Source organism: Coenobita brevimanus, chromosome 3 (assembly GCF_032717465.1).
Source record: "Coenobita brevimanus isolate Jiangsu-jjx chromosome 3, ASM3271746v2, whole genome shotgun sequence".
NCBI lineage: Eukaryota > Metazoa > Arthropoda > Malacostraca > Decapoda > Coenobitidae > Coenobita > Coenobita brevimanus.
In genome coordinates, this window is record NC_136956.1 from 12,161,302 (window position 1) to 12,233,390 (window position 72,089).

Here is a 72,089-nt window from a genome sequence, read left to right on the forward strand (position 1 = left end):
CATAAGTGAGAAAATGTCGGTTTTCAAAATGGCCACCACCAGGGTCTTTCAGGACTATAAAGATTTACAATTTCTAATAGAAATGTAGTACCTGGAAAAATATTATGGGGTTTTCAGGCACGACCGACACGATGGTGCCTATAGGAAATCAATATGACCTTGCACAGTACCCAAAATCCAAGATGGCCACCATCTGGACCCTCCCCAAACAAAAAAGTCTTGTATCTTTTGAAAGAAACATCGCGACTGGATGATTTTTATGCTAACTATGAGGTTTTCAGGCACTGCCGACACGATAATACCTTTACTGACTTGATATCACAACAATGAATACTCAAAATTCAAGATGGCCACCTTCCAAAATCCGTAGCTAACAAGAAAGTTGTCAAATTTTCGATACAGCTGGAATATAGCAGTACACTCTGGATATTACTATTTCATTTTTTTTTTTTTTTTTGTAAATGTCTGCTTGAACTCAGCTTTGGAAGGAAGTCATACATTCCTTCCATGGAATCATGATGGTATCAGATCTTCTCAACTCCTTGGCATGAGGGGCATTCTGGGAGTGGTTGGTGCAGAATGATCGTAGTATCAATGACTAATTCATGGAACATGCACACGAAGTACAGAGAGCTCTATGTGCAAAGGAAAGACCCACTGAGAAGTTCACAGAACTATTTGACCAGTCATCGAATATCCATGAACAATTTGAGTGTTTTTGGAAAAATGCTGTGCAAAATGTGAGGTGTGTCAGTACCTGCCAGTGTTTCAATAAATTGTTGCTACTATGAAGCATGCGGTTGCATGAGATCGAGAAGGAAATTTCCCTCTACACATAGCTTCATAGAAACTTCTCTGCCAATCTTCTGAGAGAGCAACTGCATCAATTACTTTAGCCATGGCATGTTCTACCATGAATCCACGAAATCCTTAGAAGCAACTCATCCGGATATTTTTCAGGGGTTCATGCATGGTCAGTTTGTCATGAAGGATCGCGTTGAATGTTACTTCAATGCTCTTGCACCGGATATGAAGCCAGAATAGTCCATCCATAGGGCATCAAAAAGTGCTGGAGGCATTGTTGGCCAAACGAGAAGTCTGAGGATCGTGATCGAGTGGCAATTCATTTTCCACAAAATTCTTCTCATATCAAACAACTTCAGGGATATTATGAATGATGTCTCGTTGGATCATAGTGAATTGGAGAGGTTTCATCATGAACTTACTGGACGCAAAGCTCATCAACTGAATGAACACGTTTCAAAGCTCCTGGGCTTTGTGCAAGACAGGGGTAAACCTTACATCATCAAGGCTCCTGCCATCAAACTGCATAATCTAATCACTAAGCAACTGGCACTGGATGAATTTGCCATCTGGCTGCTCCAAGTGCAGGTGAATGGGGATCAACTGGCAAGAGAACTCCAGAGAGAGAGTTTGTTGACAAGACCAAAAAACTCTCTACCACTATATCGAAGAGGAAATTACAACTTGACAGCAAACCATCCACTGATGTGAGTGCAACTTCTGCTGTGACATCGAAAATGAGAGCAGCGGCTCAGTGAAACATCGAAATTGTGAAAGAGCGAGGCATGGAACTTGAAACTACGTATGCCCATGATATCCTGCCTGTTTCATCTCTATTTCAAGGCGATCTTCCTGCCAAGACTGACAAAACTGCATTCATTGCAGACTTGGAGAAAACTTAACATGAGACGAGTTCCACTTTCCTGCCTTTAGATGCATCCCTTATATTGGACCTTATGTCGAAAATACATTCCGTTCCAAACTTGGCTTCATGTGGAACATTCGAAAGTGCAATCAATTGTGTGCTATCAGTGGGCCACTCTATTTGTTCCACGTTCACCCTCTGTATCGTGTCTGACAGGAACTTAACGTCATCTGTTAGGGGTGGAGAAAGGTTACATCACACTGATGGAGTTGAATCCATTGACCTCACTGAGCTTACCGCAGGTATCCCAGTACTCCAACAAATGAACAAGTGGACTTCCACAGTCAACAAAACTATGCTACAGCGTCTCGTTTACGATCTTGTCTCGACTCTTGAGATGGCGAAGTTGAATGTTGTGCTTGGTGGATGCATCACAGATGATGCTGTTGTGTCAGCAGAGTTTCTCCACTCTGGCAGGCCGTCCACCCAACCACCTTCTGAAACTACAGAACCTATTGACATGCTGACATGTGATGTGGAAGAAGCCGCTGAGCACATAGTGATGCACTGAACATCGGAGGTGGATCGAGGAAGTAGCCGGCTGCTAGTAGTTTCCAGTGACACAGACACAGTAGCACGTCTACTTCATTATGTTCAATATTTTCAAAAGCAAGGCCCCCAAGATTGTGGGTAGAGTTCGGCACTGGTGAATGATGGCGTCATATACCACTACACACTCTTGCAGATAAGCTGAAAGTAGGACTATCTAAAGTCATCGTGAAGGCACATATATTGACTGGAGATGATGCAGTGAGTAAGATAGGTACCAAACATGCCTCTCTGTCATTTGATCCAGAGCATTACTTGGCTGATTTTGCAGTCTGACACTCTCACTAACGAGATCTTGATGAAAGCTGAGGAGTAACTCATTCGGGTGAGGGATGGCGCGAAGAGCAAACCCGAATCGCGAACATTCGACCAGCTCCGAGTGGAAGTCCATCTGTGAGCTCCGACATCAATATCGTTGGAAGCCCTCCCACCATCAAGTGCAATTCGTGGCTGCATCAGGAGACCATTTTATTCTGTAAAGTTCTATGCCTTTTTGATGTTACCCACCCTGCCACAGACCCTACCGAATATGGATGGGTGAAAGACAGTGACACACTACTATCTGAAAAATGTCTGAATCCATTACCCCAAAGAATGCTAGTCGTTTGTAAGTGTGGCTCGATGTGATGTTTGTGCAAAAAGGAGGGTGTCAAATGTGTAATTTTTTTGTCATAAACAGGAGTCAGTTTCTTAAAATAAGTGAAAATGCCATCTTTCAGTAATTATTAAGTCTTATGTTCATGAAATGAGCTTCACATGGTATTGATATCTGTATGACAGGGAAATGTCTTTGAATAAATACTTTTCTATGCATATGTTTTCATTACTTACATGTGGCCATCTTGAATTTTGGGTATCAAATGTGGTTATATCGAATCACTAAAGGTACTATGGTGTTGGCAGTACCTGAAAACCTCATAATTAACTACAATTATCCAGTCACGATGTTTCTTTCAAAAGATACATGACTTTTTTGTTTGGGGAGGGTCCAAATGGTGGCCATCTTGGATTCTGGGTACTACGCAAGGTCATACTGATTTCCTATAGGCACCATCGTGTCGGCCATGCCTGAAAACCCCCATAACAGTCTTCCAGGTACTACATTTCTATTAGAAATTTTAAGCCTTTCTAATCCTGAGAGACCCCGGTGGCAGCCATTTTGAAACCTGCCATTTTCTCACTTATGCTATGATTCTAGCAATTCTACCTAGTACTGTTTTGAAGCAGGCACTATCCTTTATTCAAATCACAAGTCAAAGTCTCTTCTTAATAAGATTTATACTGGTCTCTACAGCAGGGACAGAATCACCACTGGAGACCTAGACCTGGAGTGCACTGATCTGGTGGAGCATTGTATAGACACCAGAGATCACCGCCCGATTCTGCAAGCAGCACGGAGGATGGCGCCAGTCCAACGGCAAGAAATGGAGAAGCTGATGGAGAATCTCCAAAGGCAGGGAGTGATAGAAAAGTCCAGCAGTCCTTGGGTATATAGGAAGTGGTTCTGGTAAGGAAAAAGGATGGTTCAGTAAGAAGCTGTGTAGATTACTGAGCCCTGAATGAAGTGATGGTGAAGGCTGCATACCCCATGCCAAGGATATACGACATGCTGGATGCTCTGTCAGGTGCCAAATGGTTCTCCACCACAGACATGAAGGCAGGATATCATCAGGTTAAGGTTGCAGAGTTGGGCAAGGAGAAAACAACCTTTTCATTGGGATGAGGTTTGTGGCAGTTTAAAGTGATGCCATTTGGCCTGTGCAATGTCCCAGCTACTTTTGAGTGTCTCATGGATCGTGTACTGGAAGGCCTGCACTGGCAGACAGCTCTTAACTATATGGATGATATAATTGTGTTTGGATGGGCTCTTCAGGAAGTGGAGAGGCTGTCGGTGTTGAACAGGATCTGAGCAATGCACCTAAAGCTGAACTCCAAGAAATGCTACCTGTTCCATGAAGGAAGTGATGTACCTGGGACACATTGTAGGCAAGGGTGGCGTCTGTACTGATCCAGATATGGTGGCAGCTGTGGAAAACTGGCCAGTTCCAACTTGTGTGAAAGAGCTACGGAGGTTTCCTGAGTTTGTGTACCTATTATCAGCATTTTGTCAAGGACTTCACAATGATGGCTGCACCTCTACACAGGTTGCTGGGGAAGAGGCAGACGTTCATGTGGGCAGTAGTGACTCATAAGGTCTTTGATGAACTCGAGCATGCATTGGCAAGCTCTCCAGTGTTGCCCTACCCAGATCAGAGTCAGCCATTCTTCCTGGACATTGATGCTAGTGACCAAGGTATTGGTGGAGTCCTGCCACAGAAGAAGGATGACAAAGAGCATTATGGTGGCATATCACAGCAAGAAGCTCAGCCCATCAGAGTCGAGCTGCTGTGTGACTCACAAGGAATGCAATGATGAAGAAACTTGATTTCATCCACCTCTAGTTATATGGGTCCTACTTCATCAAGGTGGACCATGCAACATTCAAGTGGCTGCAGACGATAAAGCATCCGGAAGGACAACAGGCACACTGGCTCAGGAAGCTGGACCAGCACAACTATGAGGTGCAGCACCATCCTGGGTGGGTACATGGCAATGCTCACAGCCTGAGTCGTCGGCCTTGTGACCCAGAGTGCAGGGACTGTAGTTAAAAAAGATCATAGCAAGAAATGCAGCCATAATGCAGTGACAGGGCCAACGTCAGATGAAGATCTGAAAAGGATGTACATTTACAACCAGTGCTAAAGTGGCTGCAGTGGAGTAGAGTGTGACCATCTTGGGAAGAGGTTTCCAGGTTCAGCCTGGCAATTAAGAGCTACTGAAGTCAGTGGGACTTTCTTCATTTGAACGATGGACTACCTAAGTGTTAGTAGGAGACACCAGATGGCCTCAGCAAGTATTGGCAACTGGTGGTTGCAAAGAAAATGAAGTCTGAGATCTTATATGAGTCCCAAAACCAGATCACTAATGGGCACTTGGGAGTGAAGAAAACTCTAAGTTGGCTGCGACAGAGGTTCTACTGGACTGGCATGCATCAGGACGCTGAAGAGTGGTGTCAGGCCTATGATGTATGCTGTGTGAAGAAGGGACCCAAGAAACATGGTTGCACCAATCTTCAGTTGTACCAAGTGTGTGCACCAAAGGGAAGAGTCAAAGTGGACATTGCTGGACCTCTACTACTCGCTGAAAGTGGAAACTGGACTACTTCACAAAGTGGCCAGAAGCCTATGCGCTTCCCAATCAGGAGGCCGCGACTGTTGCTCAGGTGTTGGTTGATCAGTTTTTCTGTCATTTTGGAATGCCAAAGAGCTACCAGGGTAGAAATTTCGAGTCTGCTTTTTCCGTGAGTGTTGCAAGTTACTGGGGATCAAGAAGACCAGGATGACCCCACTAAGGACACAGTCAGGTGGGATGGTGGAGAAATTCAACTGGACCCTGGGACAAGAACTGGCCAAGTACTGCACAGAGGGACAAAAGGAATGGAACCAGAAATTACCTGCACTGCCGATGGCATATCTGTGTGCATCCCATGAGTCTATCGGCTACACCCCTACTAAACTGATGCTGGGCCAAGAGCTACGTTTACTTGTTGACTTGCAAATGGGAAGACCACCTGGTGAAGAGATGCCTATAGACACCTCCAGCTACGCTAATCATCTTCAGGAAAGGCTGGCTGAGGTACATCATCAAGTGTGAGAAGCCCTATGTTTTCAGGCAAAGTGGTGAAGTGCAGGTATGATGCCAAGGCAAGTGAGGTGAGCTTCAAGGATAGTGACAAAGTTTGGTCATACAATCCTCAGTGGAAGACAGGACAGTCACCGAACCTGCAGAGCCCGTGGGACGGGCCTTACACAGTGTTGGACCGCCTATCAGACTTAACGTATCGGATTTGGGGAGGAAGGAAGTCTCGGCCAAAGGTGGTACATGTGAACAGTCTGTGGGAATACCATGGGCCAGGAAAGTGAAGCTGGGACGTCTCTGAGGAACTGTGCTCACCCTCAGTAGAGGGTGTTGGGGAGGACCAAGGAGCTGAAGTATAAGGGGATGGTGACAGTTTCCCAAGGGATGAAGTGAATCAGAAAGAGGACCAAGAAATTTCAGGAGGAGTGGACTGTGTGACGGAGCAGGGACATCGTCAGAAGCGGCATAGGAGAAGACCTGATAAGTTGAAGGGTTAATTGGTGTATAATTAAATGTTTAGTTTGGATTACCGATTATGTTTGCACACACTGTATAATTTTGTTTGAACGAAAAAGGACCAGGGAGGGGGTAGTGCTGAGAAGCGAGATTTGCTAGTTAAGTAGTGCTGGAGTATTCTCGACAATTCTCAAATTTTTCCGCTACATGTCAGAGGTGCCAGTTAGCCTGCTATTTGTGAGCAGCGGTATTTTGTAAGTTGTACATTATTTTTTGTGCTCTTTTTCTCTATAACTTTATATTTATGTGATAGTTAAATCATGTAATGTTATCTCATTTTGTATGCTAAAGCATCCAGAGTGTTACATAATGTAAGAAAACTCTGGATATTTTGGATGTCTCCGAGTTGGCAACTGATGCTTTCCCAAGAATATAGTAGATAATTCTAGTATACAGGAAGCTTATATAAGGATGGGGAAGGGACTGGAGGAGCCCTCAGTTCAGTTTGAGTTTAGATCAGAGTCAGTTCAGTGTCAGTGCAGTTTGTGAAGATTGTATAGCCCTGGTACTTGTTAAAACAATGGGGTGTAGTTGGCAGGCATTAAATGTAATTATCTGGAAAAGAAATACAGCGAACGTGAGAAGTTAGTTTACATTCAACGCCTGAGGGGATCTTGTGTGCTGTATGCTGAAAGTCTAACTACTGGAAGATTAAATCACTGGGCAACGTCCTTCTTATTCCGTACGACTGATGTTGGAGCCTGTGGCAGTGCGGGATGGGAATGTAACAGTACATAATGAGATTTCTACATAAAAATTTTGAACACTGTAAAGGGAAAGGTACAAATATAAGAAAACGTTCTCAGGTTACCGTGTAAGTGAACTTGCAATATAAATGCTTATTAGTGTTAAGGTAACATATCGCGGTATGTGTGCAGATTATTTGGTTGCAAACTTTTTGGCTGTGATAGTAATGTAACATCCCCATCCCACATTGCCACAGGCTCCAACAGCAGTAGTTTAGTATAGGAAGCACATTGCCCAATGAGTTGCTCTTCTATGGTCAGCCTCTTGGTGTACAGCACACAAGATCAGCTGAGGCAAAGATAAGCACTGGCTTCTTAAGTTCACCGTCTTTATTTTCCAAATAACTACAGTTAATGCTTTCCAACTTCACTGTTTTTACAAGCACTGGAGCTATACAGACTTCACTAATTGCTATTACACTTAATGCTTGACAACACTTCACTGTCATTACACTTAATGCTTTTTTTTTTTTTTTTTTTTTTTTATAATGTGTCCGACTCTGGGCATAGGCTTCACAGCCTGCTCTCAAGGCCCAGTAGTCCTCCTACATACCATACACCTCTCTACATGTCACCACTTCGGCGCTAATACCCACCGTCCATATTGAATACATGCTAGGGCTATCTCATACAGGACTGGTGTATTGGTATTAGCGGGGGTATTTTTATGACATGTCGGCGGGTCATCTGGTAGATCAGGAAAGTCTGCTGTTATGAAATTCAAATCCTTAAACTGTTCCCTGCCCCAGCCAGGATTCGAACCTGGGTCCATCAGGACCGCAGGCCGCCTCTCTACCGATTCAGCCACCGCCTCACAACACTTCACTGTTATTACACTCAATGCTTGACAACACTTCATTGTTTTCACAAGTGCCGAAAATATAGGCTACAAACTGACACTGCACTACACTCAAACTGAACTGAAAACCTACTGAATCTGTTCTAGTCTCTTGTCCATCCTTATATAACCTTCCTTGCTTCTCCAACATTCTAGAATGTGCTGGTCCTGTACCTGCTTCTAGCAATAACAGTTACCAGTTTGGAGACAACCAAAACATGTCAGTTTCCTTACATTACATAAATCTCTAAATCATTTACAATACAAACTTAAATTACATAATTTAACAAGCAATCACATAAATAAAACATTAATGAAAGAGGGCAGAAAAATTAATGCATAACTTACGAAATAACTACGCTCACAAACAGCAGGCAAACTGACAACACTAACTCGTACCAGAGCTAGCTACTGTAAACATCGGGAAACATCGAGAAGCATCTCGGCTACCTAACTGGCAAATCTTGCTTCTTAACAGTACCCCCTCCTCAGTCCTTTGTCATCCCAACAAAACTACACAATATATACAACCATAAACCTTAATCCTAATGAAACGTCTAACTATACACAAAATAATCCTTCAACTTATCAGGTCTTCTTCTATGCCGCTTCCGACGATGTCCTTGTTCCTCCACACAGTCCAATCCTCCTGGAAGGTCTTGGTCCTCTTGACTCACTTCTTCTCTTGGGAAACTGTCACCATCCTCTTGCACTTCAGCTCCTTGGTCCTCTTCAACATCCTCGGCTGCGGGAGAGCACCAATCCTCGGAGATATCCCAGGTGAATTGTCCTGGCCCATGGAACTGCCACAGACAATTCACATGTACCACCTTTGGGCGACACTTCCTGCCTCCCCGAATCCGATATGTTACTTCTGCTAGGCAATCCAACACAGTGTAAGGCCCGTCCCACGGGCTCTGCAGCTTCGGTGACTGTCCCTTCTTTCGCTGAGGATTATATAACCAAATTTGATCACCATCCTTGAAGCTCACCTCACTTGCTTTGGCATCATACTTGCACTTCATCACCTCTCTCGAAAACTTGAGGACTCCTCGCACTTGATGATGTACCTCTGTCAGCCTTTCCTGGAGGTGCTTTGCATAGCCGGTGGTATCTGTAGGTAGCTCTTCAACAGGTGGTCTTTCCATTTGCAAGTCAACGGTTTAATGTAACTCGTGGTCCAACATCAGTTTTGCAGGGGTGTAGCTGGTAGACTCATGGGATGCAAACCGATATGCCATTAGCAATGCAGGTAATTTCTGGTCCCATTCTGTTTGTCCATCTATGCAGTCCTTGGCCAGTTCTTGTCCTTGGATCCAGTTGAATTTCTCCACCATCCAGTCTGACTGTGACCTTAGTGGGGGCGTTCTGGCCTTCTTGATCCCCAATAACTTGCACCACTCACGGAAAACAGCAGACTCGAAGTTTCTACCCTGGTCTGAGTGTAGCTCTTGTGGCATCCCAAAACGACAAAATAACTGATCAACCAACACTTGAGCAACCATCGCAGCCTCTTGATCGGGGATAGCATAGGCTTCTGGCCACTTTGTGATGTAGTCCATGGCAACACATATACACTGGTTCCCTCTTTCAGTGAGTGGCAGAGGCCCAGCAATGCCCACTGTGACTCTTTCCATCGGTGCACCCATCTGGTACAGCTGAAGAGGGGTGCAGCCAATTTTCTTGTTTCTCTTCTTGGCACAATACACATCACAGGCCCAACACCACTCTTCAACATCCTGGTGCATGCCAGTCCAGTAGAACCTCTGTCGCAGCCAGCTTAGAGTTTTCTTCACTCCCAGGTGCCCACTAGTGATCTGGTTATGGGACTCATCCAAGATCTCAGACCTCATTTTCTTCAGAACCACGTTTGCCAATATTTGCTGAGGCCATTGGGTGTGTCCCACTGACGGTCCAGTAGTCTGTTGTTTAAACGAAGAAAGTCCCACTGACTCCAGTAACTCTTGGTGGCAGGACTTAACCTGGAAACTTCTTCCCAAGATAGTCACACTGTACTCCTCCACAGCCACTCTAGCACTGGTTTTAAATCTGCATCCTGCACCTGCATCTTCTTCACGTCTTCTGCCTCTGACTCTTGCCCTGTCACAACCGTATGGCGTGTTTTCTTGCCAAGATTTCCTTTCCTGCTGCATTCTGTGCCGTCTGTTCTTCTGTCTTCTCGCACACTATTGATTGCCATCCTCTTGGATTTTCTCGGTGGTGGGGCTACTTGGGAAAAACTGGCTGGTGGTTCCCCCTTCAGAGCAGCTTCCACTAGCTTTCCACTTCTTTCTGGTCTTCTGCAACCTTCTTCTTATCATCCTTTTTCTTCCTTGGACATTCAGAACTGAAGGGTTTCACCTCAATACATGTCCAAAACGCTTTTGTTACAACTGAAGATTTCCCTGCACTGCTCTGTTCTTGATCCTTCTTCCATTTGTGACAATCCACCTTTCTGTGTCCCAACTTCCCGCAGAACCAGCAACATCCTCTGATCTTCTGTTCTCTCTTCCACTTATTGTAATCCACTTTGTGATATCCTGGCTTTTCACAGTACCAGCACGATCCTTCAAAATTTTCCACTTCCCGTACCTGCACATTTCTTGCCTTGAATCCTGCACTACAACCTGTATGAAGGGTGGATGTACTGGACCTGATATAGGACTCAAATTCTAGAGCCTTGGCTAGTGCTTCTTGCATGCTTCTTGGTTGTGCCTGCTTCACATGCACTTTCAACCCTAAACTATCGTGAGCATTGATGAACTGGTTCCTCAGCAGAATAGCCAACAAGTTAGGTGCTGCTACAGGGTACGCCTTGTATGCCATACTCTCCAGGTCATGAGCAAGCTGCTGTAGGGATTTTCCTCGAGCCTGTACACAGCTCCGGAATCTTGCTCTGTAAACTCAGTCTGGTACTTGGTTCCAAATCTGCGCTCCAGCACTTCTACAATGGACTGATAACTGTTCCTCTCCATCACTGACATCTGGCCCAGAATTTCCACTGTGGCACCCTTAAGGCTAGTAGCAAGCTGCACTGCCCTCTGCCTTTCATCCCAACCATTCTGATCCGCAAGTAACTAAAACTGTTCATGGTAAGTTTCCCAAGATACTCTGCCATCAAATTCCTGAGGTTTGTTTTTAATTTTACCCCCGACTGGACTGGGATGCACTTTACTGATTTGGGGCCTAAAAACTGGGGCATCATAATTAAGGCCACGACTTAAAATTCTGCATTCTGATTATTCAACCCTGTAATGCTACCTTTAGATGCCTGGGATCCCTCAAGATTACCATACACTGTCCATTCCTTTCATATGCTCCCTGTACACTAACCTGAGGCTCAGCATTGCAGTGTTTCTCTACAGCCTCAGTTTTCTCACTAAATATCTTCACATGGTCGACTACATGATTCAAGTAGTTATCTACATGCTGTCTGCACTCCATCACAATTCCCTCACTAATAATCAGCTGGCTGTCTACATGCTTCACCTGGTCGTCTAGATGTTGTCTGAACTCCATCATGTTATTGCTTACCTCACACTTCTGCTGCTGTAGCTCAGCATATACTTCCTTCTTCAAGTGCTGCTACTCTTCCTTCATTTTCCCCATGAAAGCATTCAGCTGTCCTGCATCCTCAGTTGTAATTACCTCTGTTGCTCTTCTGATGCCTTCTGAAGCTGTTTATATCGTTCTTTCTGTCCTTCATTCTGTGCCTGTATTTGTTCTTTGAGTTCTTTCTGTCCTTCATTCTGTGCCTGCAGTTGTACACTTTGTGCCTGTAATTGTTCTTTAAGTTCGTTTCTGAGCTCTTTCTGTTCACTCTGTGCCTGTAGTTGGGCACTTTGTGCATGTATTAGCTTCATAATTGTCGCCAGGGAAATTTCCTTCCCCTGCCCAGCTCGAGACCTTGTCTGCACACCTCCTGCTTCCATGTCGAAGGTTTGACTCTCTGCAACACTTAATCCCACTCCTGACACCAGTGTTACATCCCCACCCCCACACTGCCACAGGCTCCAACAGCAGTAGTTCAGTATAGGAAGGACGTTGCCCAGTGAGTTGCTCTTCCTATGGTCAGCTTCTCGATGTACAGCACAGAAAATCAGCTGAGGTAAAGGAAAACACTGGCTTCTTAAGTTCACTGTATTTTCCAAGTATCTAGAGTTAGTGTTTTCAAACTTCACTTGACTGTTTTTACAAGCACTGGAGCTATACAAACTTTACTAATTGCTATTACACTTAATGCTTGACAACACTTCACAGCTTTCACAAGTACTGAAAATATAGGCAACAAACTGATGCTGCACTACACTCAGACTGAACTGAAATCCGACTGAATCTGTTCTAGTCTCTTTTCCATCCTTATATAACCTTCCTTCCTTCCCCAACATTCTAGAACGTGCTGGTTCTGTACCTGCTCCTAGCAACAACAGTTACCAATTTGGAGACAGCCTAAACTTGCCTGTTGTCTTACAGTACATAACACTAACTCATTTACCATACAAACTTAAATTAAATAATTTAACAAGCAATCACATAAATAAAACTTTATAAAGAAAGAGAGCAGAAAAAAATGCATAACTTACGAAATAACTACACTCACAAACAGCAGGCAAACTGGCAACTTTGCCTCGTACCGGAGCTAGCTACCGTAAACATCGGGAAACATCAAGTAACATCTCGGTCACTTAACTGGCAAATCTCGTTTCTTAACAGTAAACTAGAAAATATTTTATGTTGTTCCTCTAGTGCAGTAAGAAATTAGCCAAATAAGTGATTGTATAACATAAGACTTTAGAATACAATGGAAAATACAAATATAAGGAAATAGATCTCAGGATACAATGATAGTGAGCTCACAATCCTAGTGTCAATAAGTATTGTGGAAATATTATGCAATGTATGTGCAAATTAGTTTTGTTGTTATAGTAAACTCTTATTTATTATTGTGCAGCTCCTTGAGCTCAGCCAAAGAACTGCCTTAGAAAAAAAAAAAGTAACATAAGAAAGTAAAGTCAAGGATAACTCAAGTGATCCTAAACAGCACATAGTATATACTTGCAGAGAAAGTGAAAGTAGTCATTTACAGCAAGAAATGTGTAATACAGCTAGGAATATCTGTTTCTCTCTCCCATTCCATACTCGGTATTGCTCAGTGTCACTCTGAAACGGCCAGAAAAAATGTGCGAATATAATAAGCTAGCCGCAAGTACAGACAGTGACACAAGTATCTTCCCAAAGATTGACGAATACAGAGAAGAAAACTCGAACCATCTGAAACATGCAGTAGCAGAGACGGGGTATTCATTGTTAATCACCAGTTGTAAATTTTCTTCACACGAAACTAAGATTGTTGTGTCTTTGTACAGTCGCACCAAGAAGTGATGGTTGAGTGTCAGATTGGTTCGGTCACTTTGCATACCATTCGTTCAGTGAAAGTGGATATAAGATAAAAATTCTGTGCCTTCATCACGTCATGCCAAATAAAATATATATCACACTAAAAATTTTGTAAAATGAGTAACATGAGGCAGTGATACAGTAGAAGTTAACACTTAGATATGTTTCCCGATTTGAATGAATGCTCTATGATTACTCAGCATGCAGCACGTAGTATTACCCCGTGTTCCTGATGTATTTGCTTCCCAGGATTTCAAATACAAATGCATTAGTTTCGAAGACCAGTTAAGGAAAATTCTTGTGACTGCAATACACTACCCGATTTTCAAATGCTATGGTGATGATATAGCAACAATAATGGTGCCAGAATAACGAAATTGCTCTTAGTATTACGAGTAATACCCTACCTATGGTAGCAGCAAGACCATTCTGCCTTTTATTCCTTGTCTTCAAGGTCAAAATAATTATAATTAGCTACTTTACTCCCAGTGATGCAAACTTATTTTCAGTTGTAAAGAGATGTGACAAATTTTACTCTTTTTGTCTTACATTAGGCAATAAAGAGGACCAAAACATGAGTTTACGAGTATAAACTCGTGCAGTGCAGAAGCACATACTTACTGCTCCATCTTTTTATCTGTAACATCTTTCATTTTAAATAAACCGCTACATCCTGGTTAACTGAAAATGCTGACTTCGAAGTTTTGAACTCAATGAATTGTTTATGAACCTCTGCATTTTAATACTCTTGCCAATCGTTTATGCACTGAGGATACTAGGCTATGACACAAGTTACATTCTTCAAGGAGCTCCGACTCTCGGCAGAAATCTGAGGTTCTTTCTATATATTTCATTCACTGGCATATATATATTCTTCCAGAGATTTTTCTTAACGGAAAACTAGCCAAATGCAGAATGATAACTGCATGTCTATGAGTTACTAACTTAGGCTGCTTTTCTGCTTTCTGTCGTCGTCCATGGAGAAAACAGACACGGAAATAAATTACTTTAAATTATTCCTAAGTACTACAAGCAACATTATTTTATAATAATAGCTAATTTTGTTTATTGAATCTTTCTTCTTTTCAGTCTTATGCAACTAAAAATTATTGCGTCTTACCATACTTGTAATGAAATCCACAAATTATTCCTGACTGTCCTTGAGCGATAGTTCAGACATTTCAATTAGTTGCGTTTAGGATTTCCTATTATCGTAACAAACGCACTGCTTCCTACAATTTTGAAATATACTGGTATTTTGGCAGTTATACATTGTTTTCTGTAAGAATTTTACATAATAGGTTTCACCTTGTAAAGATATAAGGAGTACAGTATGTGCATCATCGCTGACCGATAACTTCTGGATACTCTGCCGTCACATCTTAGGGCGACTGTACAAAAAGTGTTGATTCATACTGCACATGTGGCAGTGGCAGAGGCAGTCGAGAGGAGAGTCAGGGTCAAGTGCGACAAGCAGGAACATGAGTGACTGCGAACAGGGAATCCCCATCTGACCCAGGCAGGTGCGCAGGCTGTGCTGCAACCATGGATTCAGCCACTTGTCTGAACACAGCCTTCCATGACCCCGAAAATTGCCGCCATTCATTACCTGCGTCTTCAATGCCACCGCCTAGAGACCTGGAGAAACTTGCAACGGAGAGATGAAGAATTGATGAGCATTTTCATCTTTAAAATGTGCTGCATTTACGGAGATATGACTGTTTCAAAACAACATACTTATTGACTGTGGGAAATATTTTCCCCCAGAGCAGTTGCGCTCTCTAAATTTATCATAGATATCCCTGGTTAAAGGCAGAGGACGTAGAGACTGTTGTTAATTATTCAAGCGGTTTTAATAACCCAGAAACGACGTTCTCTTTAATAATTCTTGTTATTGATAAATTAATTGCTACTGCATTTAACCCCCGTGGACAACTATGCATTGTAAATACATGTAATTATGTGGTATTTTCCACTGACCTAAGCTGCGTCTGCGCGATAGGTGACGTGGCAAGCAGGGAAAGATTCCCCTGTTAAGGCAGATGTGGAATTAAGATATTTACATAGTTAAAGGGAATAATTGGTCTAACTTTAGTTTAAGTGGAACTTAGATTAATTTGTTAGATTTGCCCTGTACATATCATGATGTAATTTAACTGTATTTAGTACTGTAAATAATTAAAAGTTGGCATCTACCATTCTATGAGGGAGGTAGAATTGCCGCGTTCACTCACTTTGCTCCGAGGGACTTTGATGAATGGTTGCGGAGAGAACGGACGTGTGCTGAACTCTCCTCCAGATTCTAGGGCTGCCCCACCGGCAATAGTTTTGCACTTTCCGTGAATAAAGTTAGGTTAGCTAGCGTTCACACTCCTCCCTACCCTTATTAGAGATATAGTAGGTGTCTGTATCTGTTTACTGAGATTGCCTTTGCTTACTCACCTCTGGAGTGTACCCCCCACTGATCGCTCTGGGGTGTGAGTTATACACGGGCGCGTCCTCCCGAGAGTGGTTTGAGAGGGTAATCTCAGGCTAGGTGTGTCTTTCCCAGGTACCTTGTCCCTTGCTTGTTTTTCTCCTTCATCCCACTTCCCCCGTGAGGGGGAAGTGGTTGCTATGACGGACGCCGCCTCCCCCTTCAGGGCGGGGAGGTGGTCCTGACGAATGTAGGAACGACCGGACTGACCACCCCCAGACTGACGGACGCCAGGCTCGTGCCCCACTTGACGTTCCTGTTGACAATGCCACGTTCGTCATTACCCATGCTCTAGGTTCGACTCCCCTTTCCAGTCTCAATCCCATCCTTATCAAGAAGGTGATTGACCACTGTGCGGGAGAAGTCGAACAAGTAAAAAAAACTTGCTAACGGAGATCTCCTGGTAAAAACTGTTAACTCGTCACAAGTGAGAGATTTGCTGAAACTGCGTAAATTCCACTGTTACGATGTCGAAGCCAAAATCCCAGTCTCCATGAATTCTTGCAAGGGTGTTGTCACTTGCAGGGATCTCATGGTGATGAGCGAGGACGAAATCGTACAAGAATTGGCGCAGCAAGATGTAATTGAAGCTAAATTCATAACTCGTTATTCGGAAGGCAAAAGGACGAAGACAGCAACTATTATCTTGACATTTGCCAAAATTTCTCTTCCTAGTCAAGTCAAAGTTGGTTATGAAATCATCCACGTTCGACCATACATCCCTAACCCTTTCCGTTGTTTGAAATGCCAGTTGTATGGGCATGGTTCGAAGACTTGTCGGGCTTCCCAGCCAGTGTGTGGCAAGTGTGCAAGCCAGGGTCATGATGCGGAACATTGTACATCTGAGACGGTCTGTTGCTTTCACTGCAAGGGCGTCACCCACTTCCTCTAGGGATTGTCCCAAGTGGAAGGAGGAGAAGGAAGTCTGCACAGTGAAGGCAACTGAGGGCATTTCCTATTACGAAGCTAGGAAAAAGGTGAAGGAGTTGCATGCAACTCCCACGCCGAATAGGTCCTATGCTTCGGCGGTAATGTCCCGTCCTGTGATGTGCTCTGTAGAGACCCAGACTGACCCTGTCTTTCTCCCTCCTGCCACTCACAGTACATCTCCATCTCGACCTCCTGTCCGTTCCAACTCTCACTGACATCCCTAAGGCATCAACTTACTCTCAGGCTGCTGCTGCCTCTCCATCGGTACGGCCTAAAACGAAGCCTGACAAGTCTAGTAAAACTAACATGACCACCCTCACGAAACAGTCACGTCCTCATGTCCTTCCGGTTCCTACTCCAGCGAGGGAGAGAAAGGTTAGCTCTTCCTCGGGGGAGGCTGGGACCCTAGTTATTGATGACAATATGGAGGTTTCCATTAACAAGCACCGGGATAGGTCCCCCGGTAGTCGCGCCTGCCATGGAGACAAAAAAAGACAAAGCACACTGGCCCCCAACGAAAATCTTAAACCGTCGCTTTCACTGTATTACAGTGGAATTGTAGAGGTATTGGGAATAAGTTACACAATATAGCAATCTTGCTTTCTATACACAGGCCAGACGTTGTTTGTTTACAGGAGACGCGCCTGGAGGATCACCCTGATCCTCCACAGTTCAGACACTATCACTCATACAGAAGATATGAAGGTCACGGAGTTGCCATATACACACACAAATCACACCCACAAACGGAAGTGATTCTAAATTCTACTCTGGAAGCTGTCGCATGCAGAGTAAAATTTAATAACACGTATCTGTCTATTTGCTCTCTGTACTGTCCTCCACATGGCCCCATTGATAGTGATGCTTTAAATTCACTAGTGGAACATCTCCATGGGAATAAGTTAGTGTTGGGCGATTTTAACGCCCATCACTATCAATGGGGTAGCTTGAGGATTGATGGTCGTGGGGAGCAAGTAGCCGACCTAATACTACAGTCCAACCTCTGTCTTCTGAACGATGGTAGAGCGACTCGTGTAGATGATCATACTGGTAACTTTTCGGCCATTGACTTATCTTTGGCCTCCCCTGGTATACATCAAGATCTCTCATGGGACCCTTACGACGACTCCTTGGGAAGTGATCATTTACCCATCTGTCTTTCTTATACACGCGACATCATTTCGGACCCTCCACCTCCAAAATTTAACTATAAGAAAGCAGATTGGGGATCCTTCTCAAGGATCGCCAATTTAGATATATCTGGGGAGACCATAGACGTTAAGGTTGAAAATATAACTACTTCCATATTACACGCAGCTGAGGCTGCTATTCCCAAGACTTCTACAGTTCATGCGAAGCATAGAGCACATTGGTGGACGCCGGATTGCCGACAAGCATTAAGAAAACGCAATAGGAGATACAGGATTTTTGATAGTCAGCCCACTGAGGAAAATTTTATTGCATACAAACAGGCACGGGCTGAGGCAAGGAGAATAATAAGAAGGGCCAAACGTGACTCCTGGCGGTCCTTTGTGTCCACGGTGACTCGTACAACACCATTACGTAAAGTCTGGTCCACCATAAGAATATCAAATAATAAAGGCCCATATTTCCCAGTCACCACCCTTCAGGTGAATAATAACATCTATGACGAGCCCGTGGACGTTGCTAGCATCCTCGCCAGGAGTTTTTCTCATGTAAGTAGCTCAGCCAATTATGACCCGCGTTTCCAACATCATAAACGCACGGCTGAGCTACAGATATTAGACTTTGCCACAGAAGACGTAAACTCCCCGTACAACCAAGAGTTTACGCTAGATGAACTGCTCCTTGCCCTTAAATCCTGTAAAGACACCAGCCCTTGACCAGACACACTCACTTTCGGTATGATCCAGAATCTTAATCAGGACAACCTGATTAAGATGTTAGCATTGTACAATGAGTTTTGGGCGTCTCGAACGTTCCCAACTCATGGCACTTTGCGACGTCATACCGATACCCAAAGAGGCTGGTCGTCTTATGAATCCCACTTCATTTCGTCCTATTGTGTTGACTTCTTGTCTATGTAAGGTCATGGAACGTATGGTTAACAAAAGGATTCATTTTGTTTTAGAGTCGAAGAACTTGTTAAATGATCAACAATGTGGCTTCCGTAAATACAGAAGTTCACTAGATCATTTAATGAATTTGGAGCATTGTATTGCAGAGGCATTTGCCAATAAAGAATTCATGATAGTGTTCTTGGACATCCATAAAGCCTATGACATGACATGGCGACACGGTATACTAATGAAGCTTTATGCTTATGGTTTAAGAGGAAATTTGCCTGTTTTTATTTCAAATTTCTTAAGGGACAGAACCTTCTCTGTCAAATTGCCCTGTAACGTAACATCGGATATATTTATCCAGGAAAAAGGGGTGCCGCAGGGAAGTGTGCTTAGTCCTACTTTAATTAGTATTATGATCAATGATATTCTGTCATCAGCTCCCATCCCGAGGAATCTTAAATACTCGCTCTACGCTGACGATTGTGCAATATGGCACTCTTCCTGTGATGCACAATTTTCGGCTGGGCGGATTCAAGCAGCCCTTGACTCCGTCCACCAATGGGCCTTGCAGTGGGGATTTAAGTTTTCCGTCCGTAAGTGTGCCGCTATAGTTTTCACTAATCGTAACGTACCTAATTTGTGCTTAACTTTGGATAATCAGGCGGTACCTTTTCAAAATTCTGTAAAATTTTTAGGAATACATTTTGATCGTAGAATGAATTTTAAACTTCACGTTAATACTTTGCTTGCTCCTTGTGATAAACCGTTAAATGTCCTCAAGTACCTAGCGGGTACTACCTGGGGTGCCGACAGAAAATCTTTATTAATGGTGTATAAGTCCCTTATTCGATCAAAGCTAGACTGTGGCGCACAGGTGTATGGCTCGGCATCCGATGCCACGCTGAAAGGATTGGATGTGCTACAGAATAAATGTTTGCGAATGTGTCTTGGAGCCGTCCGGTGTACACGTGTGGCTCAGATGGAAGTGGAGGCGAATGTGCCTCCCTCCGTATTCACCGTGACCACCTGGCCTTGTCCTATAGTGTAAGGACATTTAGAAAGTAATATTGGCAATGTGGCCTGTACCCCTGCGTCAACACCACCACCTTCTGCTGGGGGTGCGTAGGCCACTTGCCGTTCACCTCCACTTACTGACTCAGGAGCTTGGTGTGACCCCACTGACTGTGACAAGTTGGTGCTTTAAAAATATAGTGCCTTGGAAGCCACCCTCCTTTACTGTTGATATTACATGGCTCTCAGCACCAAAGGCCGAGGCGCCGGAGGCGGAGGTCCACCACTTGTTTCGTAACATCATCATTCGTCACTTGGGGTCCCACCACTTGTACACCGACGGCTCCAAGTCGAGTGAATGGGTGCAAGTGGGTGGTCGACTGAATGTGCCCTCAGGTATCGGTTGCCGACTCATACATCTGTGTTTACCTCAGAATCCTTTTTGCCATTGACAAAGCCATTGACTATGCTCAATTCTAGGCATGATTCATTTGTCATATTTTCAGATTCAAAATCAGCCCTTCAGGCAATTGCATCTTGTATTACGGACTCTCACGAGATCCAGGGCCGCATCGTTAATAAGTTGCATTCATGCAACAAGTCATTCACGCTGATCTGGGTGCCTGGTCATTGTCGTATCTACGGTAATGAGCAGGCTGACTTACTTGCAAAGTCGGCTGTAGAGCTCGAGGAGACTTGGGACGTTCCTCGTGATCTACGGTCGAGTCTCTCTCGGAAAGAAATCAATAAATCTTCTGTGGCAAGGTCAGTGGGCCAGACTAAATATTCCAACCTGTGTTCGTACCTGGGCGACTGGGATACCGCCAACCGCCCCAGTCGCCTGGAAGAAAAAGTGTTGGCACGATTACGGCTTAATGCCACCGTTGTAACACACATGAAACCTTATATGGAAAGACGCTTCCCACCGCATTGTGACATCTGTGATGCGGTGTTATCTATCAGTCATATCATCCTGCGCTGTCGGCGATTTATTCGTGAACGTACTTCACTTATAAATTACTGCGGTGCAGCAGACGTCCCCTTCACCCTTTCCACCATCCTGGGTGATGGGGACATTGTTATGACTGATAAATTGATGACTTTCTTGAGAGAGACCGGACTGATCAGAGTGATGTGACTTTTTTACTGTGTGGTTATGGTTTTTATCAATAGTAAATATGTATATATTGTAATATTAATTAGGGTTGACAGTTGACATATTTGAAATAGTTCCTCCTCCCACTGATCTATTTCTAATATAGATGTCCCCTACATTAAGCCAAGTTCCTCGACTAACCAGCTGATGAGTGCAAGTGTGCAATATAGAAAGATATTGGGCACTTGCAGTCGATGGTGGTCTGCTGGCCGAGGTTCTTCACTTTTTGTACAAATTATGTAAATACATTATACCATCTTGCTTAAGTTATTCTAATTAGGGCTGACAGCTGACGTATATGGAAATGTTCCTGACTCGTCTGGTTCTCTTTCATATATTGATGTCCCCTATATTAGGTTGTGCCTCGACTGACAGTCACCAGGTGATGAGTGCAGGTATGTAATGTAGAAAGGCATTACATATCTGCAGTCGATGGTGTTCTGTTAGTCGAGGTATTTTTACCATTAGTGTAGGTCTAGTTATTTGTCTCTGTAGGATTTAGTATAGGTTAGCGATTTGTCTGTTAGGTGATTAGTTTTAGGGTCTTTACATTAGCTATTTTAGTTTATAAAAAAAAAATAATAATAAAAAATAATAAAAATAAAATTACAAAAAAATAATAAAATAAAAATTATTATATATATATGTACGTGTGCATGAAAGTGTGTATGTTCATATGCATGGGTGTGTGTATGTATGTATGTATGTATATATATATGTTCATGTATATATGTATATATGTGTAAATATATATACATATATATATAAATTGCCTTAATGACCAGGGGCTCCGGCCTCAATGGTCGATAGGCAAAAAAAAAAAAAAAAAAAAAAAAAAAAATCTGCTCCTAGCTCTCGTGGAGTTAGCACGTTGTACATACACACCATAAGGACGCTTGCTTCCCCAAGCAACTATACCAGGCAGCCTCATCGTCATCGGTTAACGATCACTCCCTCTTCATATAGCTAAGTAACCTTTACGAATTGGCCAATTCAAGGGGGGATTAGCGAAAAGATAAGATAGAAGATAGTATTGTAGGTGAGTTAAATCTAATTTACGTTTCACCTAACTCCATGAGACTTGTTTGATTTACTTAGACAACTTTAGGGAAGAGTAACGACCTACGAGTTGTGTAAGCGAGAAAATTCTTGCATAGCGGTGTCCCGGCAGGGATACCGACTTGGATACATTTAACATTTCTCACATTTTGGTGCCCAGAAAGAGGGCCCCGATTTGTTTACCAGAACTAATCAACATTTTTCACAATTTTGGTGCCCCGACCGAGTGAGGAAAACCGATGTGTGCCGGAGCGCTGAATGTGTTTAAAGTTGCTTTTAATGGGCATAGCTGCTACTACGTTCGGTTGCAATGAAATAGTGGAGAATATTATAACAGTGGTAGGAGCCATATAAGGCTCTTGTAAATCCTCAGTAGCCATAACCCTCCTCGAGCCAAGGAACCTGCCATATGGCTCTCCAGTTTGTTATGGAACATATAAATTAGTTAGCAGAGCTGTAAACCGGAAGTTGCAAAGGGCCAGGAAGGGAAGGGATTTCATTCATTTTAATGCCAAGCCCTTCCAAGCAATGTTGAAATCTGATGGTATACATTGGAACCATCATGGTAGGGAAGCGGTTCTGCAGAAATTTATAAATTATGTAGAACATAAGAAAGGAGAGTTCTATGCTGTACAAGCTATGGGTGGGCCTATGGAGTATTGAGGTAATTAATTCTGAGGTCGGGGAATATGGGTGTTTTGGCAATTGAGTGTGGGGATGAAATAAAACCCTAGAGGTTAATAACCCTGGGGAATAGGTTGAAATTATAGACCTAATCCCTACACTCCTCAAAATTAAACTAAATAATTAGCTGAGCTGTAATGAATATTACGAAATTGGGAGAGGGGATAATTTGCACAATGAGGACTTAATCCCTACCCTCTTCAGAATTTAAAATAATCATATCATTACAAAGTTGAGGTAAAATTGTGGTTGGAATTCATAATTAAATTATTAAATTAGAACTCCGTCAACATGTCTGTTTCTTTATTGCAAAGATCTTCTAGTATAAGGCAGGATGGGTAACTAAAGCCATAAATGATTGTAACCAGTCGTTAGACCAAATACCTCTGTCCAAGGAGAGAATAAATAGTCTCCTAAATATTCTGAAAGATCGATGGAGTAAGTACGAAGAGAGTTACTTAACTTTAGAAGCGGCTATAGTAAAGGCTGAGAATAAGGAACTCTTAGAGTCAGAAACTACGAAGTTTGAAGACCAATTAGAAGAATACTTAACTGTAGTAAAGACACTAGAGTCAGAATTAGCTGACACTGCCGCGGAAACACAAGTTGTGGCACAGCAGAGTAGAGCTGTGTTACCACAAATAACGCTTCCGGAATTTGATGGAGAGCAGAACTGGAAATCCTTCTGGGATCAGTTCAAATATTTGGTACACGATAGAACAGATCTCCCTAAAGTCACCAAACTTACGTATTTGTTAGGACAGGTCAAGGGAACACCATATCAACTGATAAAAGAATTACCAGTAGAAGAAAATAACTATGAGGTGGCTTTGACCATCCTTAGACAAAATTACGAAGACAGGGAACAAATTATAAATCAATTATTGCGGGCTCTAATAGAATTACCCATGCCTAGGCACGATTTTGATTCCTTGCAAAAATTTAGAATTGCAATAAGTTGTAATTTAAGGGCCTTAGGTACTTACGAAGATATTAAAACATCAGATTGGGTGCTTTCAAGAATTGTGTCCTTAAAGCTACCACCGAAAACCAAGGATGCTTTGTATGGTAGGTACCAGAAGGATAATTTCTCCTGTGAAGAGATTGAGGAAGGCTTGATGCAACTCTGTAAACATTTGCAAGGAACATTAAACACTACTGAGGTCAAACAGAAGACTGAAGTAAAGAAAAAAACCACTAACCAACTGATTGGGAAAGTTAAGTCAGAGAAGACTAAGCATGTGCCTAAAGAAGAGATAGGTACTTTCCTTAGCTCCACAAAGGCCGAGGATAAAGTATTAAAGATAAGGAATAGACATGCTGAGGATATTAAGGAAATAAAACCTTCCATGGTAAAAGACAGGAAAGTTTGTGTCTTTTGTGGTGAGCAACATTCCAGTGTATTTTGTCAACATTACCCTGATTTTGCTTCTAGAGTAGGGAAGCTTCAGGAACTGGGATGTTGTATAATCTGTATGAACTCCGAACATACTGCCGCGGACTGTAAGACTAAATTAAATCTTTGCTTTAAATGCAAAAAGGATCATCATCATAGTGCTTTATGCCCTAGGATGAATATTGAGGTTCCTAAACCTGCAAGCGTCAACATGACAATTGCAAAAGGGAATGCTCCATTAGTAATGCCAGCTGCAGTACCAATAGCAGATGTGAAAGTATTGTTTGAGAATAGAAACCAATTGGTATGTACCCTGATTGATACGGGTGCTCAGAAAACCTTCATTTCTGCAGACATTGTGAAGAAATTAAAGTTACCAGTTATTGGCAAGGTAAATCTAGCCATTACAGGATTCTAGACAACTAGGAAGGCTCAGTCTTTTGATTTAGTTAGACCTGTAATACAATTAGGCAGATATAAATGGCGTATAACAGCAGCTGTGCTTGATACTATGGAGACAAGTGTATACATAAAGGGATTGAAGGAAACCTCTGATCATCTACAAGGTTCAGGGATAAAGTTGGCTAAACAGAATGTGGAATCAGATACTGTGGGTCCCATAAAAATGATAATTGGTTCTGATTATTGTGGAAGATTCCTACATAGGACTTTCAAAAGGAATAAGGTACAGTTGTTCAAGAGTCCAGGAGGTAACCTTATTATGGGTCAGTTGCCTTTTCCAAAACAAGTTAAAGGAGAAGCCAAACTAGTAGACTCAGTCTTTGTTACCCCCACACAGTCATTGATGGTAGCTAGAATAGGTGCAGAATTAGAACCTACTCAGATAAATGACTTGTTGGATGAAAACATTGAACCTGTACACAAACTGTGGGACCTAGACAGTGTAGGTACACACTCTGAGGAACCAACTCCTGAAGATAAAATAACATTGGACTTGTATAATCAGTCTGTGGAATTTAAGGATGGACAGTATTGGGTAGGATTACCATGGAAACTAAACCATTCAGAGTTACCAACAAATTACCAAGCAGCTAAAGCTCAGTTAAATTCTCTTCTAAGAAAGTTGAGAGATAAACCAGAACATCTGACCCTATATGATAATATTATAAGGGATCAATTGAAGAATAAATTTATAGAAGAGGTAGAATACCCTGTTAACCACAAAGAAGGACACTACTTACCACATCATGCTGTAAGCAAGGATTCAGTAACTACTCCCATAAGGATAGTATTCAATTGTAGTAGTAAAGCGTCCAAGGGATCAGCTAGCTTGAACGATTTCCTATGCTCAGGACCTACACTGACAGAGAAGTTAGGGAATGTGTTACTAAGATTTAGAGAGAAACCTTACGCTTACACAGCAGACATTAGTAAGGCTTTTCTCAGAATAGGACTGAGAGATGAGGATAGGAAATTTACAAAATGCCTCCGGCCTCATGATCCTCAAAATGAGGATAGTCCATTGAAAACTTACTGTTTCCGATCGGTGCTCTTTGGCTCTTGTGCTAGTCCTTTCCTACTTTGCAACACATTAAAGCATCATTTTGAAAATGCCAAATGTCCAGAAATAGGGCAGGCTTTTTATATGGATAATTTGCAAGGTGTTGTTGATACAGAGTCGGAAGCTTTGAAGGCTTATGAAATAGCCAATTCCGAATGTGGGAAGGCAAATTTGCCGTTACAGAGCTGGAATACAAATTCACCGCTTTTGAGGAATAAAATACAAGAGGACTATCCAGATTCTGACATTCCCAAAATTCAAAATGTGTTAGGTCTTAACTGGGATACAACAGCTGATGTAATAAGTTTGAAACCAATTAAGTTCTCTGATGTCACTCTCACCAAGAGGTCCTTGTTAAGTCAGGTTTCTAAGCTATTTGACCCATTAGGATTTGTTAGTCCTATAGTTATTAGGGGCAAATGTTTAGTACAGGAGGCTTGGCGAGAAAAGTTAGACTGGGACACTGAATTGGGTGAGACATATGTGGAACAATGGGAACAGATTAGAAAGGAGTTTGAAACTACATCAAGCATATGTATTCCCAGGAAAATAAACAGTAATGAGAAGTCGCACTTACACATATTTTGTGATGCTTCTCAAAGGGCCTATGGAGCAGTAGCTTATTGCGCAACAGGAGAGGATAGTAAGATTATAATGTCCAAAGCCAGAGTTGCGCCAATTAAAGAAAGAACCCTACCTCAAATGGAATTGGCTTCCATAGAAGTAGGAACTAAATTGGCCAGGTATATAACCATTACTCTTGATATTCAGTTTGAGGATATTTACATATGGACTGACAGTGAGATTTGTCTTTACTGGATAGGGAAGGAAGACAGTAAAATTCCTTTCGTCCGTAATAGAGTGAAGAATATTAAAGAGCTGTCTTCCAAATTTAAATTCATGTATGTGTCCTCCAAACAAAATCCAGCTGATCTGCTCTCGAGAGGTTCGACCGTAAGGAGACTGATCAAAGATAACTTGTGGTTTAAAGGTCCTAAATGGTTACTCACTAAGGATTGGCCTGAACAGAAACAGTACAGTATTGCTGAGATTAGTGTAGTGAACTTGGATCCTATAGTACCTGAGCCAGAAGTAATTGACATCAGCCGATTCTCGTCAATAAGACAACTTCTAAATACTACTAAATTGGTTGTTGAATTTTTGAATAAGAAAGTGGGGTTTCAGAAATTAGATCCCCTAGAATACTGGCTGAAAAGAGTACAAAGAAATTCTTACGGGGAAATATATAAACTTTTAGGCCAAGACACTGGAAAAAGGAATAAACTGATGAAGAATTTAGGCTTGTTCTTAGACGGAAAAGGTCTGATAAGATGTCGAGGCCGATTGGTCAAGGCTGACTTGCCCATCCAAACCAAACATCCCATTTTATTGCCTAAGAGTGGATGCTTTGTACAACTTATTATAAAGGAAGCCCATGATTCCACTCTCCATGGAGGTGTACCGCAGACCTTAGCCCAAATTCGGGAAAGGTACTGGATTCCTAAGGGTAGACAGGTTATTAAGAAATATCTCAAAAACTGCATCATTTGTAGGAGGTATGAGCAGCGACCTTATATCTACCCAGGACCACCAGCCCTACCGAAGGATAGGGTGAACATAAGTCGGCCCTTCCATATAACAGGAGTGGACTACATAGGGGCTATAACTGTTACGGGTGAGGAAACTCCCCATAAAGTTTACATTTGTTTATTTACTTGTCCTACACAAGGGCAGTCCATCTAGAGCTAGCGGAAGACCTAAGCTCTGAGACATTCCTCAATGTCTTTCGAAGATTTGCCGCTAGAAGGTCTTGTCCTGGCAAGTTAATAAGCGACAACGGAACTAATTCCGTTGGAGCAGCACCTTTACTGTTGAACTTAATGAACGACCCAAAGGTTAAGTCGGCGCTGGGAATCCGAAATTGTATTTGGCAGTTCACAGCTCCAAGAGCTCCATGGCAAAATGGATTTACCGAAAGAATGATTGGTATTGTCAAGAACTGCCTGAGGAAAACATTACATAGAACTAAGATCACGAGAGAAGATTTTAGAACAGTAATAACTGAAATTGAAGCCAGGATTAATAACAGACTTCTGACTTATCAAGATGACACTAGCGACTCGCTAGAGGCCTTAACACCGGCTCACATGTTACATGGCAGGAAGCTCCATCCTATGCCTTGTGTGGATATCCAGGAAGAAGTTTATGATCCTAACATAGAAACTAATGATTTAGGACAACACCTTCGGGAGGGATATCAACGTCTGAAAAGGGTGCTGGATACATGGAATAGACATTGGAGAGAAGAGTATCTTTTGAGCCTACGCGAGAGGTTTTATGGAGCTCAAGCTGCCAGCAACAAATCAGTTATTAACATAGGAGATGTGGTCTTAGTGAAGACTGAACAGCCAAGATCCCAGTGGCCATTAGCTAAAGTGATCTCCACACACCCAGATTCTGAAGGGGTGCTGAGACTCGTAAAAATAAAATGCAGGGGACATACCAGTATAAAAACTATTGATAAACTGGTACCCCTTGAATTAGCAGCCACTCCGGATTCAGAGAATGGTGAAGATCAAACGGGTCAAGAGGCGCGACCTAGTAGGGCCGCAGCACAGGGTTCTCGAGAACTATGGAGGGAACTCTTGGCTAAGGGTCATATTACATGATACAACGTATCATTTTCCGCCGGCCCCAAAACTGTGGGAAATATTTTCCCCCAGAGCAGTTGCGCTCTCTAAATTTATCATAGTTATCCCTGGTTAAAGGCAGAGGACGTAGAGACTGTTGTTAATTATTCAAGCGGTTTTAATAACCCAGAAACGACGTTCTCTTTAATAATTCTTGTTATTGATAAATTAATTGCTACTGCATTTAACCCCCGTGGACAACTATGCATTGTAAATACATGTAATTATGTGGTATTTTCCACTGACCTAAGCTGCGTCTGCGCGATAGGTGACGTGGCAAGCAGGGAAAGATTCCCCTGTTAAGGCAGATGTGGAATTAAGATATTTACATAGTTAAAGGGAATAATTGGTCTAACTTTAGTTTAAGTGGAACTAAGATTAATTTGTTAGATTTGCCCTGTACATAGCATGATGTAATTTAACTGTATTTAGTACTGTAAATAATTAAAAGTTGGCAACTACCATTCTATGAGGGAGGTAGAATTGCCGCGTTCACTCACTCTGCTCCTAGCTCTCGTGGAGTTAGCACGTTGTACATACACACCATAAGGACGCTTGCTTCCCCAAGCAACTATACCAGGCAGCCTCATCGTCATCGGTTAACGATCACTCCCTCTTCATATAGCTAAGTAACCTTTACGAATTGGCCAATTCAAGGGGGGATTAGCGAAGAGATAAGATAGAAGATAGTATTGTAGGTGAGTTAAATCTAATTTACGTTTCACCTAACTCTATGAGACTTGTTTGATTTACTTAGACAACTTTAGGGAAGAGTAACGACCTACGAGTTGTGTAAGCGAGAAAATTCTTGCATAGCGGTGTCCCGGCAGGGATACCGACTTGGATACATTTAACATTTCTCACATTTTGGTGCCCAGAAAGAGGGCCCCGATTTGTTTACCAGAACTAATCAACATTTTTCACATTGACACTTGGATTGTGAGCTCACTTTCATTGTATCCTGAGATCTATTTCCTTATATTTGTATTTTCCATTGTATTCTAAAGTCTTATGTTATACAATCACTTTTATGGCTAATATCTTACTGCACTAGAGGAACAACATAAAATATTTTCTAGTTTACTGTTAAGAAACGAGATTTGCCAGTTAAGTGACCGAGATGTTACTTGATGTTTCCCGATGTTTACGGTAGCTAGCTCCGGTACGAGGCAAAGTTGCCAGTTTGCCTGCTGTTTGTGAGTGTAGTTATTTCGTAAGTTATGCATTTTTTTCTGCTCTCTTTCTTTATAAAGTTTTATTTATGTGATTGCTTGTTAAATTATTTAATTTAAGTTTGTATGGTAAATGAGTTAGTGTTATGTAATGTAAGACAACTGGCAAGTTTTGGCTGTCTCCAAATTGGTAACTGTTGTTGCTAGGAGCAGGTACAGAACCAGCACGTTCTAGAATGTTGGGGAAGGAAGGAAGGTTATATAAGGATGGAAAAGAGACTAGAACAGATTCAGTCGGATTTCAGTGCAGTCTGAGTGTAGTGCAGCATCAGTTTGTTGCCTATATTTTCGGTACTTGTGAAAGCTGTGAAGTGTTGTCAAGCATTAAGTGTAATAGCAATTAGTAAAGTTTGTATAGCTCCAGTGCTTGTAAAAACAGTCAAGTGAAGTTGGAAAACATTAACTGTAGTTACTTGGAAAATAAAAGTGAACTTAAGAAGCCAGTATTTATCTTTGCCTCAGCTGATTTTGTGTGCTGTACATCGAGAAGCTGACCATAGGAAGAGCAACTCACTGGCCAACGTCCTTCCTATACTGAACTACTGCTGTTGGAGCCTGTGGCAGTGTGGGGGTGGGGATGTAACACTGGTGTCAGGAGTGGGATTAAGTGTTGCAGTGAGTCAAACCTTCGACATGGAAGCAGGAGGTGTGCAGACAAGGTCTCGAGCTGGGCAGGGGGAGGAAATTTCCCTGGCTACAGTTGTGAAGCTAATACAAGCACAAAGTGCCCAACTACAGGCACAGAGTGAAGAACAGAAAGAGCTCAGAAACGAACTTAAAGAACAATTACAGGCACAAAGTGTACAACTGCAGGCACAGAATGAAGGACAGAAAGAACTCAAAGAACATATACAGGCACAGAATGAAGGACAGAAAGAACGATATAAACAGCTTCAGAAGGCATTACAAGAGCAACAGAGGTAATTTCAACTGAGGATGCAGGACAGCTGAATGCTTTCATGGGGAAAATGAAGGAAGAGTAGCAGCACTTGAAGAAGGAAGTATACGCTGAGCTACAGCAGCAGAAGTGTGAGGTAAGCAATAACGTGATGGAGTTCAGACAACATCTAGATGACCAGGTGAAGCATGTAGACAGCCAGCTGATTATTAGTGAGGGAATTGTGATGGAGTGCAGACAGCATGTAGATAACCACTTGAATCATGTAGTCGACCATGTGAAGATATTTAGTGAGAAAATTGAGGCTGTAGAGAAATATTGCAATGCTGAGCCTCAGGTTAGTGTACAGGGAGCATATGAAAGGAATGGACAGTGTATGGTGAATCTTGACGGATCCCAGGCATCTAAAGGTAGCATTACAGGGTTGAATAATCATAATGCAGAAGTATTAAGTCCTGGCCTTTATTATGATACCCCAGTTTTTAGGCCCTAAATCAGTAATGTGCATGGCTATAATGGGGGTAAAATTAAAAACAAACCCCAGGAATTTGATGGCAGACTATCTTGGGAAACTTACAATGCACAGTTTTAGTTACTTGCGGATCAGAATGGTTGGGATGAAAGGCAGAGAACAGTGCAGCTTGCTACTATGGTCGTACCATTCTAAAGTGGCGGTTTGGGTGGGGCACGAACCTCTGTACAGTGTTGCCACGTTTTCCATACTCACTATGCGTCTCTCTCTCTCTCTCTCTCTCTCTCTCTCTTTTTCTCTCTCTCTCTCTCTCTCCTTGGGGGATGTGCATCACCCTAGGGAATTTTGTTTCTTTTATGTCTTATAAACTTGTGCTTTCATTTCTTTATTTTGTTTTTTATTATATTGTTTTACATATGGCGCCAGATGACCTCGGTGTTACGGCGCCTTTTCATTCAATCATTCTCGCTCTCCTTCCTTCCCTCCCTTCATCTTTCCCTCAGCTTGACAATGCACTCAACACTGCCCCTTGCCTGCCTTTCTCTCTCTCTCTCTCTCTCTCTCTCTCTCTCTCTCTCTCTCCTTGGGGAGATGTGCGCCACTCTTGGGAATTTTGTTTCTTTTATGAGTGACTTATAAACTTGTGCTTTCACTTCTTTATTTTGTTTTTATTATATCTAATTATGTTTAAAAATATTATTGTTTTACATGTGGCGCCAGATGACCTCGTTGTTGTGGCGCCATGATTTGTTTTCATTCAATCACTCTCTCCCTCCTTCCTTCCCTCCCTTCCTCCATCTCTCACTAATCTGCACTCAACACTGCCCCTGGTCTGCCTTCCCCCCCCCCCTCTCTCTCTCTCTCTCGTCTGTGGTATTTTAGGATACATTTTGGTTATTTTCTTTTACGTTATAATGTACATATTGTAAATTTGACTTTATTTCCACACCACCCAGGAGGTTAAAGTCTTGGCGTTTTTTTTTTTTTTTTTTAAGAGGTGTCCCCAATCAGGCTTATTCCTCTATCCCTCACAGATGACCAGGTCGGGCTGGGTGTGTGTGAGTGTTGCCGCTCACGAGGGATTAATGCATATATTTTTTTTACTAAGAAACTGGCATATTTTTGCTTATATTCCTGCATATTATCTTATAATCATAATTGTGACATTATTACCAACCCCAGAAATATGGTAACAGACAATAAAAGTGACTATTTTTTTTAAAGCAACACTGTATAATAATTATGCCACGTTTCTGTATTGCCGTATAAATATTTTACGCATAATCGGTTTACTGTTCTTTCATATATTATAATACACACGTTACCATTATATTCTTATGTGTTTATCTTATTGTGATGCCTATTACATATATCTGAGCCGTTCACTTAGCGGGTATGGAACACGTGGCACCACTGTACAGAGGTTCGTGCCCCACCCAAACCGCCACTTAAGATTGGTACCACCATAGTCTTAAGGGTGCCACAGTGGAAATTCTGGGCCAGATGTCAGTGATGGAGAGGAACATTAATCAGTCCCTAGTAGAAGTGCTGGAGCAGATTTGGAACCAAGTACCAGACTGAGTTTACAGAGCAAGATTCCGGAGCTGTGTACAGCCTCGAGGAAAATCCCTACAGCAGCTTGCTCATGACCTGGAGAGTATGGCATACAAGGCGTACCCTGGAGTAGCACCTAACTTGTTGGCTATTCTGCTGAGGAACCAGTTCATCAATGCTCACGATAGTGTAGGGTTGAAAGCGCAAGTGAAGCATGCACAACCAAGATGCATGCAAGAAGCACTAGCCAGGGCTCTAGAATTTGAGTTCTACGTCAGGTCCAGTACATCCACCTTTCATACAGATTGTAGTGCAGGATTCAAGGCAAGAAATGTGCAGGTACGGGAAGTGGAAAATTTTGAAGGATCGTGCTGTTACTGTGAAAAGCCAGGACATCACAAAGTGGATTGCAATAAGTGGAAGAGAAAACAGAAGATCAGAGGAAGTTGCTGGTTCTGTGGGAAGCTGGGACACAGGAAGGTGGATTGTCACAAATGGAAGGAGGAGCAAGAACAGAGCAGTGCAGGGAAATCTTCAGTTGTAACAAAAGTGTTTTGGACATGTATTGAGGTGAGACAGTTCAGTTCTGAATGTCCGAAGAAGAAAAAGGATGATAAGAAGAAGGTTGCAGAAGACCAGAAAGAATTGGAAAGCTAGTGGAAGCTGCTCTGAAGGGGGAACCACCAGCCAGTTTTTCCCAAGTAGCCCTACCACCGAGAAAATCCAAGAGGATGGCAATCAATAGTGTATGAGAAGATGGAAGAACAGACGGCACGGAATGCAGCAGGAATGGAAATTTTCGCAAGTAAACCCGCCGTACAGTTGTGACAGGGCAAGAGTCAGAGGCAGAAGACGTGAAGAAGATGCAGGTGCAGGATGCAGATTTAAAACCAGTGCTAGAGTGGCTGCGGAGGAGTACAGTGTGACTATCTTGGGAAGAAGTTTCCAGGTTGTCCTGCCACCAAGAGTTACTGGAGTCAGTGGGACTTTCTTCGTTTAAACAACAGACTACTGGACCGTCAGTGGGACACACCCAATGGCCTCAGCAAATATTGGGAACTGGTGGTTCTGAAGAAGATGAGGTCCAAGATCTTGGATGAGTCCCATAACCAGATCACTAGTGGGCGCCTTTGAGTGAAGAAAACTCTAAGCTGGCTGTAACAGAGGTTCTACTGGACTGGCATGCACGAGGATGTTGAAGAGTGGTGTTGGGCCTGTCATATGTATTGTGCCAAGAAGGGACCCAAGAAACTTGGCTGCACCCCTCGTCAGCTGTACGAGATGGGTGAACCGATAGAAAGAGTCGCAGTGGGCATTGCTGGGCCTCTGCCACTCACTGAAAGAGGGAACAGGTGTATACGTGTTGCCATGGACTACACCACAAAGTGGCCAGAAGCCTATGCTATCCCCGATCAAGAGGCTGCGATGGTTGCTCAAGTGTTGGTTGACCATTTTTTTTGTCGTTTTGGGATGCCACAAGAGCTACACTCAGACCAGGGTAGAAACTTCGAGTCTGCTGTTTTCCGTGAGTGCTGCAGAACGACCCCACTAAGGTCACAGTCAGATTGGATGGTGGAGAAATTCAACTGGACCCAAGGACAAGAACTGGCTAAGGACTGCATAGATAGACAAACAGAATTGGACCAGAAATTACCTGCATTGCTGATGGCATATCGGTCTGCATCCCATAAGTCTACCAGGTACACCCCTGCAAAACTGATGTTGGACCACGAGTTACATTAAACCGTTGACTTGCAAATGGAAAGACCACCTGTTGAAGAGCTACCTACAGATACCACCGGCTGTGCGAAGCACCTCCAGGAAAGGCTGACAGAGGTACATCATCAAGTGCGAGGAGTCCTCAAGTTTTCGGGAGAGGTGATGAAGTGCAAGTATGATGCCAAAGCAAGTGAGGTGAGCTTCAAGGATGGTGATCAAATTTGGTTATATAATCCTCAGTGAAAGAAGGGACAGTCACCGAAGCTGCAGAGCCCGTGGGACGGGCCTTACACTGTGTTGGATTGCCTAGCAGAAGTAACATATCGGATTCGGGGAGGCAGGAAGTGTCGCCCAAAGGTGGTACATGTGAATTGTCTGTGGCAGTACCATGGGCCAGGACAATTCACTTGGGACATCTCCAAGGATTGCCGCTCTCCCGCAGCCGAGGATGTTGAAGAGGACCAAGGAGCTGAAGTGCAAGAGGATGGTGGCAATTTCCCAAGAGAAGAAGTGAATCAAGAGGACCAAGACCTTCCAGAAGGAGTGGACTGTGTGGAGGAACAAGGACGTCGTCGGAAGCGGCATAGAAGATGACCTGATAAATTGAAGGATTATTTTGTGTATAGTTAGATGTTTCATTAGATTAAAGTTTATGATTGTATATATTGTGTAGTTTTGTTGGGATGACAAAGGACTGGGGAGGGGGTAGTGTTAAGAAGCAAGATTTGCCAGTTAGGTAGCCGAGATGCTTCTCGATGTTTCCCGATGTTTACAGTAGCTAGCTCTGGTACGAGTCAGAGTTGTCAGTTTGCCTGCTGTTTGTGAGCGTAGCTATTTCGTAAGTTATGCATTAATTTTTCTGCTCTCTTTCTTTAATGTTTTATGTGATTGCTTGTTAAATTATGTAATTTAAGTTTGTATGGTAAATGATTTAGAGATTTATGTAATGCAAGAAAACTGGCATGTTTTGGTTGTCTCCAAATTGGTAACTGTTGTTGCTAGGAGCAGGTACAGGACCATCACATTCTAGGATGTTGGAGAAGCAAGGAAGGTTATATAAAGATGGACAAGAGACTAGAACAGATTCAGTCGGTTTTCAGTTCAGTTTGAGTGTAGTGCAGTGTCAGTGTGTAGCCTATATTTTCGGCACTTGTGAAAACAGTGAAGTGTTCTCAAGCATTGAGTGTAATAACAGTGGAGTGTTGTCAAGCATTAAGTGTAATGACAGTGAAGTGTTGTCAAGCATTAAGTGTAAAAGCAATTAGTGAAGTTTGTATAGCTCCAGTGCTTGTAAAAACTGAAGTTGGAAAGCATTAACTGTAGTTATTTGGAAAATAAAGACGGTGAACTTAAGAAGCCAGTGTTTATCTTTGCCTCAGCTGATCTTGTGTGCTGTACACCAAGAGGCTGACCATAGAAGAGCAACTCATTGGGCAATGTGCTTCCTATACTAAACTACTGCTGTTGGAGCCTGTGACAATGTGGTGATGTAACATTACTACCACAGCTAAATAGTTGCAACCAAATAATCTGCACACATACCGCGATATGTAACCTTAACACTAATAAGCATTTATATTGCAAGTTCACTTACACTGTAACCTGAGAACGTTTTCATATACTTGTACCTTTTCCTATACAGTATTCAAAATTTTTATGTAGAAATCTCAATATGTACTAACAGCAGTCATACAGTATAAGAAGGACGTTGCCCAGTGATTTAATCTTCCAGTAGTCAGACTTTCGGCGTACCCACACAAGATCCCCTCAGGTGTTGAATGTAAACTAACTTCTCACGTTCGCTGTATTTCTTTTCCAGATAATTACATTTAATGCCTGCCAACTACACCCCATGGTTTTCACAAGTACCAGGACTATACAATCTTCACAAACTGCACTGACACTGAACTGACTCTGATCTAAACTCAAACTGAACTGAGGGCTCCTCCAGTCCCTTCCCCATCCTTATATAAGCTTGCTGTATACTAGAATTATCTACTATATTCTTGGGAAAGCATCAGTTGCCAACTCGGAGACATCCAAAACATCCAGAGTTTTCTTACATTATGTAACACTGTACATGCTTTAGCATACAAAATTAGATAACATTACATGATTTAACAATCACCTAAATAAAACGTTATAGAGAAAAAGAGCACAAAAAATAATGTACAACTTACAAAATACCGCTGCTCACAAATAGCAGGCTAACTGGCACCTCTGACATGTAGCGGAAAAATCAGAGAATTGTCGAGAATACTCCAGCACTACTTAACTAGCAAATCTCGCTTCTCAGCACTACCCCCTCCCTGGTCCTTTTTCGTTCAAACAAAATTATACAGTGTGTGCAAACATAATCGGTAATCCAAACTAAACATTTAATTATACACCAATTAACCCTTCAACTTATCAGGTCTTCTCCTATGCCGCTTCTGACGATGTCCCTGCTCCGTCACACAGTTCACTCCTCCTGAAATTTCTTGGTCCTCTTTCTGATTCACTTCATCCCTTGGGAAACTGTCACCATCCCCTTATACTTCAGCTCCTTGGTCCTCCCCAACACCCTCTACTGAGGGTGAGCACAGTTCCTCAGAGACGTCCCAGCTTCACTTTCCTGGCCCATGGTATTCCCACAGACTGTTCACATCACCTTTGGCCGGGACTTCCTGCCTCCCCGAATCAGATACGTTAAGTCTGATAGGCGGTCCAACACTGTGTAAGGCCCGTCCCACGGGCTCTGCAGGTTCGGTGACTGTCCTGTCTTCCACTGAGGATTGTATGACCAAACTTTGTCACTATCCTTGAAGCTCACCTCACTTGCCTTGGCATCATACTTGAACTTCACCACTTTGCCTGAAAACTAAAGGGCTCCTCACACTTGATGATGTACCTCAGCCAGCCTTTCCTGAAGATGATTAGCGGAGCTAGAGGTGTCTATAGGCAGCTCTTCACCAGGTGGTCTTCCCATTTGCAAGTCTACAGGTAAATGTAACTCTTGGCCCAACATCAGTTTAGTAGGGGTGTAGCCGATAGACTCATGGAATGCACATCGATATGCCATCAGCAGCGCAGGTAATTTCTGGTTCCATTCCCTTTGTCCCTCTATGCAGTACTTGGCCAGTTCTTGTCCCAGGGTCCAGTTGAATTTCTCCACCATCCCACCCGACTGTGGCCTTAGTGGGGTCATCCTTTTCTTCTTGATCCCCAGTAACTTGCAACACTCATGGAAAAAGCAGACTCGAAATTTCTACCCTGGTAGCTCTTTGGCATTCCAGAATGACAGAAAAACTGGTCAACCAACACCTGTGCAACAGTCGCGGACTCCTGATTGGGAAGCGCATAGGCTTCTGGCCACTTTGTGAAGTAGTCCAGTTTCCACTTTCAGCGAGTAGTAGAGGTCCAGCAATGTCCACTTTGACTCTTCCCTTTGGTGCACACACTTGGTACAACTGAAGATTGGTGCAACCATGTTTCTTGGGTCCCTTCTTCACACAGCATACATCACAGTCCTGACACCACTCTTCAGCATCCTGATGCATGCCAGTCCAGTAGAACCTCTGTCGCAGCCAACTTAGAGTTTTCTTCACTCCCAAGTGCCCATTAGTGATCTGGTTATGGGACTCATATAAGATCTCAGACCTCATTTTCTTTGCAACCACCAGCTGCCAATACTTGCTGAGGCCATCTGGTGTCTCCTACTGACACTCAAGTAGTCCATTGTCCAAATGAAGAAAGTCCCACTGACTTCAGTGGCTCTTAATTGCCAGGCTAAACCTGGAAACCTCTTCCGAAGATGGTCACACTCTACTCCACTGCAGCCACTTTAGCACTGGTTATAAATCTACATCCTTTTCAGATCTTCATCTGACATTGGCCCTGTCACTGCACTATGGCTGCATTTATTGCTATGATCTTTTTTAACATTCCTACTACACTGCTTGTCACCTGTTCTTCTTTCTTCTAGCACACTGTCAATCAGGGTTCTCTTGCATTTCCTCAGTGGTTGAGCTTCTTGGGAAAAACTGGCTGGTTGTTGCCTCTTGTCACCAGCCCTGACTAATTTACCCTTATCCTTCTAGTCCTCTGCTTCCTTCTTCTTGCCATCTTTCTCATTTGGACAACCATAGCTGAAGTGTCCCACCTCACCAAATGTCCAACACCCGTTTATTGCAATCGTGGGTTTCCTTGCACTGTTCTGTTCTTGCTCCTTCTTTCATTTGTAACCTGGCTTCTTGCAGAACCTGCAACATCCTCTGATCTTCTCGTGTTCTCTCTTCCATTTGTAGCAGTCTCCTTTCCAATGTCCTGGTTTCTCACAATACCTGCATCTTCCTTCAAATTTTTCTGCATCACGTACCTGTCCCTTTCTTGTCTTGAATCGCACACTATGACCTGCCTGAAAAGTGGACCTACTGGACATGAAGTCGGACTCAAATTCTACAGCCCTTGATAGTGCTTTTTGCATGCTTCTTGGTTGTGCCTACTTCACTTGCACTTTCAACTCTGCACTATCAAGAGCATCAATTTGTTACTGTTTATGTAACAGCTCATTGAATGGGCTGGTACCCCAGAAGAATAGCCAACAGGTTAGGTGCTGGTCCTGGGTATTCCTTATATGCCATACTCTCTAGGTCATGAGCAAGTTGCTGTTGGGATTCTCTTTGAGCCCACACATGGCTCTGAAGTCTTTCTCTGTAAACCTGAGTCTGGTTCATGGTTCCGTATCTGCACTCCAGTACTTCTGCTAAGGACTGATAACTATTCCTCTCCTTTACCGACATCTGGCCAATAATCTCCAATGCTGCACCCTTAAGGCTAGTAACATGCTGAACTGCCCTTTGCCTATCATCCCAATCATTCTGATCTGCACGTAACTCAAACTGTGCACAGTAAGCCTCCCAAGTTTCTCTGCCCTCATATTCCTGATTTTCTTTTTTTACTGGACCCCCATTATAGTAACGCACTTCACTGGTTTGGGACCTAAATACTGGGGCATCATAATTAAGTCCAGGACTTAAAACTCCTCAATTCTGATTATTCAACCCTGTAATGCTACTTTCAGATGCTTGGGATTCGTCATGATCCATCATATACCATCCAGTCTTTTCATATGCTTCCTGTACATTAACCTGAGGCTCAGCAGTGCAGTATTTCTCTACAGCCCCAGTTCTCACAGTAATTATCTTCACATGGTCGACTACATGCTTCAACTGGTCATCTACATGCTGCACTCCATCACTATTCCCTCACTAATCTTCAGCTGGTCATCTACAGGCTGCCTGCACTCTGTCACATTATTGCATATATCATACTTCTGGTGCCATAGCTCAACTTGTACTTCCTCCTTCAACTGCTCCTAATTTTCTTTCGTCTCCCCCATGAAAGCATCTAGCCATCCTTGCATCCTCAGTTGTAACTCCTGTTGATGCTCCTGTAGTACCTCTTGAAGTCATTCATAATGTCTTTTCTGTTCTTTACTTTGTGCCTGTAATTCTTCTTTGATTTCGTTCTTGAGCTCCTTCTGTTCTTCACTTTGTATCTCTAGCTGTTTACTTTGTGCTTGTAATTGTTCTTTGAGTTCTTTCTGTCCTTCATTTTGTGCCTGTAAATGTTCTTTGAGTTCTCTTTGTCTTTCATCCTGTGAATGTAAAAGCTTCATGATTGCAGCCAGAGACACCTCCTTCTCCTGCCCAGCTCATCTCCTTGTCTGCACACCGCCTTCTTCCATGTCGAAGATTAGACTCACCAGCACTTTTCTAAAGATCCACATTCCTGACACCACTGTTATGTCCTCGTCCCACACTACCACAGGCTGCAGCAGCAGTAGTTCTGTATAGGAAGGACGTTGGTCAGTGAGTTATTCTTCCTATGGTCAGCCTTTCGGTGTGCAACAACAAGAGCAGCTCAGGCATTGTAATCGAACACTGGCTTCTCAAGTTTGCTGCATGCCAACTTCACTTCTCTGTTTTCACAGCGTACCAGAGCTAGGCCTATACAACCTTCACTAGCTGCACTGATGCAGAAGTGACACTTAACTAAACTCAAACTGAACTGAAACTCCTCTATTCCCTTCCCCATCTGATAAATTACCAATATGCCGGGAATCGAACCCGGGACTCTCACGTGAGAGCCAGGCAGCATACCACTACACCACGACCAGGTAAAAGTTAACTAACGTTGTGACAATCTTGTAACCAACGTCCCTCCGCCCCCATTGTGGGCATCAAGAGGATGAGTTAACCCCCTGGCACTCGGGCAAGTAGATGCTTTTAATCTATCCCAAGCACTTATGGCAAGTCAGAATGAAGAGAGAAACCTGTACTGTACACAGGAAAAATCATCTGATACCAATATGCCGTGAATCGAACCCGGGACTCTCAGGTGAGAGCCAGGCAGCATACCACTACACTCATCCTCTTGACGCCCACAGTGGGGGCGGAGGGACGTTGATTACAAGATTGTGACAATGTGAATTAACTTCTACCTGGTTGTGGTGTAGTGGTATACTGCCTGGCTCTCACTTGAGAGTCCCGGGTTCGATTCCCGGCATATTGGAATTTTGTCAGATGATTTTTCCTGTGTACAGTACAGGTTTCTCTCTCCCTTCCCCATCTTTATATAAGCTCCCTGTATACTAGAATGATGTAGTACATTCTCGGAAAAGCAAGTTACCAACTCAGAGACATCCAAATTATCCAGAGTTTTCTTACACAATATAACACTCTTAATTATTTAGCATACAGACTGAGATGAAATTACATAGTTTACCAAACAATCACACAAATAAAACATTATAGAGAAAAAGAGCACAAAATCTAATGCTTAACTTACAAAAAACAATAGGCTCACACAGTGCACAAGAGATTGGGCGGTCCACGACCTCGTGCACTGTGAATTCGCGTACTGGGAATACATAATCTTATGGGGAAAATTACATATGGGTGGTACCCCCTAACACCTGGACATTTTTTGGCCCTTAGAGACATAAAAAAGGTCAAATTTTTCAGACATTGTACTACACATATAGCTGCAATAACAAAAATATGGGCAGTTACCTTAACAACGGTAGACAACAGGCCTGATGGACTTAAACAACAGGGGTTCTGAGGCGCGGCAACGCACTTACAGTGCCCCCGTCACCACCCCGGCCGCACCATGCTTGTTTAACGGTTGCCAATGTTGTATTATTCCAGGCTTTGACGAAGAAATTTACGGCCTGTTGAATGATACATTTCTTCCAGAATGCAGCAACAATCAGTTTGGTGGGGGTTGCAGGTATGCCAAGTGAAGCAGGTGAGTCAGGTGGGGCTGTGAAGGTGGAGAGGGAGGCGGCTGGTGAGTCAGGTGTGGCAGTGGAGAACGGCGGTAGGCGAATCAAGGGAGTGGTGAGGGGAGGATCCTCCCTCTCCTCCTCGCTACTGCTCACATTTTCGGCAATTTCCTTCATCTCTTCTTGCTTGTTTGTTTCATTCCTCATCTTGTTATGGACGTATTGGCAGTATAACAACTTGGTATTCACGAAATAAACATCATTATTATAGAAACTGGGTATCTATTCTAACTTACTGTTATTGCCGAAAACGTTATTATTGAAGCTGTTATTGGCAATATCTTATTGTAGACTCCTCTTGAGCACCTTCCCCATGAGCCTCTAGGTCACTATTGGCGTGCTGTGTGGGGGAGGGTCGCGTACTGTTGGAAAATGGCATTTTTAAGCCACTTCTTGCCTCTACCTCGTGTTTTGTGGGGTATACTCGCGCATTCAAGGTTTTTCGTTATGATTTTTGGTCACTCGCACATAATGCGATCCGCGCACTGTGATGACGCGCACTTGGCGAGCCCTTGTGTACCTCCACTCACAAATAGTAGGCTAAAGGGCAACTCTGACACGTAACCGAACTACGAGAATTACTGGGAACCTTCAGTACTACGTAATTAGCAAATCTTGCTTCTCAACATTCATAACGATTAGATGATAACATTCGAGTGTTTATTCAACTTGTATTGGAGTCAATATAATTAAAAGCATAGACGTTAACATCGTATAAAAATAATATTACTGTGTGTGATAATAATCATATTTCATACATATTGTACAGTGATGTATCATTTTCTGCATTGGATGACATATATTAATTTCCTTTCTTTTTTTGGAGAAACAGCGTAACTTGTATTTTCATTACAGATATATTGCATCATTCATTTGCCACTTGATATCGCTGATTGCCACTAAGTTCAGAAGTACAGATATCATAATTGTCATGTGAAAATGCCAGAACATTTTCAGTTAAAATTTTCGTTTAATTTCACTTCTCGGTTCTGCTTTCAGCCAGTATAATGAATTAAAAAAAAAAGAATAAAATTTTCTTTGTTTCATACATAACCTGACAGAGATAAATGTTAAAGATTCGTGTACAGTTCAAACATGTACGATACTAAGCAGCCTAACTATATGTAGCACTGTTAGGAAGCTGTAAAATTATTCTGAAACTTTGTTCAACCACTCTTGTGATGTCCAGTACCATCACCCCTCCTCAGAAAAGGGCTTAGCCCTATTTTTTCACTCCACAAGGGCATACCCAGTGAGTGGTAGAAGCAGCAGCCAAAATGGGCTGTGTTGCAGCATTCATCTCGCCATGGAGCGAGACGGGAATGAAAGTACGGGGGGACTGAGGGGTGGGGAGTTGTTGCGACCTCTGTCATGGTTGGAACTCTTTGGATACAGTCACTCGTGTGACGTCAGCAGAACCCCACTCCCGGGTCCTGGGGCCGACCTCAGCTCAAGGTTGGCATTTAGTTAGGCTTGGTCAGCTCAGTTTGCTATCATTAATTTTCTATTTTACCTGAAATATGCCTAATAACTGTGCCATCAGTAGGTGCTCATCACAGGTGTGTAAAGACGAAAATTTCCTTTTTTGCTTCCCAAAACATGAGGAACTCTGACAGAAATTCAGTAACCCCTCAATTATCCGACACAATAGAGACAAAGGCATGTCCGGGTAGTGCTGATGTCCGGGTAATGAACTATATCCTCCTGCTTTATGCTTACTACACTACCTATACCCAACCTCTTACCTGTACCTAACCTATTTGTACAGTACGTCTGCTTATTTTGGCAGTGTTCTCCAGTCATTCTGGCATATTTAGACATCAAAACATACATTGGAATGCACAAATTACTACAGAACGCCAAGAAAACCATGCAAAAAACCGCCTAGATGTACAGTACCCCTCCAGACTTTGACACTGTTTTCTGGTCGTTCTGGCAAATTTAGACATCAAAACACACATAGGAATATGGAGATTAATGCAAAACACCAAGAAAACCAAACCAAAAAAATTACCCATATGTACTGCCCTCTTAACTTTGGCAGTGTTTTCCAGTCACTGTGACAGAGTTAGACATCAAAACATGCATAAGAATATTCAAAGTAATGCTGAACACCAAGAAAACCAAGCAAAAAGATTTTTAAAAACTACCTATATGTACAGTACTCCTCCAAATTTTGGCAGTGTTTTCTAGTCATTCTACCATAATGAGACATCAAAACACGCATAGGAATATCCAAATTAATGCTAAACACCAAGAAAACAATGCATAAACAACAAAAATCCACAAAAACCTGAAGACGGTTGGAAAATCAGTTATTAATCTGGGACACGAGTTATAACTGCTCCCAGGCCACACACACAAAAAAAAATCTACTGCCCAATATGCCATCAAAAATTGGTTATTATGGTATAAATGGTATACCATCATCTTCGCTGGTGTTTATACTATAAGCTAATAAAAACACAAAAAAACTGATGAGTAAAATAAGAAAACTGCAGCAAAAATAAATGAAATTCAAGAGCAAAACTTACCTTCATATAACTTCCCACCATCCTAGTGCAAAATTTTGCCAGCACCTTGGAAGAGCTAATCATATGTCTAGGTGCAGAATTTCATGAGCTTTCTCGTGGTGTTTTCGGAATTTTTATACGACCAATAGTATTCAAATACTTCGCCAAAAACTTTAAAAACTCATGGATCAGTGCATTCAGCATGAAGGAAGGGAGGGACTGAGGGGGAAGCCAGGAAACAGGTCGAGCAAGGTGGGGAGCATGCGAGGTATGGAGGAGGGATGGGAGAGGGGGGGAGAAGTGAGATTGTGGGCAGGATTTTCACCCTTCTGTCACAAGGTGTACGGGTGCATTCTCCTGGCTTGTGGCTTGTGGTCTGTGTTCCAAGTGTGGTGGCAGTTAGGAAAGATATACCCCAGTGGCCACAAGACTTTGGACATTTGGTGGGGATGCATACAGGCTTTTTTACACCACTTGTGGGTTACGGTTGATATAACTCGGGTGCTTGAGGTTTGCGGGGAATGATCAGGCCAGTGCACGATTTTGCCCATTCAGTAAAGGGGCAGATGGACATTTTAGCTCAGGTTGTGGGTTACAGTCTATTTTCTGAGTACGGGTAGAGCCCAGCGGCCACGATACCGATTGTTTGAACACGTTGGCTGGCCAGCCAAAGTTCTGGGGGACTTTTATGTGTGGATAATGACAAGTAAATTCGGATAATGGTTTAATAGTGCAAAAGTCCAGTCTCTAGATAATGAACAGGTCCAGATACTACAGGTCCGGATAAATGAGGGATTACTGTAGATTCATCTGTGTTGATGAAAAGACAAGATCAGTGCTGATAATATACGGATATGTAATAATCATTTTGAACCAAGTGTCTTTGTAAGGAGTCTTAAACATGAATTACTTGATCTGCCAGCATCACAGAGGCAGAAAAAGCTCAAAGCTGATTCAGTTTTGACTCTGCTTATGCCTGTATCACAGTAAGTCTCCAATTTTTCGGTTTCTCATAAGTTATGAACTAAATTACTTTTTCCTTGAAAATGATGGAAATTATTTAGATATAGAGATACAATGATATATGTCGTCGTTGTATGTGATAGATTTACATGTTGCGATGGCATGTGGTAGTTACATTACTATGGTGTGTGTATACAAGTTATATGTTATGATGGTGTGTAGTTAGGAGGTATATTGTGATTTTTTTTGTTTTTTGTTTATGCAGGGAAGAAGGAAACAAAGGCCAGGAGTCCGAGAAGAACAGTTGTAAGAGTTGTAAGCAGAGTTGTTTTTTTTGTGATGACTTGTTGCCTGTTGCTAGGTATTTCTTATATGAGCGAGACCAGTAGCGTTGGTGTATGAAATGAGCTACTTACATAATTATACAAGGATGGACAGGTTGCGGAGGTGTGTGATATGAGTTACATATTTTGATGGTGTGTGCTTGAGTTGTATGCTATTATGGTGTGCGGTATAAGTTTATAGGGTGCGATGATTTATGGAATAAGTTATGTATTATTTTGATGGGTGGTATTAGTTATATGCTGTGATGGTGTGTGGAAGGAGTTCATAATGTGACGGTTAATGTAAGCTCGGTATTTCTTGTATATATATGCAGAGCTGTAACAGGGAGAGACACACAGAACTATTAAAGTTTTTTCATGGAGAACGAGTATTAAAATCTGGAAAACAACATAGCCAAAATGTTTTCAACACATATAGCCAGGCATGTAGATTTGTCACTTGAGGTGATAATTCTCTCTTCGTTGCCGCATGCATTCTAGAATGTGTATCTTAAACAGGAAAGTGGAATAATTAAGAAAATACAATCGGAAAATGTCAAAGCTTATGAAGAGCTAGGTGGAGGAAAATAAATGATGGAGGGACATTATGACGACAGTTTTTGTGTGAGAGAGTAACAGAGGAAATGTGAGAGAGGAAAAGATGGAGAAAGAAGGGTAAGGGAAGGACAGGAGATAGGAGAGATCTGGAGTTAGAAGAGTAAGAGAGAGACGGGTAAAAAGGTAAATTAATGGAGATAATAGTAAGGGAGAGGCGGGGCAGGAGATTGAGGGAGTTTGAAAGGATACTGATATTAAATATACCAAATCAGGAAGGAAGAGGAAACAGAGAGAAGGGACAGAGGGAGGAAAAGACAGGAAGGAGGAGGTAGATGGAGACAGAGCGAGAAAAAACAGATAGGGAGAGACGAAGGAAAGGATATTAATGTTACTAATGTTGACGTCTACTGTATAAATCCCAGGTATTTCAACAGTGGAATACGAATATCCTACTCGAGTTATCCTCTTCTCTGAATGTTCTTATTATTATGTAGGTGTCTATGTAATGGTGTCTATGTAGGTGTCTATGTAATGGCATAAACCATCTCCACAGTTTCTTTGTTTTATACTCTACTCTTATTTGTTTCAAACAAGTTTAGATAAGCTTATCATAAATCATTGGTATATGTAAGACTAGCAGGGGTACCCGGCGTTGCCGGCCCAAAAAGGCGAATGCTCTAATCCTATTTGTTCTAGTTCAATCTTTCTTTCTACTCCAGAGAAACCATATACCTCTTATACTTTTCAAGAGGGATCATAAGAGATCCAGGAACTTTCTAGTTCAGTTTTCGCAGACTAATGCACAGTATTTGTCCGAACTTGTTCACTATTACCGGTGACCTCAAATAACCTCCCACCGATGACCTCAAATGAACTCTGAGGTCAGCCTCACATAGTCTATGTCCGAACTGGAGGACATATATGAGTCTCCATGCCAAAACTGGGCTGCTGGGTCCAGTCATTTGAACGTGTTAATCCGGTGACCTCAAATGACCTCCAATCATTGACCTCAAATGACCTCGGAGGCTAACCTTACATAGCCTATGTCCAAACTGGGGATAATGTGAGTCATCATGCCAAAAATTGGGCTGCAGGGGTACCCGGCATTCCCCAGGCCAAAAAAAAGGTGAACACTCTACAGTGGCCTCAAATGACCCTCAACTGAATACTGACCCGCTTAAAGCCATCCTTGGGTCATCCTGATTTAGAATATTTATGGGTCTTGGGGTCTCTGGCCCTTGATTTGGGCGTGATTGAAGGACAAACAAACAAACAAACAGCGTGCCTCGTTTATATGTATCGATATGAAGCAATTGACTACCCATCCTCATTGTTGGATGGTACATAACCGCTCTAAACACAGAAGAAATGGACTATAAATCAGCGGGTTGTGGCCTCCAGCTGACATCAGCATGACTTCGCCCACCTGCACGTAAGTACACCACCTCTTCTTTACACCACGCCACTAGCCAGCCACTTACGGTGACCGTCGGCTAAGGAGAGTGTCCTTAAACTCATTCTTAGCTCAAAAAACGCTACTACTCTTAAACATATTAACAAATATTGTATTTGCATAAAACTGAGTTATGTTAGACCACTTATGCCATCAGAGTTGAAAAGGACTGTAGAAATTTTGAAGTCAGCAGACGACATGCAGGGGATGATTTCGTTGTTCATGACCGTGTTCAGTAGTGTGGATGTGCGCTTAAAACTACTCTGTACCTATTTGAAAATGGTGACGAGCATCTGAGATGCCAGGCGTTTCGATAAAACTGGAAGAAGTCCTCATCTGTTTTCCTTAACCCGCGGCGTCCCGTCGACGTACTTCCACGTCCTCACGTTTTGTCACTGCCAATCCCGTTGACGTACTTCAACGTCCTGCAATTGCAAGGTTCATAATTTCCACAATTTCAAAATTCACGCGAGATTTTCGATTCGCCCACCTACCCAAGCCTCCCTTACCTGCCACCAGGCGGGCAGCATCCCAGACCCCACGTGACCCACGCTCGCCCTTGTCTCGGTCACTCACCTGTTAGCAGTGACCTAGGTCAGACATGGTGCGGAAAGGTCTCTCAGATGACGAAATAGCATCTGCCCTGGAGGCCTTCACTGGAGATAGTGATTCTCCACTTGATGATGATGTGGTGGATCGCGATTACGTCCAGCCAGAGGAAGAAATAACAAGCAGTGATGAAGAGGTCCCTTCGCCCCGGAAAAAGCGGTATGTGACATATCGTAACGCAAAGGAAGGCCAGCCTGCATCCCAACCACGTGCACGGACCTCTCTCCATCCCGATTCTGATGAGGACGAGGATGAGGACGATGACGATGACGGTGGCTTAGGACGTGATATCGCCTCGTGGTTGGGTAAGGAGAAAATATCACCCCAAGGATCAGAAGGTGGGGCGAGAAGACAAATAAGGTATGGTCCAAGTCTTTTGTCTGGGGAAGTGGAAAGTGGTGTGGTGGGAGTGCGGGGTGAAAGGGAAAGTGGTGTGGTGGAAGCATGGGGTGAAAGGGAAAGTGGTGTGCCGGGAGTGCGGGGTGAAAGGGAAAGTGGTGTGAGGGAGGCAGCACGAGCACGTGGTGCATGTAGGCCTAGGGAAGAGGAGGTGGAGCCACTCCCCAGCATGTCTTTCGCCCCACAATATTCCCAAACTTCCTCCCCACAGCCCCAGGATGTGGGGAAAGGAAGGAAAGGGAAGGGAAAGGGTAAAGGAAAAGGGAGAGGGAAGAGAAGTGCGAGTGATGAAAGGCGCCGCTCTCCACCTCCCCAACCTCCCCCACCACCCTCACCTCCCCACCCTGATGAAGGCGACGATGGGGACGTGGCTGGAGACGGTGGTGTCTCGTGGAACTGGGAAGATGGGAGTAATTTTACTCCCATCATTCACCCTTTCACTGAGGAGTGGCGGTCTGGTTGCACGGCTCCAGGTGTGCATGCGGGTTCCTCTAGGGTGGATTTTTTCCACTTGTTCTTTGGGGAGGCGTTTGTGGGGCACATAGTGGAACAGACCAACATATTTTCACGAACACAGCGCCGTGAAAGTGAACGTTTGGGAACCACGAGCAGGCATTCCCAACAATATGACTATCCTGTGACAATTTCAGAGATGTTCTTATTTTTTGCCCTGGTTCTCTTGATGGGTGTGGTAAGAAAAAACCAAATTCCTGCATACTGGACAACTGACCAAATGATCCTCACACCTTTCTTTGGAAAGGTGATGAGTCGTAATAGATTTCAGCAGATTCTCGGCCGCCTCCACTTTTTTGATGCAGAAGATCCAGCTAATGCAAATAACACTGATAAAATGAGGAGAATTAGGCTGGTATTTGATCATTTATGGGAAATGTTCCGCTCCTCATTTTATCCTTACAGAGACCTCGTCATAGACGAAAGTCTTGTGTTGTGGAGAGGCAATATTTCCTTTTGCCAGTACATACCCAGCAAGAGACACCATTTCGGGTTCAAGATCTTTGTTATGTGTGACTGTAAGACTGGTTATGTGCAAGACATAGTCTTGTACACGGGCGCACAGACAGATATAACAGAAGATCGTAGTATAGGACTCTCAGCGGCCGTGGTGAAGACAATGATAGAGGAGTAACTTCATCGTGGTCGTGTTGTACCTGGACAACTGGTACACTAGCCCTCTTCTCGCTAGGTTCCTCCACCAACACAACACCGGAGTCTGTGGTACAGTCAAGAGAAACCTTCACCATATGGTCAAGATAGGGAGGAAACTTGACAAGACCGAGGTGGTTTTCTTCCAGGCAAATAACATCCTTGCCACCCTGTGGAACCACAACAGGGAAGTTTGCCTCCTATCAACTGTACACAGCCCCCTGATGCACCACACAGACTCCGTTGATCACCGTAGCGAGAGGAGGCGCAACGTCTGGAAACCCGAGTCTGTACTGGACTATAATCTGAACATGAGGCAAGTGGATCAGTCAGACTCGATGATTTCCAGTGCTGACTGTGCCAGGACCACGATGAAGTGGTACAAAAAGCTCTTTTTCCACTTGCTCGACATCACGGTCCTGAACGCACACTACCTGCACGCCATGACAACAGGAGTATCAGAGACCTTTGAGGGGTTTGTGAGGGAGCTGGCACGTGAAATAATCGCCAGGCATGCCCAGGACAGACCCACACACCGCATCCGCACCCCCATGGCTGCCCAGACTCCCCTACGCCTCGCAGGACGCCACTATCCTAGCACAATCCCTTCCGACCCAAACCGTCGTAAACCCCAGCGCCGCTGCCATGTATGCAAGCACTCGACAGTCAGACCAGCCACTCAGAGAAAAGACACAAGGTACGAGTGTGTCGAGTGCAATGTTGCATTGTGCCTTCAGCCATGTTTCAGAGAGTACCATAACTTCCTACACTACTGAAACTGTGTGGGATGGCTATATGACGCTCAGTATAATGGTAAGGCCAGTCAGTATGTGCTAAGTCTTATATAAAGATGAAACAGGTGTAATGTTTTCAGGAAAGTAATGTATAAGTCGAGAAATAGCATAAGTTGAAAGAAGTGATATCAAAACTACACCCACTGTGTAAATCTGCGAAAATATGACGCTCAGTATAACACTCTGGTCAGTAAATATGTGATAGCAAGAATATAAAGTGGAAACGGGTGTAATGTTAGCATGAAAGTAACGTATAAGTTGAAAAATAGTGTAAGTTGTAACAATTGATGTCACGAGTACACCCACTGTGTAAATCTGCGAAAATATTACGCTCAGTAGAACATTCTTTGAAAGCAGTGATAAGAAACAGGGAAGTGAGCATGGAAGTGAAAAAGTTACTACATGACAGTATTGTGATACCAACTCTAACGTACGGAAGTGAAGCTTGGACGTTGTTGGAAGGACACAAGTCAAGAGTGAGAGCCGTGGAAATGAGTTATTTAAGAGGAGCCTGTGGAGTCACATGGAGAGACAGGCTGACGAATGAGGATATAAAGGAGCGTTGTGGTGTTGATGTGGATGTGATAGGAAGCGTTATGAGGAACACACTGAGGTGGTTTGGCCATGTGGAGAGGATGGAGGGTGAAAGACTGACGAAGAGAGTGTATGTGAGTGAGGTGGAGGGGGAAAGAGGGAGGGGGAGGCCGAGGATGAGATGGAGAGATGGGGTGGAGAGGTATATGAGAGAGGGGGGTGTGAGTTGGGAGCAGGGGAGTGAAATGGCGGGGGACAGGGCGACTTGGAGGCGATTTATTTGTGGCCACCCCAAACGGGTTTGAGGCGTCTGGCAATAGATAGATAGATAGATAGAACATTCTGGTCAGTAAGTATGTGATAGGAATGATATAAAGTGGAAAAGGGTGTAATGTTAGTAGGAAAGTAATTTATAAGTTGAATACTAGTGTAAGATGAAACAAATGATATCGCGATAACACTCACTGTGTAAATATGCGATAATATGACGCTCAGTAGAATCGTAAGGTCTCAAATTATGTGATATCAATTATATCAAGTGTAAACATGTGCAATGTTAGTGGAGAATTATTATATAAGTACAAAAATAGGTTGTAAGTTGAAATAGTAGTCATAGCGACTTCACCGTCTGTGTTATTATGCGCTATTATTACGCTAAATATTTACGTAAGGCCTGAAACTATCTCAAAACAGTTCTCAAAAGTGGAAAAGTGTATAATGTTATTAGGAAAGTATTATGTAAGTAGAAAAAACACAATACGAGTTGAAACAACAGTCACAGCGAGTTCACTCACTATGTAAATAAGCGCTAACATTAAGCTAAATGTTATCGAAAGGCCTGTGAATACGTAAAAACAGTTCAATAAAATGTAAAATGGTATAATGTTTTTGTAGATGTATTATGTAAGTAGAAAAAATGATATGTATCATGATTCAGGAATGTTAGCGATTCATCGTGACCAGTCTGCCCGATTTTGCTTGGTTCGCACGATGGTACAATGCTTATTTCAGCTCTATTTTTGTATAAAATCCAATTTACTCTTGTATCACATGTTTTTATGTTTGTAATAAATACATATCTACTTACTTTCATTGGTTTCCCAAACTTATAATACCATAGAAAACGTGAGAGCCTCAAACCACCTACAGAGAACACGGTACCAGGTGTGACGAAGGTATACCTGTTTAGGCAACTTATGGACCCCAGTGAACACTTTCTTCGTGATTGACCATTGTTTCTGACCAAAAGCGAAAGTTTTAGCAAAAAAAATTTGGGTTCAAAAATGGTCGGGATTGGGGGGTACCAGTGGTGAAAAAGTGGTCGGGACGGGGCTGGTTAAAAACAAAATCAGTGTACCGTGACAATTTAGTGCACACTAAATGCCAGCACATTCTCAAAGAATCCTGAACTCCTGCAATAATTTGTTGCCTTAAACGAAAGCAATGATGCAGTAATTTTTGCAGTTTAACCCAGATTTCCAGGATAGGAAATACTTTGTGAAGTATGTCTGGCAAAGTGAAAAAGATAAAAAGGAGAGAAGTTCTCGGTCGGAGACATGAAAATGGAGAATTATCTCGCCAGTACAGCTTCCTACACCAAGCTATGCATTTTTTAATGGATAATTTAGGTTCTATGTTTGACTATAATCTAAACCAGTATGTGGATGGAGTAGTTGGTGAGTGGGGTGTGCCTGCAGAGGTGGATGAGAATGGCTGTGCTCTAGTGGACATTTGAGCCGGGAGGGGGTTGGTGATAGACAATACACTCTTCAGACACAATATGATCCACAGGTATAAGTGGCGAGTGATTGAAACGGCGTGTGGTGAACTGAATGAAGTGATGGCAATGATAGATTATGCATGTGTGGATGATAGGATGAGAAGGTGTGTAATGGATGCAAGAGCATATAGAGGTTGGGGGAGTGGACTTTCTGACCACCACTTGGTGGTGGTGAGAATCAAGGTCGAAATGAAATGGAGGAATAGATTAAGGGAAGGACAGGGGGGGAACAGTACATACAAGGTGGGTGGAAAGGTTATAAGAGGATGGAAAAAAAAAGGGCAGAATATACGAGAGAAGTGGAGGAGCGATTAGGTAAATATGGATTGGAGCAGATGGGGGAAGTGGAAGGTGTGTGTAAGATATTCACAGAAGAAATCCGTGCAGCATGTGAGATGGTGTTTCGGGTGAAGAGAAGACGAAATGGGATGCAAGGAACTGCATGGTAGAATGAAGAGGTGAGACAGGCTGTAGCACAAAAGAAGAAAGCATATAGTGAGTAGATGAGAAACAGGGGTGTGGAAGAAGTTGAGAGACGGAAGAGAGAGTTATATATAGAGAGGAAGGGAGACATGAAAAGATTAGTAAGAAAGAGTAAGATGAGAGTGGATGAGGAAATTGGAAAGAATTTGACTGTAAAGTGGAAAGAATGTAAGGAAATGTTCTGAAAAGAGACAAAGAGAGTTAGAAAGGGTGTCAAAGAAGTTAGTCGGGGAGTGAAAGATAAAAATGGTAGATTACTAGGGAAGAAGGAAGAAAACGTGAGCAGATGGAGAGAACACTTTAAGGAATTGTTGCACATATAAGTGGCTGGGGAACGGCTGGGAGAAGGAGGGATGTGAGAAAAGAGGAAGAAATCAGTAGGATGGAAGCTGTGGATGCAATGAAAGAAAGTCAAAATGGGGAAAGCCCCAGGATTTGATGGAATGTGTGGTGAAATGCTGAAGCATGGGGGGAGAGATAGTAGTAGAATGGATGTGGAAGATGTGCAGATTGGCCTGGGAGGAAGGTAGAGCCCCGGAGGATTGGAAGTCAGATTAAGTTATTCCCCTGTACAAAGGAAAAGGGGAAAAAGAAGTGCGTGATAATCACAGAGGCATTTGTCTTCTTAGTGTAATAGGAAAAGTATATGGTAGGATACTTATTGACAGAGCTAAGAAAATAACAGAGGAATTAATTGGAGAAGAACAGGGAGGTTTTAGGAAGGGAAGAGGTTGTGTAGATTAGATATTCATCTTTATATCTTTTGTGGAAAAGTTTCTTGAGAAGGGAAAAAAGTTGCATGCAGCGTTCCTTGATTTTGAGAAAGCATATGACAGGGTGAATGGACAAGGATAGTGGAAAGTATTAAGATATTATGGAGCAAAAAGGAAGTTGCTGAATGCCTTGAAGAGTATGTATGAGGGTGCCAAGGCTGCAGTGCATGTGGATAGTAAACCGAGTGAATATCTCTATTTGACGGTTGGATTGAAACTGCGATGTCTCGTGTCTCCACGATTGTTCAGTCTGTATATGGATGGAGTTTTAAAAGATATACAAAGTAGAACAGTGGATGTTGGAGCAGCCCTAATGAGAGAGGGCAGTGTTTGACAACTCCCTGTGCTGTTGTTTGCAGACGATAGTGTTAAGTGAGACGAAGGAGAGCTGCAAGGCTTGGTGGATGAATTTGGGAGAGTGTGTAAGAAACGGAATCTAAAGGTGAATGTAGGGAAGTGTAAAGTTATGGTCTCCCTGTGAAATGAAGTCTGTGAATGTACAGTGAGGTTGGGCAAGGAGGAAATGGAAAATGGGAGTGCGAATAAGTACTTGGGTAGAGTGATGAGTAAGGATGGAAGTTTAGGGGGTGAAGTGCTTGCAGGGTTACAACAAAAAAGAAAGGTTACTTGTTCCTTGAAAGCAGTGATAAGAAACAGGGAAGTGAGCATGGAAGTGAAAAAGTTCCTGCACGACAGTGTTGTGGTACCATCTCTAATGTATGGAAATGAAGCTTGGACCTTGTTGGAGGGACAGAAGTCGAGAGTGAGAGCAGTGGAAATGAGGTATTTGAGAAGAGCATGTGGAGTCACATGGAGAGACAGACTGACAAATGAGAAAATGAAGGAGCGCTGTGGTGTGGATGTGGATGTAATAGGAAACGAAAGGAGAAACACACTGAGGTGGTTTGGCCATGTGGAGAGGATGGATGGTGAAAGACTGACGAGGAGATTGTATTTAGGTGAGGTGGAGGGAGGGAGAGGCCAAGGATGAGATGGAGGGATGGAGTGGAGCGGTATATGAGACAGTGGGGGGGGGGGTGAGCTGGGAGCAGGGCAGTGAAATGGCGGGGGACAGGGGGACATGGAGGCGATTTGTTTGTGGCCACCTTTTACGGGATTAAGGCATTTGGCAATAGATAGAAAGATAGATGTTTACACTTGATAAATTGCTGTTATACATTCACAGTCCAGACAAGGCTCAATGCTGCCATCTCACTCCCCTCAACCCAAGGGACATTCCTCCGCTCCCATGTGTAAACAGGTCATCCGTGTGACAAGTGTTTGTTGATTGGTCGCTTCTACTGGACTCTGACAAGCTACACTTTGAAAGGCTACAGAGGCAGGTGACGTCTTCAGTGACGTTTTGGTTGGCTCACGAAAAACCGCACACAGCAAAGGCTTATGATTTTCCACAGTACAACATAGTACAGAATTTTTAGTGGGAGTTCATAACTCTTGTTATAAGAACGTCCGTCTCTAGTGAGTGTTGGTAAATCTGTCTCAATCTAATTCCGTGCAGTTCACAAGACAAACTGAGTTATATCTCTGGCTTTTGAAAACCTGATTTTAGTGTCCTTTCATATATGTTCTTTGCGTTGTATGTGTTCATATTGTGCGTGATTCTAGCAATACTTTCCCTTCAGTGCTGTCTCTTGTCTCTCATCACACACACACACACCTGGGTTGCTTGTTGCTTACTTTTAAAAACTTTAAAAATAATTTAACACCTCTGGTCATCAGCGTTTCATCATTATCAACGCCTTAGCAACCTGGTATTTAGCGTTATGTTGTATGATTAATAAGAATTTTGTTGATAAACTGATTTGCAGTGAAAAATGAGAAATTGTAAGGGGTGGGATTGAAACTGGTGGCGGGGAGTCGAAAATAGAGGGGTGAGCCATTTTCAGTCTTTGCCCTGGGTGCAATCAAGGCTGATTATGGCCTTACGTCTCCCATTCCCATTGTATTTTTGGAGACCTGGCTACGGCACTGGTCATATGAAGCCTTCTATCCTGTTTTCGTATTTTCCCGTATGTCATTATTCTCGCCTCCTTCATCTGTATTTTTAAAAGAATGTCTTCTTGTGCTGGGAACATGAATGCGAATGTGCATGTAAGTAATGTATAGTGCCTTCCGATTTCATGTAAATAATCCATTATATTTCTGATATGAGTCGGGAGCTATCTGTTGAAAACCGCGACTATATCTGTCCATGACTACAACCTTCGGTAAAATCTCAGTTGTCACATTACCCTGGCTCAGCACGAAGGCTCCTCCACCTCCATTAAAAAAAATAAAAAAATAAAAAATCCAGCATGCTGACTGCAGGAAAGTCACTTTAACTCTGAAACCACTTCGAAAACGGAAACAGGTAACATCTCGATCTCCAATCATTTATACAGTATGTTCCACAACCTTTAACACTTTCATTAGTCGTTTTATCGTGGAGAAAATATTTCCTTTTTGCTTTTCCTTCCATTCTCTGTGGAATATGCCAGAGGGGAGTATATCACCATGAGTTTTGCCTTGTTATATTGTGGCCGGTCAGCAAGAAGGTCACGAGTGAGAGGGAGGAAGAGTTGGGGGGGAAAGGGGGGAGAAAGAGAAGACGGGATAGATGAGTCGAGGGAAGACTGAGGGAAAGTAGAGAATGTTAGAGACAAGATGGAAGGAAGGAGGCATGGAAGGAAAAAAAAAAAAGTGGATGGGCGTGGTGAGAAAATGGAGGAGGGACAGGAAAGAAAGGAGTAAATGGACAGATGTTGTGGGATTAAGAGAGTGATAAAAGAAGGGCAAAAGAGAAGGACAGACAAGGCGAGGGGTAAAGAACAAGCCTCTCTCAGAGAAACTATATTCCACTTCGTTAAAACCTGTAAACCTATCTGCTAATGTAAAGGAGATATAAAGGATTTAAAGTTTCAAAACTTGAAATTGGTCATAAGCCTGGCATCTTGGATTTTCTGAAAATTTCGAAAAGACAGGCATCAACCTCCTATATGGCTCTGCAATCATACAAAATATGAGAAAATTCGAACAAATTGTTTCTGAGATACAGCGTGGAACGGACGAACGGATGCCGTACTGACGGATTGATATGACCTGCCCTAAGATTCCACTTCATGTGAAACTAAGCAGAATAAAAACGATACGAGATTCGAAGGAAGCCCCGGCTGTATGAGGGAATGATAAAAATATGAAAAAAGATTACTATCAACAGGGTGCGACAGTCGGAAAAAGGAATAAAAGTAGTAACCCAGTAACGAGAGAGAGAGAGAGAGAGAGAGAGAGAGAGAGAGAGAGGGGTAATAATAATGATAAACCGATAGACAGAGAGACGAAGGGCCGATTCCACAGTCGTTTGTAGTGGTTTGCAAGCACCCAAACAAAAGAAACTGAACTGTGTAAATGACTTATGACTGAATTATATGATGATTTTGGTGACTAAACTATGTAGCAATCTTAATTATCTAACCATTTGACAGGGGTAGTGAAAGTGGATACTGAACTTTTTGAAAAAAAATGTAATTATTGTGTGGTTGGGGAGGAAGCAAACAAACGAAAACTACTGTGGAATCGCCCCGAAATGGAAATATTAATGAAAATAAATACATATTGCCTCCTAAAACGACACAACGTATGGATCAGCAAATTTTTTATATGAACTACTTGAAAGATGGTTGAATCCCCAGTATATTACTGCAATGAAGGAGTGATATGGAATATTGTTAAAACCGAAAGGTAAATTAGCTGTCAATAAAAAACCCTCTTGTGACATTCCCCCTCTTCAGTCCTCTGTCTGTCTGTCTGTCTCTCTCTCTCTCTCTCTCTCTCTCTCTCTCTCTCTCTCATACACGCGCACACATACACATACACACACACACACACACACACACACACACACACACACACACAAAAGATGCCTAACACAAGAGGAACTGGAACTACTGACAGAGAAAAGGGAGGAAGCAAAAACAAAAAATGAGGGAAGATCAGAAGAGGAGAAGAAGAATTTTTTTTACAAAGTAATAGGATTGCAGGTACGAAAGTGGTACACAAACAGGATGGAAGAAAAAGGAGGAAGGTAGTAGAACCATGTCATGACAAGTATATAAACAAGATGATAAAATTGATGTACTCAAATGTGGATGGAATGGTATCTAAATTACTAGAGATGAATGATTATGTCAGAGAAAATGAACCACAAATAATATGCCTAACTGAAACAAAATTGATACCAAGGATATCAAATGACATACTAAACTTAGAGGAATACAATATATGGAGAAGAGACAGATATTTCAAAAAAGGAGGAGTAATTATAATATTAACTAAGAAAAATCTAAAAGTCAAGGAAATTAAACTAGATATACCATCACAAGTAGACCTGATTGCAGTAGAGATCGACACATCTGAAGGTAAAGTAACTGTAGCCAATTTGTACATGCCACCCAGATCAAACACATGGGAAAGAGACTAATATGAGGACCTGGCAGAGAGTACAATTCAGAGTGTAAGATCATTGCTACACAAAATGGAAGAGAAATCGGAAAGAATTATACTAACTGGGGACTTCAATACAAATATAAATTGGAATACTCTAGATATAAATAGCCAAGAAAGCTGTTGGGACCAAAAGCTCCTGGATCTCGTGCAGGAGTTTTTCTTAACGCAACATGTGAGGGAAACCACCAGAAAAAGAGGACTTGATGTACCTTCAGTGCTAGATCTAATATTTACAAGGCAAGAAAATGATATTGACAGTTTAATATATCATCCTCCACTCGGCAAAAGCGATCATGCAGTACTAAATTACAACTTCAGGATAGCATAAGACATAGTAAACAGCAATGATAGTTACAAAAAGAGCCTAAACTATAAAAAGGGAAATTATCAAGACCTAAACAAGTATTTCTTAGAAGTTGATTGGGAAAATGAGCTTAGAGGACAAGATTTAAATGCTGTATATAAAAAATTTTGTGAATTTTATGAAATAGGAGTCCAGACGTACATCCCACAGCACAAAGAAGCAGATAAGAAAATACAGAAATGGTTCAATACAGAATGTAAAAAATCAAAAGAAAGAAGAGATTTGTTGTGGAATAGATACAGAAGACACAATAGTGAAAGGGCGTATAATAATTACAAACAGGCAAGAAACGACTATACAAGAATAAGGAGAGAAGCCCAAAAACAGTTTGAGGAGGATATAATAAATAAAAGCAGTGATCAACCAAAGCTGTTTTACAACTATATCAGAAGCAAAACTAAAGTAAAAGATATAATACAATCCATTACGGAGGAGGGAATCACTTATACACAAGAGAAAGATATTTGTGAAGCACTAAATAAGAATTTCCAATTAGTTTTTACAGAAGAAAAAAAAATTTGAGAGGGACTATGTGGAACACGCATGTCCACACATACTACCAGATATACAAATAGCAGAAAAAGTAATACAGGAGGAGTTAAGTAGATTAGACAGAGGAAAAGCAAGTGGTCCTGATGAAATTTCATGTTGGGTATTATGAGAATGTGCAAAGGAGTTACGTAAACCATTATTTTTTAATTTTCAAGAAATCTTTGAGTCAAGGTAAACTACCTGATATTTGGAAAAAAGCAAATATTGTCCCCTTATTGAAGAAAGGAAATAGACAAAATCCACTCAACTACCGACCAGTATCACTGACCAGTGTTGTAAGCAAGGTATTAGAAAAACTTATAAGAAAAGCTTGGGTAAATCATCTAGAAGAACACAGTATGCTAACAGAAAGACAGTTTGGTTTCAGAAAAGGAAAATCATGTGTTACTAATCTGTTGAGCTACTATGACAGAGTAACAAACACAATACAGGAGAGGGAAGGATGGGTGGACAGTATCTATTTAGATTTCAAGAAAGCTTTTGACACAGTACCACACCAAAGACTTTTATGGAAACTGTACCATCAAGAAGGAATTCGAGGCAAACTGTTTTGTTGGATGCAAGACTTTCTCATAAAAAGAGAAATGAGGACAGTACTAAGAGGAAACTACTCATCATGGAAAGAAGTGACTAGTGGAGTACCACAGGGTTCAGTGCTGGCACCAATCATGTTTTTAGTGTATATAAATGATATAAACAGTAACACTGGAAATGAGAGCTATCTGAATATGTTTGCAGATGATGCAAAAATACAAAGGAGAATTACTAACACAGAATCTTGTAAAGAGCTACAAGAAGAATTAAATAAACTTCATGAATGGAGTAGTACATGGCAAATGGAATTCAATGTGGACAAGTGTCACGTAATCAAGCTTGGTAAAAGTGGAATAAGACCTGATTGGGATTATAAGTTAGGAAATAAAACCCTATACACATCAAAAAGAGAGAAAGACCTATGTGTGATTATCAATAACAGACTATCTCCGGCTGACCACATCAGCGAAAAGGTGCGGAACATGTATACACTGCTTGCAAATATGAGAATAGCATTCACATACATAAATGAAGACATGCTAAGAAGGATAATAACATCATTCATTAGACCAGCCCTGGAATATGCATCAGTAGTCAGGAGTCCTCATCTCAAAAAGCATATAGACAAGAATGAAAAAGTTCAAAGGGCCGCTACGAGATGGATACCAAGCTTAAGGGACCTAAGCTACGAAGAAAGACCAAATAAACTGAATCTACCAACACTACAGGAGAGAAGGAAAAGAGGTGACATGATAATGCTATATAAATGCATATCAGGAAAGAAGAAAATAGACATAAATGATTACTTAACATATGGAGAAGCATCAGCAAGAGGACACTGCAAAAAACTGGATAAGAAGAGAGGTGATAAAGATGTAAGGAAATTCAGTTTCCCAAACAGAGGAATTGATCAAAGGAATGCACTACCGAATGAAATAGTGTGTGCCAAAATAATTCACAAATTTAAGGATATGTACGATAAATATGGTTTAAGACACGGGACAGTACGAGCTTGACTCATTCCTGTAAAGATACAATTAGGTAAGAACAATTAGGTAGGTAAGAACACACACACACACACACACACACACACACACACACACACACACACACCTATTTGAAACTGATTTTGCAACCTATTTTAAAGTTTCATTTTATTTTGTAGCTTCTTGTAAAGCAAAAACAATATTATTATGATATTATCACTCTTAGCTTCAGTTATCGAGCTATCTGGTTACGGATCCTCATAGAGTTCATAGCGTTTATTGATGCATGTGTCTCTCGTGACATTTAGATTAAAACTCTTTCCCCAAATGACGCACGTGTCTTTTCCGGGTCGGTGGAAAATGCGTGTTATATACACGCCCTCACTGGTATATACACAAGAATCCATATATGTATGGATGCTAACTCGATGGTTTAGGTTACTCCCTGAATTCCCTAGGATTTTATTTTCAAATCCGACAGAGTATTTTCTTGTTTATTACAAGTTGAGACTATTGATGCTTTTACGCCACAAGAGCACTGTATATAAACAATTACCCTTTCCAGTTCAGAAAACATGCACAACCGCAAAATTCTGTGTGCTATGCTCTTTTACAATGCACACTATAATAACTTTCTTTACACGGATGCGTAGTCCCTTTGCTATTAAAAGATTCTCTTGGTTTTATTAAAGGCACTTAATAGTGAAGATGTTAATGAAGATGGTTTTAATAACTTATCTAGCCCCCCTTCCCGTCCGCCCGTCCTTCAGCTCAGTAAATTTACCTGGAAATACCAAAAATAAAATTAATGAAGAAAACGACGGATTAAATATTAATGCCAGAGATAACGCATAAAATTTTTTTTGTGATGTGTCACGGTACAAATTGAAAACCTAGTCTGTCCTGTTATAGTTTGTGCTGCAGGAAACATATAAAACAATATTTTTATGTTCCACTGACTGGTGATGTGTGTTGGGAGAATAAAATGTATATTGCAGAAATTGGTTATTGGAATTTTCTCTGTCACATCTTTGACATATTAACAATGAGATTCTTTTCCCCCATGAGACCGTTGCTAACTATATCGAGGATTTAACCAATCTGCAGCAGTGGACGAACTATGATATTATAGTATGATTTTGCCAGGTTTTCTATGCATCCAGAGGCTATTTTACTGTTAAGGGGATTTTAAAACTGCTCTAACTAACTTTGGGGGTAAAGAAGGGAAGATGGGCAGAGGATTGAATACATGTGGGTGTTGCCTTCATGCTCATACTCGACGATTTAGTTCATCTGAGGGAAACCACACACGAAAAGGTGTTCTAGCTTTTCGTGATGAATTCGGACTGCAAAATTATAGGGGTATTCAAGAGACTCACGCAAAAAGCTGTCATCATGATCAGACGTTCTCTGTCCTTGGGTATATTTTTGATCGCTTAGGAAAGTAAATTCAGCATTTTTAAACATTTCAGTACGATAGTATTTACGTACTTTTTTCTTTCTTGTGACACATCATTATAATATTCAATTTCTGAGAGATTTTTCAGCGAATGCAGACCTTCAGCATTACCCATGTGTTATAGATTTGCTAAGAAGAGACGCTTTCATGCGACTGAGGGTGGATCCTTCGTAGTGAAGCGGGTTAGAAGATCTCATCTAATTTAATGATTCCATTCGGATATCTACTGTACTTCCTCTCTCTGTGTTTCCCACGAATATCAAGTGACCTTTTGGAGGTCGTTGTTGTCAGAGGAATGAGCTGTTTCAAACTGAATGGAGGTTCATTCCCAACAGATTCCTCAGATCTTCCTTGAGGTCCACCGATGTTAGATGTTTTCTATCTATCTGTCTATAGCCCGACGCCCTAATCCCGCAAAGGGAGGCCGCAGACAAAACACCTCCAAGTCACTCTGTCACCCACCATATAACTACCCTCCCCCCAACTCACCCCCCCCTCCCTCATATACCTCTCAACTCCATCCCTCCACCTCATCCTCGGTCTCCTCCTCCTTTTCCCTCCCTCCACTTCACCTACATGCACCCTTAGTCAGTCTATCATTCTCCATTCTCTCCACATATCCAAACCACCTCAGTGTATTTCTCCTAATTCTCTCAATTACATCCACATCCACCCCACAACGTTCTTTCACTTTTTCGTTCGTCAACCTGTCCCTCCATGTCACTACACATGCTCCTCTCAGGTAATTCATTTCCACTGCTCTCACTCTTGACTTGTTCCCCTCTAGCAAGGTCCACGCCTCGCTTCCATATGTCAGGGTAGGGATCACAATACTCTCATACAGTGACTTCTTAACTTCCATACTCACCTTCCTATTTTACATCACCGCTTTCAGCGAACAAACAATTACCTTCCTTCCCTGTTATACCCTTTCAAGCACTTCATCCCCCAAACTTCCATCCTTACTCATCACAATACCCAAGTACTTGATTGCACTCACATTCCCCTTATCCTCATCATCCAACCTCACTGGCATTCTGTGACTTCATTCATTCCTCTCAAACACCATGACTTTACTATTGTTTACATTAACTTTCAGATTCCTCTTCTTACACACTGCCCCAAATTTATTCACCAAACCTTGAAAATCCCATTCATCTTCACCCAACAATACTGTATCATGAGCAAACAGCAGCACCGTATCAGACTTGTAATTGACTAAATCGTAATCGTAACTAAGCTGTAGTAGACAGTGATTTAATTTGTACGAGACAACCTAAGTTCACTTGTAGGCGGTGAGAGAAGATAAAGATGAGTCTGGGGTTGACTGTAGTTAATTTTCTTCAAGGGGATATCTCAAAATTTACACTAAGTAAACTTCGTAAGCATGACCCCTTTTTAACACCACCGTGCTTCTCTCTCGAGTCTAGACCCCTTTCTCCCTCTCTCTCCTAATTCCTTCTCGCTTCTTTCTCCTCCAGCCTCCTAACTCCTTTTATCTTCTCCCCTTTCCTTCTGTATATGAGAACTTCCGTCACGTGGGCTACACTGTTGTCGAACCTTCTAGAAACCTGTGTGTGTGTGTGTGTGTGTGTGTGTGTGTGTGTGTGTGTGTGTGTATCGTAGCTTTCCGGTCACACGTTGCTGTCTGGTATTCCTGAGAGAGAATTGGGGTAACACATTTTCTTCGGCCTCTAACAATGACTTTCACTTAATCCTCTAGCTTACATATATGCTACCGCTATTATATATGATATTTTAGAGTCCTGACAACCGGAATCTTCCACACCTCACCCTGATTCAATAGAGCCATCCCCACATCCACTGCCCTACGTTGTACCTCCTATACAACCCCATTCATGAATATACTAAACAGCCATGGAGACATCACACATTCTTGTTTCAGTCCCACATTTAGATCATAGAACTCATTCAGCTCACCATCAACTCGCACCGTAGTCCTAGCTTCCTCGTACATACTCTTCACAGCACTCAACAATATAAACTCTTAGTAAAACAAATGTAGTTTCCTTAAAAGACAACCCTAGCATATTAAACTACCGATTGGTGGATGTTTGACGTTTAAGTTGTAGAACAGTAGATTCCTGACTCTGAGGATGCGAGAGTAATGTCAGGCTGAGTCAAGAAAACTGAGGATTACAAGTATTCTGCAACAGTCTTAGATGTTTATCCCAACGATCCATTAAGAGAGAGAGAGAGAATATCCCAATTAGATGTAGTACATAAATAGAATTACCGCAAGATATCAGGAGAACGGTAACAGAATAGGTGGGACATGATGTAGAAGAGGGCATGTCTCGTAGACGAGATGAAGGACGGTTGAGAAACAACGAACACGGGATGACCTGGAGTAAATGAGGGATACTTATGAGGAAGGGAAATGAATGATAAAAACGAATTTCTGCAGAAAAGACTTTCTTCCAAATTATATCATCTTTTTTTTAAAACGGTAACTTCAATATTAATATTCAGTTAGCGTAAAATACGGATATTTAAGTTACATACACCCCCTCAACTCATCACTTCCTCAGTAGGACAGAAAGAATAGAACCACATGCCGTGTTCAGATCTGCCAGTGATGAGGGGAAAATATTTTCCAGTCAATGGTGCTCCTTCCAGGAAATATGCAGGGTATTGCATTCTGATACTAAATTTGGCCAGTTTGTTTAGATGTGTCCTTGTTGGAATACTTTTCCGAAATAGAATTATTGTATTTGTGCAAATAAATTTTGGCACTGGAATAGTTGGTAGTAATTCCTGCAAAGAGCAAACAATATATTTTAAAAAATTGCTTTACTTTTTAATGGAGGCGTGGAAGTAACATGATAAAAGAAATAATGGAAGATAAAACAGTGTGAGAAGAGGTCACTAGAGTATACAAAGGAGGTAAATAAAAGCAGGAAACGTAGACTGGAGAAGGAAAAGCCAGAGTATGTACCAGTGTGAAAGAATGAAACAGGGAAGAAAGCGAACGGGGCAAAGTGACGAGATTGGAAAGGGACGTAAGAAGGAAAAAATAGGAGACAGAAAGAGTCAGAGTCAAGAAAGGAATGATGTGGAAAGAAATGTTTTTGGCAAATGAAAAAAAAAAAAAAAAAACGAAATAAGGAGGGAAAGAAATATGTGAGTTGGCAGCTTAGGATGGAAGGAAGGAAGGAAGAGCCCGAGGTAGAAGTGGAGGATGGAAAAATAATATGTAGTATGAAGTACGAGACAGTGAGGTCAACCTGTTCCCCTACTCCCGTCAGTTACTATTGCATATTTTATATAAGTATCTGGACTAGCTCCAAAGATTTTTGTTTTGCCATTGTTACTTTCAGACCATTTTATTAACTAAGGGGATGCCTCTCTCACTGAATTACTTAAAGTTTATATCCATTAACTCACTGAATATAATAGTATACTTTACAATTTATTCTATCCCCCGTCTGTGGTTATTAATCAAATTACAAAAACCCTCAAAAGAAAGGTGTTTGTTAATTGATCAAGAACAGTTAGTCTTTAGTCTTTCCGTTTAAAAGACATGACAAAATCCAAAATATCAAGAAATAACCATCTAGGAAATATTTAGTATCTACTGTTTAAGAACACAGTATGTACCCCCCAACCCCCACCGCCCACACACACATTGTTCGCTGGACTAAATGGACCAAAGGAGCGACGACAATGAAGAGAATGGAATTGACCAGGAGGTGGATGATATTGGAACGACAAGAAAACTGAGAAACCAAGGAGACAATGGAATGTGAAAATGGAGAAGAGTAAGGAAAGAAAATGAAGGACAGTAGTGAGTAAACTAAGAAGTGAAATGGGCACATGAAAAGAGTCACACACCCTAATGCCAAATGACTGTGAATTGAAAGGTAGGATTAAACAATAATGTCTGTCACTGCCCCATCCCGACCACTTTTCCACCACTGACTCCCCCCAATCCCGACCATTTTTGGAAAATTTTTTTTTTGGCTCAAACCTCCGCTTTTGTTGAGAAACATCGAAAAATCATAGAGAAATCGCTCACCTGAGGTTTAAAATACTCGAAACAGGTAGCAGTACCTCCTCACCTTACTGTGTTTTCTGTCAGGCTGGCTCCAAAGAAAATGAGTTCTGTGGGAGTGTAACCATTCCACACCACTCATAAACGGTATTTATTTATTTATTTGGTACGAATTTATATGTAGTACGAGAGAATATTGGTTTTCACACAGTAATATAGGCAATATAAGCATTGTTTCACTCATGAAACACATCAACATACCTGACCTTTTTTGGCGACATTACCTGTTCATCATTTCTGACTGTTTCTTCTTCTAATGCTATGAAAAGTTTGTCCTCCATATTGTCATCGATTGGGGAATCACTCTGGCCCTGAATTTCGTACCGTGGCATGACATGGCTTTACTGGCCAGGTCATTGGTAACAGGTGACATGTCGTAAAAATACCCCCGCTAATAACAATACACCAGTCCTGTATGAGACAGCCCTGGCATGTATTCAATATGGACGGTGGGTGTTAGCGCCAAAGTGGTGACATATAGAGGTGTATGGTATGTAGGAGGACTGCTGGGCCTTGATAGCAGGCTGTGAAGCCTATGCCCAGAGTCGGACACATAAAAAAAAAAAAAAAAAAAAAAAGGTGAATTGCTGAGACAATGGCATGCTGGGGGGGGAGGTCATGCTGGGTAAGGCATTGTCCCTGCCTGGCATCTCGTAGAGGAAGGTGTCCCGTGTATACATACCAAAAATCACTCACGAAAATTGAAAATTGTGCAAATTAGGGACCTTGCAATTGATTTGCATTTATGAATGTCAATGGGATTGGCAGTGACAAAACGTGTGGAAGTTAATTCACGTCGACGGGACGCCGCGGGTTAACCCCTTAAGACCGCAATTGTTTCAGGCAGGGTACCTCCCACAACCGCAATTCGGGGGTGTTTTGGCGACTTTCACCAAGGGCAAATTGAGTGTGTTCTGGCTAAAGAGGAAGAATTTACACACCTGACAACGCAGTCCGTACCCTCGTAGGCCTAATGGTTACCAAACAATCACGCGTCAAAGTTCAAAAAAAGTTTATGATAGTTACCCCTGGAAAACAATTGAAAACATGAAAATTTTGATTACCTATTTTTCTTATTGAAACAGGTTATTTCAAAGTGTTGTGTCACACCAACCCTGAAAACAGGTGTATGTAGGTGTGGGGAGATTACTAGACTCTGGGGAGATAAAGTAGGCTGTGGAGAGTAGGCCTATAGGTACGGGGGTTGGAAATAACCAGCTTTTCGCATGAAAAGAAAGCTCTTCATTGTGTTCTGTAACATCTACCATGAAAACAGGTGTGTATGTAGGTGTGGGTAGATAACTAGTGTGGGGAGTAGGCCAACAAGGCCTTGGTGGTACTTAGGGAGAAAAATTTTGGCAACAACCAAATTCTCTTGTGCATACCCTCCATTTCAATGGGATTTGACATACCAGCCATAAAAACAGGTGTGCATGTAGGTGTGGGGAGATAAAACAGGTGTGGGGAGTAGCCCTACAAGGCCTCATAGTCATTCCAAAACTAACACAGACACATATAAATGTTTATAACCATCAAGGACATCAAAATAAAGTTGAATGATGCTATAAATGCATGCATAAGAACAAAAAAATAATAATAATAAGTTGTTTCCAATTTCTCGTTTTACTGTCCCAACTTCTCGTTACACATTTATCACACAATTACAATTATCACATTATCATTACACTTCATCACACTTATCATTACGGTTTCGGCAACAACCAAATTCTCTTGTGGAAACTCTCCATTTCAATGGAATTTATCACACCAGCCATGAAAACAGGTGTGTTTGTATGTTTGGGGAGATGAAACAAGTGCGGGGAGTAGCCCTACAAGGCCTCATAGTCTTTCGAAAACTAATACAGACGGACACTGCTCAGAGGTGCTAATCTGGGCAGGTAGGGAGAATAAAAAAAAAAAAAAAAAAAAAGAGATGCGTCGTATGTAGTACAACATACAGCATTCTCCAACTACGTACACTCGTGATCGCTAATCTCTGACCAGAGAGTTAGCCGAGGTCGTGGCCAGGCGTAGGCTACACAGTCAGACACACTCCACCATCGTTTCAGAAAGGTTTAGTGCTTCAATTAACAATTTTCTAAGCATCACTGAAGCACTCTTGCTTCACATACTATATTACTTTCTCAAGTAATAAATGCATGGTAAGAAATAGACAAATTTGGTCATAGCTGTTATTTTTAGTCTATAATGAGTGCGTGATGATATTGGAATTTCATACACTGTTTTATTAATCTGTTTATTATTTCACTGACCTATTTCTTGAGGCGAGCCTTTAACCGAGCTGTTGATAGGTGATAGCAGAGATATATCCACGATTGCCACAGCAGCCGGCATTCACACGACATATTCTAAGTAAGATTGTTTTATAATATTTGTATCATTGACAAAAAATTTACTGTTGCTACTACTTTGAACTGAATGTTTTTCTCTAGTGATAACAGGCCCCGTTGCCCATAGATATAAATAAGCCTAGATGCCACATGGCACTACTTTAGATGCGTCTGCGCGGCCGCCAACTTGGAACGGTCGAGGCAGACGATGTTGTGTTCCTGACGATGATCAAAGTTGACCACTATTTGCAACAGCACTGTGCAGTTTTTGGGTGTAGAAGGCGTCGGAATATATCCATGGTGACACCGATAGCACGAGCGGCTCAACTGTCTGGTTATGCAAGCGTCCCCCAGCTGCTTCCCTATCCTCCGAAAGGAGGATGGCGGGTTGCGGACGGGAAATTTAAGCCTGCAGTCCACCGAGTTCACATTCCAGATGAACCAGGAACCACAACCATTACCACCACAACAACAGCCACCACCATAACAACCACCAGCATCACTACCACCAGCATCACTACCACCAGCACCACATCCACCACCACAACAGCAATATCCACGTCCACCATCATAACAACAGTCACCACCACAACAACAATCATCACCACAACAACCACCACCACCATCACAAAAACAACCACCACCATCACAACAACAACCACCACCATTACAACAGCAACCACCACCATCACCACAACAACTAGCGTATCAGCCACCACCATCACAACAATAACCACCACCACAACAACAACCACAAAAACCACCACCACCACAACAACCACCACCATTACAACAATCACCACCACAACAACAACCACCACCACAACAACAACCACCACCACAGCAACAACCACCACCACAGCAACAACCACCACCACAGCAACAACCACCACCACAACAACAACCACCACCACAACAACAACCACCACCACAACAACAACCACCACCACAACAACAACCACCACCACAACAACAACCACCACCACAACAACAACCACCACCACAACAACAATCACCACCACCACCATCATCACAACCACCACCACAACAATAACCATCACGACAACAATCACAAAAACAACCACCACCATCACAACAACCACCATCACTACAACACCCACCACAACAACCACCACCATCACTACAACACCCACCACAACAACCACCACCATCACAACAACCACAACAATAACCACCACAGCAACAACCACAACAATAACCACCACAGCAACAACCACAACAATCACCACAACAATAACCACAACCACAAAAACCACCATCACAACAACCACCACAATAACAACCACAACAACAATCACCACAACAATAACCACCACCAAACAACCATAACAACAACCACCACCACCACCAGTGCAACAACCACAAACACAACCACCACCACCACCATAACAACAAGAACAACAACAACCAACACAACCACAACCACCACCACCACCACAAGAACAACCACCACCACCACCACCACAACAGCAACAACGACAACAACCGTAAAAAACATCACCACAACCACCACCACCACTACAACCATCACCACAACCACCACCACCACAACAACAACAGCAGCAACAACTATAACCACCATCACAACAATGACCACCACAACATCCACCACCACAACAACATCATCCACCGCCACCACCACTGCCGCAACAGCAACAACAACCACAATCACCACCACAACAGCCACAATTAAAACCACCATCACAACAACCACCACCACCACCACAACAACCACAACCACCACAACAGCCACCACTAAACAACAACCACAATTAACACAACAACCACCACCAACAACAAAATCACTACCACCACAACAACAAAAACCACCACCACCACAACAACAAAAACCACCATCATCACCAACACAACAACAACAACAAAAACCACCATCACCACCACCACCACGGCAACAGCCACCACTACCACAACAATAACCACCATCACCACCACCACCACGGCAACAGCCACCACTACCACAACAATAACCACCATCACCACCACCACCACCACCACGGCAACAGCCACCACTACCACAACAATAACCACCATCACCACCACCAAAACAATAACCACCATCACCACCACCAAAACAATAACCACCATCACCACCTCCACCACAACAACATTCATTTTCATAGTCTGAATTCGCTCTAAAAAAAAAAAAAAAAACAAGCCCCACTATTACATGCTTGACCGCTCCAACATGGCGGCCGCAAAGACGCATAGACGCTGTACTGAAGAATGGGCGATGCGGCATCTAATCTTATTTATATCTATGCCGTTGCCATCCAGTGGGAATGGTTGCCCTATTCCTACGCGACGTCTTAGCTGCATGTCCCCTTTGGTCAAATGTGTGCCAGTTAATGCCGTTAATTCATAAACAATTATTATGGTATATGTGATGCCAATACCCACATACTGTATAGTGGCACATGTTTTTTTTAATTCTTGGAAACTTCTAAATTGCAGACTGATTGAAGAAATGTTGGCTTCTGTCAATAAACACATATTATTACATTATGGAGGAGAAACCATAAGAATATGGTAATATCAATGATACGAGGAGTAGTACTTTTTTTTTTATGGCCATCACCCTGAAGCGGCATTAGGCCAGATAGAATCGATAATCATGAAAGCCAAAATAATTGTATGAAATATTTGCCTCTTTCATACCAGTAAGTTATTATTCATGATTATGAAACATAATAAGTAATAAAGAATACATCAGTATACATGGATAGTACCAGGACAAATACTTCCATCTATACATCACATGTAGACTCATTACTATACTACTACAAAATAATCAAATAAATAGGAGTAGTACCTTCAGATCACCTGTCAGTTCTCAGCCCCGCCCACTAGTGCGGAGGCTGTGTTCGAATGCGTGGCTCGTGTGTGGTCATAACACTGCCCGCCACGCGTCCCTGGTAAGAGATTAGTAATCATGGATGTACGTACAGAAACTGGTAGGTACAAAGTGAGAAATGAACAGAGTGAGCTGTAAAAATTTGGAAAGAAGTAGAAATAATATGAAACAGGTACGTACATCAGGCCTGACACTCGGGGGCCTGTTGGGGGTTGGAAGGGTAATGAGGGACAAGGAGGGAGAGATGGGGTGGGGTCTGGGGGGGGGGACGAGGGTAGCAGGGAGGGAGTAGGTGCAAGAGAGGGGTGGGAAGGGACGCAGGTTGTTGTGGGAGGAAAGCTGCAGTTGCGTGGAGGGGTGGGAGATGATGGGGGACAAGGAGGGCGTGAGGGAGTG